The 59,359-nt window shown below is 29.9% G+C and overlaps 7 protein-coding genes across 13 annotated transcripts; 4 read left to right on the top strand and 3 right to left on the bottom strand.

Annotated features, from left to right (window-relative positions):
- The first annotated feature begins 900 nt into the window (after positions 1-900).
- LOC8275277 (lysosomal Pro-X carboxypeptidase) lies at positions 901-4,519 on the top strand. Its single transcript, XM_002523706.4, has 9 exons — positions 901-1,383; positions 1,466-1,652; positions 1,766-1,899; positions 2,118-2,230; positions 2,319-2,565; positions 3,195-3,347; positions 3,597-3,676; positions 3,904-3,953; positions 4,223-4,519. Exons 1-9 carry the CDS (start codon positions 985-987, stop codon positions 4,363-4,365), a joined length of 1,506 nt encoding a protein of 501 aa, XP_002523752.2. The 5' UTR covers positions 901-984; the 3' UTR covers positions 4,366-4,519.
- Positions 4,484-8,022, bottom strand: LOC8275272 (glycosyltransferase family protein 64 C3). The gene is made up of 3 exons (XM_002523707.3): positions 7,906-8,022; positions 6,006-6,091; positions 4,484-5,898 (listed from the first exon to the last, which is right to left on the bottom strand). The coding sequence occupies exon 3, from the start codon at positions 5,853-5,855 to the stop codon at positions 4,806-4,808; it is 1,050 nt and encodes a 349-aa protein (XP_002523753.2). The 5' UTR covers positions 5,856-5,898; positions 6,006-6,091; positions 7,906-8,022; the 3' UTR covers positions 4,484-4,805.
- Positions 8,023-15,179: 7,157 nt separating this feature from the next.
- LOC8275273 (lysosomal Pro-X carboxypeptidase) lies at positions 15,180-18,452 on the top strand. The gene is made up of 9 exons (XM_002523708.3): positions 15,180-15,711; positions 15,835-16,021; positions 16,445-16,578; positions 16,666-16,778; positions 16,884-17,133; positions 17,341-17,493; positions 17,579-17,658; positions 17,743-17,792; positions 18,064-18,452. The coding sequence occupies exons 1-9, from the start codon at positions 15,277-15,279 to the stop codon at positions 18,213-18,215; spliced, it is 1,554 nt and encodes a 517-aa protein (XP_002523754.2). The 5' UTR covers positions 15,180-15,276; the 3' UTR covers positions 18,216-18,452.
- A 1,764-nt stretch (positions 18,453-20,216) lies between these two features.
- LOC8275274 lies at positions 20,217-23,205 on the top strand. 3 transcript variants are annotated; one of them, XM_048378580.1, is made up of 8 exons: positions 20,217-20,475; positions 20,586-20,626; positions 20,706-20,769; positions 21,221-21,409; positions 22,105-22,176; positions 22,359-22,534; positions 22,614-22,732; positions 22,938-23,205. In XM_048378580.1, the coding sequence occupies exons 1-7, from the start codon at positions 20,323-20,325 to the stop codon at positions 22,729-22,731; spliced, it is 813 nt and encodes a 270-aa protein (XP_048234537.1). In that variant the 5' UTR covers positions 20,217-20,322; the 3' UTR covers position 22,732; positions 22,938-23,205. The 3 variants fall into 3 exon arrangements, with proteins under 3 accessions (XP_048234537.1, XP_048234538.1, XP_048234539.1); XM_048378581.1 differs by having other exon boundaries at positions 20,249-20,475; positions 20,711-20,769; XM_048378582.1 differs by having other exon boundaries at positions 20,375-20,475; positions 20,701-20,769.
- Positions 23,206-30,147: 6,942 nt separating this feature from the next.
- Positions 30,148-35,585, top strand: LOC8275275 (aspartic proteinase 36). Of its 4 annotated transcripts, none has more exons than XM_048377845.1 (10): positions 30,148-30,724; positions 31,185-31,314; positions 31,432-31,682; positions 31,774-32,001; positions 33,244-33,406; positions 33,549-33,649; positions 33,748-33,841; positions 34,581-34,647; positions 34,806-34,877; positions 35,117-35,585. In XM_048377845.1, the coding sequence occupies exons 1-10, from the start codon at positions 30,480-30,482 to the stop codon at positions 35,296-35,298; spliced, it is 1,533 nt and encodes a 510-aa protein (XP_048233802.1). In that variant the 5' UTR covers positions 30,148-30,479; the 3' UTR covers positions 35,299-35,585. The 4 variants fall into 4 exon arrangements, with proteins under 4 accessions (XP_048233802.1, XP_048233801.1, XP_048233804.1 ...); XM_048377844.1 differs by having other exon boundaries at positions 30,149-30,724; positions 33,748-33,844; XM_048377847.1 differs by having other exon boundaries at positions 30,150-30,724; positions 33,576-33,649.
- A 488-nt stretch (positions 35,586-36,073) lies between these two features.
- LOC8275276 (protein argonaute 5) lies at positions 36,074-42,225 on the bottom strand. 2 transcript variants are annotated; one of them, XM_015722108.3, is made up of 23 exons: positions 41,635-42,225; positions 40,736-40,953; positions 40,466-40,615; positions 40,213-40,346; positions 39,996-40,105; positions 39,778-39,881; positions 39,534-39,672; positions 39,309-39,425; positions 39,095-39,205; positions 38,921-38,992; positions 38,710-38,832; positions 38,444-38,597; positions 38,244-38,365; positions 38,019-38,156; positions 37,803-37,945; positions 37,646-37,708; positions 37,495-37,558; positions 37,161-37,287; positions 37,008-37,081; positions 36,789-36,883; positions 36,658-36,689; positions 36,459-36,574; positions 36,074-36,376 (listed from the first exon to the last, which is right to left on the bottom strand). In XM_015722108.3, the coding sequence occupies exons 1-23, from the start codon at positions 42,133-42,135 to the stop codon at positions 36,371-36,373; spliced, it is 2,913 nt and encodes a 970-aa protein (XP_015577594.1). In that variant the 5' UTR covers positions 42,136-42,225; the 3' UTR covers positions 36,074-36,370. The 2 variants fall into 2 exon arrangements, with proteins under 2 accessions (XP_015577594.1, XP_002523757.1); XM_002523711.4 differs by having other exon boundaries at positions 36,074-36,574; positions 41,635-42,224.
- Positions 42,226-55,248: 13,023 nt separating this feature from the next.
- Positions 55,249-56,780, bottom strand: LOC8267026 (agmatine coumaroyltransferase-2). Its single transcript, XM_002527380.4, has one exon. The coding sequence runs from the start codon at positions 56,645-56,647 to the stop codon at positions 55,328-55,330; it is 1,320 nt and encodes a 439-aa protein (XP_002527426.4). The 5' UTR covers positions 56,648-56,780; the 3' UTR covers positions 55,249-55,327.
- Between the last annotated feature and the right edge of the window lie 2,579 nt (positions 56,781-59,359).

Genomic DNA, 59,359 nt, shown 5'->3' with positions numbered 1-59,359 from the left:
TTATGAATAGTTACTCGATTTTTTTTTAATTTATTTATCAATATTGTATTAAACTCTGTCTTTTATTTAAAAGAATTTTTGCTAGGGAACATGTGGTTGCAAAAAAAGAATTTTCCTACCATGATCTACAAGATAGACTATAAGTTAAGTGATAATTCTATTTAATGTTTCTAGACCGTTTGAAGGATCCAAAATTGACTCACAGTCCGGTGACTTCAACTAACACTAAATTGCCAAAACCATTCTCTGTTTTTATAAATAACAATCATATCTTCTAACGGTTATCATTTACTATTACAAACTGAATTGCAGGGTTAGCGATTGTCAGAAATTTTAATTAACCTGAATTAAACTATAAATATATTCTCATATTTAAGAATATATGAACAGACTTAAAGACAAATAATTATTTTTTCTCTCAGTCCAACCTAACCCAAGATATTTGCATCCTTGGTGATGATCAAGAGTTTTAAACTGAGAGAACTCTGTAATTATTATTTTGTTTTTTCAGTTCTTGCCCTATTTAGTTAGACAAATAAAAATCAAACCTGGTAAGATATGGAATCTTCGTCAATACCCAATTCCTGCTCACACTTCCTGAAATGGCATAATTAAGCTGGCAATGCCACCAATTCTCACTTCCCACTGATTACTTGTATTTCATCACCACACAGAGCAAACTATGCAACCTTAGCTTAAATGTAATCCCTTAATTTTTATTTATACACTACTTTTGCTTTTCGAAAAATAATGATTATGTTACATTATTAGTATATATGTGTCAGTCCACTCACAGTATTATTACGAGTTTCATATTAACAGATTCTACACGCCTAGAAGAGTATCAGTTTTTGGTGGACCAAGTATTTCACATTACATCACTAATCAGGTTTCTTGATTGCTATATAAGTGTGTCATTATAGAAGCTTTCAATCACAAGTAAAACCCGAAAATAAATTTATACTACTGGCAGCATCAATTTCCATGATGTTTCCAGTAATTTTGACTCAATGGTTTGTATTGGGTTTGTTCATCCTCTCAGCTTCTTCAACTGCAAAACCGTTTGATATACCAAGACTTAGTCCAACAGGACCAAGAATTGTGCAAGACCCTGAAGAAATATTTATTTCTGAGTTAGTTTCTGATGATCTGGAAACATTCTTTTACAATCAAACGCTTGATCATTTCAACTATAATCCTGAAAGCTACGAGACCTTTCAACAAAGATATATTATCAGTTCTAAGTATTGGGGTGGCGCTAATTCTAGTTCACCAATCTTTGTTTATTTTGGTGCAGAAGCACCATTAGATGGTGATCTAACTGTTATTGGTTTTCTTGCTGATAATGCTGCTCAATTTAATGCTCTTCTGCTATACATAGAGGTACAGTTTGATCTTGAATTTTCACTACTGTTATGATTAATTGCTTTGAAAATCAGTTGACATTTTATGTTCCTTTTAACAGCACAGATACTATGGAAAATCAGTCCCATTTGGATCACAAGGAGAAGCATTGAAGAATGGAAGCATTCGTGGGTACTTTAACTCTGCTCAAGCTATTGCAGACTATGCAGAAATCATCATTCATGTCAAGAAAAACTTACAGGCTGAAAATTCTCCTGTTATTGTTATCGGAGGATCATATGGTGGAAGTAGGTTACTGTTCATTGTTCTTCACAACTATTTCATTGAATTTTTCTTCTTCCTTTCTTTCTGTAATCACCAATAATTATTTCCCTTCATTTTTTTCTTTCTTGGGGGGTAGTGTTGGCCTCATGGTTTCGACTTAAATACCCTCACTTAGCTCTTGGAGCTTTGGCGTCATCAGCACCTGTTCTTTACTTTGATGATATTACCCCTCAAGATGGATATTATTCTATTGCCTCCAGAGATTTCAGAGTATGTCAATCTTTTTTGTTATCTTAGCTATTGATCTTAATGTTTTTCAACATAAATCTTGGATTCTGTTCACTGTTCGCTAGATTCTTTTTCTTGATCAATTATTTTCCACTAGACTATTGTGTTTCAACGAGGATTCGGACTCGTGACCTTATGATCTGGAAGCTCTTTCTATACGTTCACAACAAAGAAAAAAATTAATTAATCCCCTGTTGCAGGAAGCTAGTGAGAATTGCTACAAAACAATACAAAAATCATGGGCAGAAATTGATGGAGTTGCTTCTATGCCTAAAGGCCTTGATGTTCTAAGCAAGAAATTCAAGACTTGCAAGTAATAACAACATTAATTTTAGGATCTTTATTACAAGTATTACTACATATATTATGATTAGTTACATTAATTTCTAGACTTTTTCCAGACCCTTAACTGATTCCGATGAGCTAAAGGATCGATTAGACTCGATGTACAGTGGTGCAGCTCAGTACAACAAGCCACCAACATATCCAGTTAACATAATTTGCAGCGGCATAGATGGAGCTGCTTCTTCTAGCAATGATACTCTTGATAAGATTTTTGCTGGTGTTGTTGCTTATAGAGGAAACAGATCATGTTATATTAATCCACCCACTAATCTATCTGAAACTTCAGTTGGGTGGAGATGGCAGGTAAAATCAATTGCATTCTGACCACTATTTTCTCTCCTTTTCTTTTAGTAATTTGTCTAGTCTCTTGCCGACCTAAGGTGATTTTTAATATTTTTATAAAATTATTTCTAAAATTATTAAATATTATATCAGACTATACTTCCTTTAGAAGTGACAATCACTGTAATAATTATACACTTCCTTCAGTGCGACAATACAAATGATGACATCCAAAATATCCTCCACAAGCTTCAATGTTTCAGGCTCAAAATCATAACGTTACCATTACTCAGTTGTGAAATCCTGAAAGTTTAGATGGGTCTGAATAATTGAAGTTTTCAGGTACTAATCAGGAGAAATTATATCTTGAATCTGTAATTCTATGTAATAATAGAAAGTATTATCGATTTCATATTAAAATACTGATCATGAACTTGATGCCAATCACTTAATCCAACAGTTGAAAATTCTGTCTACATATCATAAATACATGCAACAAAATGCAACTGTACATAAAAAAATATCTTCTGTTTAAGTCATTGGTTATGTATTTGACTTCCAACTAGCTTTAATTATGAGTTTCATAATCAAGAAAGGTATTGATAATATTAAATAAATGTGAACATGATTTGAGTATTTACACTTGATAGACATGTAGTGAGATGGTGATACCGATTGGGCGTGGGAATGACACCATGTTCCCACCTTCTCCTTTTGATCTCAATGGATACGTTCAGGACTGCAAGGCCATCTATGGGGTTCGACCTCGCCCTCACTGGGTCACTACCTATTATGGAGGCCATGTATGTTCTTCTTTTCTTTCTTTCTTTCTTTCTTTCTTTCTTCTTCAGCTTTTTCGCAACCCTAATCGCTTCTAATCTTAATTGTCTCTAATGTAAAGAGTTACAATTTCTCTCTTTCTTAATTTAATCTCATACACATTCAATACAAGTCGAAATCTTTACACTAAAAGAAGTTTAACAAATTCAATATTTGATCTTTCCATTGTATTTGTTTGATATTATTATTGCATATTTCTTTTCCTGCTGCAGAGCATAAAACTAATTCTTCAGAGGTTTGGTAGCAACATCATTTTCTCCAATGGACTAAGAGATCCTTACAGTAGTGGCGGGTAAACACAAAAACTAAAAAACAAGCAATTCATGATTTTGTTATATGCTTATAGTCTTATATGGCTTGTCATATGTGTAACCTTCTGTTGACTTAATTTATCAAAGGCTGAAGAGAGAAATTAAAATATTTGGAGGGTCCTTCAAATTAGATTATAGTTTAGCATTGTTCACATAATATATAAAATTGCTGGGAGTTTGACATGATTTTGTTTCTGGTTAATTATAGGGTGTTGGAGGATATATCAGACACTATTCTTGCAGTTCATACAGCCAATGGTATATTCTCAAACTTCATAAATCAATGCTCCAACTCTATTTGTAAATTTTCTCTCTTTTTATTTATTTATTTATGAAAACCAACAAAAATAACAAAAACAATTGAAAAATATTAAATAAATAACTAAGAACCACACCATCAAATAGTTACATATAATTTTTGTTTTGAATTACAATTGTAGAACTTCAAATTAAGATATCTCCTTGGAATACTTATATAATTCTCAAAGTTCTTATTAAGGGTTTTTCTTTTTCTTTTCTTATGGCAGGATCTCATTGCTTGGATATACTTATAGCAAATGAAACAACAGATCCAGAATGGTTGGTTGCACAACGGAAAACTGAGATCAATATTATCAAAGGATGGATTAGCAAGTACTATGATGATCTAAGTATTAGCATTACCAATTAAACCACATAAAAGTTCCTTGTAAAACAATAGTGGAAATCAAAGTTAGAAATTGTACATATACAATAATGGCAAACAATTACAAAGATCAAGAAGTTGCATTTCTGGATGCTGGATAGTATTGTCAATAAAGAAAGATTCAAAACTGTGCTAGATATATCAATTGAAGTTCTTGTTTTCATACATTCCATTCAAGAATTATGCACATAGATAAGTATTAAAAATTGAACCTCTTACTGCGCCAGAGGACTAGATCATCACATAGTCTCATGATTATTGCTCGCTGTAAGAATATGACTTCTTGAATTCCTAATAGCTGCTAATTGTATGCTGTTTCTGTACATTATCCAGGCAGTAGCACTAAAATTCCTGAAACTAGAAAAAGGAGAAGATAATTCCGATGGAAGAAAGAACTCATTTGCTGAACAAATTTGAAAAAGTTCTCACTGGTGCCGGTCGCAAAAGATCAGCTTGCCTCCTTTCATGCACAATCCTTGTTCACCAACTGAATTAATTACCTTCCCATAACTGTACCTCAATGGCATCCTTCCCAACAATTTATGAAATTCCCTTATGCACTCCCCTCTCCTTTTCCTGTGCTCCCCAACTCTGCTGCTCAATCCCACTGCCCTCACCTTACTCGCCTCCATGTCCTTCAATCCAAATTGTACGTCATTGTCTTCATTACGAGCATCTCCCCAATCCCTGACCTTCTCTGCCCCCACCAGTATAGGGCCTATGTTGGCCTTGTCAGCCACCACAAAATTCATCAGTATATCCTCACAATTTTGCATCCTATCAACTATCTTCCTCATTTCTCCCATGTTCGGCCCACCCTTGCAACTATACTCGAACAAGTACTGGCTTTTCAAAATCATGAACTTTGTGAGCACAATTGAGTACTTATCTGGATGCACTGTGTAAATCCATTTCCTTGCTAATAAATCAAGATCATGTGATCTAACAAAGAATCCAATTAGACGGTCAGGATTCAATCTCCAAATCCTAAAAGCGAATTGAAAGGATTTAGGATCAACCTCCACATCATCATCACATATCAAGACAGCTTGTGTCCCAATGGATGATCTAGGGAGGAAGCGGTCGTTGAGGCTGCTTGAAGGTTGGCGGATAAGGGAGATGGTGGCAGCACCAAAAGAGGAAAGGGAGAGATTATGGGCTAACTGGACTAGTGTTTTCAGTGGAGTGGAAGGGTTTCCCCAGAGGACAAGCACAGAGGACACTAGTGGGGAAGCAGAGTATGTGGCAGCAATTGTCTGAAGGAGAGGAATGCGTGACTCAGAGTAACCGTTTATAAGAACAGTGATTTGATCTTCTCGGAGGGTTCTTGGATCTAACCCATTTGTAGGTTTACATGGATCAGAAGGAAGAGTGCGAAGGGAGAGCACACCAAGAGGCGAAACTAACAATAAGCTTAAATACAATAAAATGGTCCTGATGAATGTGCTTCTGTCCCATTTTAATAGAATCATCATCTCTGCTTGTGAGGTTGCATGGAGAGGCCAGCATCATCTTAAGCTGTTATCATGATAATAAACAATATTTTACTTGTTACAAGTGTAACAAATCCATGTTAAGAACTGACAATAGCAAACAAGAAAACAATGAAAAATACACATTACTACCTGAATTATTCTCCAAGGCCCCACATTTAACAACTTGATTCTGTTGATTCAACAAGATGTTGTCCAATTCCAATGGTTTGATAGCTCTGACAATTTTGGCATCATTAGTAGCAAATAATGATGCATTAAAAAACAAAATTTAAGATGTGTTTTCTACTATTTTCAGAGTGTCACTCAAGCTCTTTGCAGTCTCCTTTAGAATGATTCTGGATAGGAGAATGTGAGGGAAAAAGAAAGGGGGAGTTGAAAAAGAAGTGAGATTGGTACTTTTTGCATTTCAAAATTGTAGGAGAAGAAAAAGAATATGTTCTCCTGGGAATGCCAAATCAACCTATTTTAATTTCTAAATGCCAGAATGTGCTGAATGTGAAAATGAAGACCACTAATAAGCAAATTTATGGCAATTATAATGCAAGTGCTGAACAGATTTTTTTTCAATTCTTATGTTCTGAAAACAAGCTGAGAAATAACTATCAAATGGGCATAGAGACGGATCTATTCTCAATTCTCATTGATAAAACTACCAAGACTCCAGTGAAAAGGACTTCAAGCCGCACAGTTTATTCTTCTCTTTCTACTGCACAACTGCAAAATCACCTGATCTCTACTGCTTTCTTCACCATCTCAAGGATAATCGCATTATTTTTAAAAGCTAATCTGGTCGTCCATTCCCTCAGTTGTTAAAGAAGCCCCTGCTTCTCCAATGATCTAAGATTCCTTGGTTATTCTTTTAAATTCCTACCCTTTGACATATAAATCTAAGGCATTCTCTTTATATTCCTCAAACTTAAGACCAGTAAGCCCATAAATAGAATCTCGTCTTCAAATTCCAATACCCACTTGAATTTTATTTTCTTTGTCTCTCCATTGTAAATGATCTCTATAGTTAAAGGGGATTTTGTTTGCCGTTTAGCCTCTCAAACCAGAAATTTCAAGGATCCCCTTCTATGTCCTTCAAATATATACTCTTTTTTACTGTGTATTATTTAGGCCCTCTTAAATTCACTAGTACTTGAAGACTCCCAAAAAAGGCAGCTACTAGAAAATAGTTTCCCTCCCTTGGTTCATTTACTTTTTCACTCTCCTCCTCCTACCCTATGGACAACATTTAAGACCAGAGTGATTCAACACTCAGATACCCAGTTAGACTGAAAAGTTAATGCAACTTGGAATGAGTCATTGGGTCATCACTCCTGGTTACCTAAAACAAGTCAAAAGCTAGATAGATTGATATCATTGCAAAACAGTATAAGCGAATTCCATTTAGAGACAAAACCAATCACAGATTAATATATTTAAAAAAAAAAAAACATGCGGACAAGTGAGAACACTCATGTGTACTGAAAGCAAGTTCAAGTGTCAAAATACCATGTTTCAATTCGTCCAAATCACTAAGCGGATAGTAATGTTTAAAGAACTTGAAGCACGAGCACAACCTACATAACTATTTCATGAAATGCCATCAATTCACCTATCTACTTATTCTCATTGCAACAAGAAGTTATTATTTTCCACAAAGCCAATCTCCGAACTAACAATCCCCAAATAAAGAAACCAAGAACAGTCAAAGATCCACTAAAAGGGTATTGACATATGAATCGAGAAATAAATTTGGCTCAGATACCCAATAACCATTAAAATCATTTTAACTGAATAAGCCGAAGTGAATCAGTTGGCAGTAACCAAATGATTACATTCTAATCTTAACAAAACCAAGAAAGATGATGCTCTAGAAATTAAACAAGCAATCAAGAACCATCATCACATAAAAGAATGATGCTCAAGATCCAAAGAAAAAGAAAGTACTTCTCTAGCAGGCTATAAATGAACTTGTACTCTATTGAACAACTACTGAAAAATAGCAGTTAAAAGAAATTAATCTCATGATCAAACGAAATACCTTAATCGAGACAACAATCAAGGCGGTAAGAAAAAACTGTGAGTATTGCACATAGATACCCAACGAAAAAGGTTCCACCTTTACTGTTAGAGAGGGAGAGAGAGATCTATCTAGCGCTGAAACAGTGAGGACTTAATAAATTTATTCAAAACGCAGCGTTTTTTCTTTTCTTAATAAAGTTATTTCACTTTTCATTATTTTGCTTACTCTTCATTACAAAAATTAAAAAAATTGTTAATTTATTTATCTACTTAATATCTAAAACACTATATGTTTTAGTAAAATTTACAATTTTTTTAATATTAGCAAGACTGAAATTATAAAATCATTTTAAAAATAAATATTCTCACCTTATTACTAAAAAACCTTATAAACTCTTATAAAAATTTGATCTAAAATAATGCTATATGTCTTTTTTATAGAATTGTATCATCTTAAATCATTAGAGATAGAAAGTAAATGCATGTTAAATTATAACATTTAACACGTTTAAAATACCCAACAACCATTGTAGCAACACCAATAATAAATCAATTAATCAGTATTTTAAAATAATTTTTGTATTTATTGCATTGATAAGATCTTTACAATAATATTAGAAATTTTATTGAGAAGGACATTTAAAAATGTGTTTTAGATTATTATTAATTTTAAAATATTAAGATTTCCATTAAATTTTTCATTTTATATTATTAGTTATAATCGAAATAATAATCACAATGGAACTACGGATTGTGGTAATATAAAACTAGAATAATGTGGTAAGTTTTGAAGCAAATATCATAATTTTAGTAAGATTCTGTAATGTAAAACTTCCAGACTTTTTCAGACCGAAAGCATGCATTTTGAGATGGTAAATTCTATGGTTATTTTGTTTAAATTTTAATTTATTAATAAAAAAATAATAATTTATATAATTCTTTTAAAAAAAATTAGTAATCTGTAATTATATTATCAATGAAAATAGAGTTTGCTAAAGTAATATAGATAATTTGAAAAATCCATACACCCTTAATACATGCGAAAAATTAGTTTAATTTGTGAAAAAATATGAAGATGATTTTTATTTTTTGTAGTTCAGCAATAAATTTTGTGATTACGAAAAGATTTAATATTTTTCATAAACTTGACAATCTCTTCGTAAATTATTAAATTTCATAAAAGTTATCATTTTTTCATAATATTATTAATTTTTTGCAACTAATTTCACTTACAAAAATTAGTTTCATTTATGAAAAATATGAAGATAATTGTTATTTTTTATAATTTAATAATATATTTTATAATTATAAAAATTTTAATAATTTTCATAAATCATTAAATTTCGCAAAAATTATTATTTTTTCGTAACTAGAAACACTTAGAAAAAATTAGTATAACTTGTGAAAAAATATGAAAAAATTGTCATTTTTTCTAATTTAGCAATATATTTTACGATTACAAAAATTTAATATTTTCGTAAATTTGTTAATTTTTCATAAATCATTAAATTTCACAAAAATAATCATTTTTTCGTAATGTCATTCATTTTTCCGCAACTAGTAATACTTACAAAAAATTTAGCATAATTTATAAAGAAATATGAAGAGAATTGTCACTTTTCGTAAAATATTAATTATTTTAGTAATTATAAAATTATAGATGGTTCAACATGTTACCAGTCATTTTTATTTATAAAATTTAAAGGATAAGATTTAAGCTAATTAAGAAGCAATGGTATTTAAAACAAGGTAAAATCACTTTGTTTTAAATAAAATCACTCTAGAAAGCAGCTTTTGAGATTTATGTATCCTCAAGATCGATATCGGGTATATATATTTTCAAGTCTGAGAATCTCAAGACTCTTGAATATAACCAAAAGAAAGACAACAAATTTTACAAAGAAGGTAACCCGAAAGAGTTGGGGCAAATTTATGCTTTTATGATAAGCCCTCAGTCTCGGTTGTCAATGATTCAAAGCTATAGAAACAACTAGGCAATTGATCTAATGGATCTATCAGGAAAACAGGCATGTAAGTATCAAGATATTGAGCTTGATGTTTACTGCATGACCAAGTGAAGGTTCCGCTTCACTGCCTTCAACTAGAGATCTCGGATTGTATCAAAGCAGCACCATAACCGCAGTAGAACTTGGTTGATAAAAGCTAATGAAAATGTACAGAACATCTTAAAAGTACCCATCACCGTAAGAACTTTGAAACGACCTGTAATCGCATTTAAGATAATTCCATCTCTTGGAGTTCCAATAACATCTTGATTATCATGTTTGGAGAAGCCATTCTGATTGAAGCATATACATTAGGCAATTGAAGTCATAATTAACACAGCAGCAATCAGCCATGAACGAGCCTATGCACATTCACCTCATCCGCATATTTTAGCCCTATGTTTTGGAAGTTTTTTCATGGAAATGATAGAGAGAAGGACAAATACTTCTTCAACTTCTAATTATTTGCAGTAATTTTTAACAAAAAAAGAAGAAGAAGAAAAACTCCTAAATTCAAGGGCAATCTCATAAATTCTAAGGGAAAAAGAAAATAAGAAAGGAAAATAATTTATTTTTTTCTCTTATTTAAATGGATAGATATTATGCATGGATGGAAGATAATGTAGGAGAAAAGAAAGAAATAGAACGAGAATTAGTTTTAATCGTATTTCTTTTTAGGAGGATAGAAAATTATTGAAAAATGATTTTTTTTTTTATTTTCCTTATAGAAATTAAAATTAATTACACTCCAAATTAGAATACACATTTATTTTCCTTGTAGACGTTAAAAGTGATTACGCCGCAAAAATTTTAACTCTCAAAAAAAATTAAAATATAATTAATTATCTTCTCATCTCTAATATTATAATAAAAGAATTAAACTTAATTAGTTCACTTCTCTTTCTTTTCTTTTAATGATTAATTTTATATAACCAAATACAATACAGTAAATATTTTCTTTTTTCTTTTCTTTAACTCCCTTCCTTTCCTTTTCAAGTACCTTTCCTTTCTTTCCCCTTTTAATTGCCATGCAATTTATATTTTATTTACCATCTCATTATTATCATTTGTTTTATTTTCCTTTCAAAAATGGAGAATATATCTAAAAATGACACATAATACTTATTTTCTTTTCTCTCTCATTTTCCTCTCTTTTCTAAACACATCCTCTTTTATTTTCTTTCCTCTTGTTTTCCCACAAGCCGAACAAAGGGATAATGTGATCAACCTTTGCACTAGCAAATACACAATTGTTTCTTTTTTTTTTTTTTTTTTTGATTTGGATAAAGCTCCTAATTAATGCTGAATTATTGATGTTGTAAGCATTGTATATCTTTGTCGACTGTTGGCTCTTTGGACTACAAGTTTAATTAATACGTAGTTTGACATAATTAATTAACAAAGTCATAGTGACACAGCTCAACATCCATATGTATATGTTTGCAACACTACTTTTATTCCTAATAAAATCAACAAATGATCAGAATAATACTACTAGACTGCATCAGTGATGAATGCATGTATGATGATGGATACCAAGTAATTGAATTGGTTTGGAAAGTTGGGAGGTTAAAAGGGTTCATAATCAAGATCGACATAGTTTACTATTCCAATAGATTGAGATGACTATGGTGGTCCCTAATAATTAATCAACTACTAAAAATTGTGCCCAGAACTCAAGTTCTTATGTGGTCATTTCTCCTTGCAAAGTTCATAAAAAGTTTTCAAGTACCAATAAGACATTGACAAATTTCAGTGCTTGCACTAAACTTGTTAAGGAAAATTGCACTAGAGGCATCCGAATATTGCCATAAGTTTCAGAATTCTTTTTAAAATACGTTGTGGCAATTAAAGAGAAAATAAAATTAGTTGCTTATAAAAATTAAAATTAATTTAAGTCACATATGAAATTCTGGAGTCAATATTTTCATTTGATCCAATAGATATTAAACACATTCCATTACTTTGAATGATTTTTATATAAATAAAAATTATTCAGGTTTGAGGTGCAAGAAATTGAGTCGTTCTGCAGACAGGGACCGTAAAGTGCAACAAATTCAGTGCAAACAGCGAATTCCTTGTAGACTCCATTAATCCAACAGTTGAGCGCAACAACAAAGAATTTTCCTTTGGCATTGATGGATTCATATCCACCTCAACCAACAGTATTATTTCACTTTCTTTTTTGTCTTTTAAGAACCATTCTACACATTGTCTTCCACCAAGAATGCACAAACTCAGGTTTGGAAGGAGTGGGGATCTGAACCAATAAAAATTTGATTAGTGGTCTTCACATACGTTGCACGAAAAATATAAACACAACTACGTACTATGATGCTATATGAATATATCAATAATTATTTTCTAAAAAAAAAAGCATTCTGATATATATTTTTTAATTTTAAAATAAATAAAAAGCTCAATAAATTAAATACTTATAAGTCATGTCAATTTATATTAAATTTAAATATAAAATAAATAATTTAATATTGATGTTAATTATGAAAATAAAATTCCTTAATTTTTATAAATAAAAATACCAATCAAACGGCATTCAGATTAAAGAAAAGTTCATTAATGTATAATCCCATCGATTCTTTATCAGTAGACTGCCACTATGATCACCTAAATTTATTATTTCCTCCTCCATGATGATAGAATATATATATGCTTTTAACAAAGATGGTAAACCGGTGACCTTCTAGACAAAGAAAACATAAGGTCGTCGAATTAGGCCGAAAGAAATCTTCTTTTTCCTTCTTTTTAATTTGACCATAAAGTATTATCTTAAAAGAAAATTGACCATAAAGTGAGCCGGACCAAAAAATTATCTTATTATATACTTTATTGAAAGAAAATCCAGTGGCATTCCAAATGTTTAGTTGAACCCATTATATTTTAAAAGAATTTAATTGGTATTTTTATAATCTTTATATATTTTATACACACCTGAGTAAAATTTTAATATTGATATATTTTAAATAATTTCTTAAAGTATTCTAGAATAAATGAATTTAAAAAAAAAAAAAAGGAAGAATCAAGCAATTTTTCTTTTACCTCAAATGGTGGATTTGTTCAAAACGTGGGCACTTTTTTATTATTATTATCATTTGCTTTTCTTTTTGTATTTTAATATGGAGACAATGGGTTCGTGGGTTTCACATGGCCTGTGTTTTATGATATTATGTAACTCAGCATTGACTTAATGTTTTTTAGATGTTTCCTCAGCATTAAAACCTTTGATCACTTGTAATGATAAGAGTTTTTCAAATGGGAAGCATTTCATTCCCTTTTTCTCTCCTCTAGAATGGAAAATCATGAATTTATTGCAAAATCTCTTGTTCGTGTCGCGACCAAATTTTGATTTTAAAATAAAGAAGATAGGAGATAGAATTAGGTCTAACATTAAGATGAGGTGGAATGGGCATATGATGATTTATGGATAAAATGTTAATCAATTAGGAGTTATTATGATTATAAGATGGAAAGAAAGGGATAATTTCATTGATGTGCTTCCCATTAAAGTTTCATCTTATCTTAATATTATGAAAAGAAAAGAGAATAATTAATGATACATTAAAGAAAGGGCAATGCATTATAAAGGATGTTTTTATAATTTTTTACCCTTTTATATTATGGTTAATATGGTTGGTTCCACATCAAATTCCAATAAACAAACACAAAGATTAGAATGATTTAGGGCAATAAGCAAATTAGTGGCTACACCCCTAGCATAAAGGTCTTGTGCTAATATTGGAAGAAAAATTAGTGATGTATAGTTATACAGGAGGATTGCAGATTCTAAAATTCAGAATTTCCCTGAACCTCTTTCTCCCTGTAATATTGAACATTGATATCTCAGAATTTTATGAACTATAAATTCTCTAACTCTACATAGATTCTCCCTCTGGAATATGGATCAAAAGAAGTAAAAGTTAATTATTCTTCCTTGCATAACTCAGACAGGCCAAGCAAAAGAAATATAGGTATAAAGAATTGGAATCGGCTAAAGTTAAAGTTTCGAAAAGTTCAAAGCATTTTTAATTTTAATGGAAGAATTTATGCAAGATCGCTAAACTCTATGCTTAATTTTAATTTAGTTACTGAATTTCAATTTGTTTCGGTCAATTATTCAATTCATTTGCAATGAGAAATTGACATGTAGAGCTTTTTTTTCTTAATCATTTTTATTATTATTATTAGTTTATAGGACATTATCGATAACTAAATTGAAATTAAGTGTAAAGTTAAGTAAATGGATAATATGTGTGTGCTTTGTGTTATTCAGTAGATGAGGAAATTGAGCATCCTATTCTTCAGATGCAGATTTACTTCTGCAGTTTGGCAGAAAATTTCACAGGCATGTAATACAAATAGAAGGCAGCTGTGGTGAAGAAGAGAAGTGCTTTGGTTTTCAAGAACGACTGCTGGGAAAGTTTTAGCTTTTTAATGCTTCAGTGTCTTATATTTGGATGGCAATGCATCAGGTAATCTTCAACAGCAAATGATGCAGAAGCTTTTCTCTTTTTGTAATAGAAACTATAATCATGTAGCTCTAAGAGCATGGTTATGAGTCTTGAGTGTCTTTTTCTGTTTTTCTTTTTATTTATTTTTGTGTATGAGGAGGCCTTGTTATCTGATACTTTGACAGATTTAGATTTCCTGGTTATAACAAGTTGTTGGATTCATTAGTTTTGGAGCAATAAAATTTCCTTTCCCTGGAGTGACAAAAAAACATTGCATATATAAATCTGAAGCTTCTATTTTAAATTTTTTTTAGTAACTTGAATATTTACTTATAAAGTAGTCTCGTCTAACTATGAATTTAAAATTATAATGTGTAAAATTTGATTGTTAGTCGAAACTAATTATTATTATTATTAATAATAAAAGAAAGATAAATATGAAGTTAGGAGAGTTTCCTCTACTTGGCATTTTGTTCTCCAAGGCTATGCAATTTGTAAAAAATCATCATTATAAATGCACTATTTGTTTTATGGATAATTAATTTGTCTTTACATTGCCAAAAACGTTTATTGTGAATTGGGATACTAGAAGACTGATGAAACCCAAAAGGGAAAAATGAATTATTTGTTCACTCATAATTGCTTATGCAATCATCACATCGTCATATATGCATGAACATTTCTGATGTGATTCTTACTTATACTAACCATTGCTAGCTAAAAGTTATCTTCTTCCACCAATGTAGTAATATTCTTTGTTAGCATGATAAAAAAGTGTGGCCCATATTGACCAGCTTTTCCCACCAAAGCCAATAGCCTTATCTCAACATTGCAAGATTTTCTGCTATAAATAGGTCCCAGACTGAGTGAGAATAGCAAATTATAACTAATATTCAGCAATTTCAAAACTCAGTTATAATGGCCATGAACACTACTACTACAACTACTCTTAGATACCCTTTTCATCAAATGTTTTTATTCAGTTTCTTACTCACCATCATTTTCTCATTTCATGTCTCCTCAATTCAATGTAAGACTCCCAGGCTTAGAGCACTTAGGAAATCACATATCCAAAGCCAACCCAAAATTACCACTGAATTATCTTCTTCAAAAGATATTTTGACATTTTTCTACCCACAAAAACTTGATCATTTCAACTTTAAGCCTGAAAGTTATGCTACTTTCAAGCAAAGATATGTAATTAATTTTAAGTATTGGAGTGGTCCAAATAGGACTAGTGTACCACTTTTGGTGTTCTTTGGTGCAGAAGAGAATATAGAAGATGATGTTGATGGTATTGGCTTTCTTAATGATATTGCTTCTCATTTCAAGGGTCTTCTTGTATACATAGAGGTAAAAGTAATTTTTATATTTGAAAATCTCTTCCAACAATATTAATAACTTAAATTCTGAAGTTTTTATTATTATTATTATTATTGTTATTATTAATTATATGATTGTTAATCGTTCTTACAGCATCGTTATTATGGAAAATCAATACCTTTTGGATCAAGCAAAGAAGTATTTAGAAATGCAAGTTCTCTTGGTTATTTCAGCTCAGCTCAAGCCATAGCTGATTATGCTGCTATCATTATGCATGTCAAGAAAAAGTATTCTGCCAAGACTTCTCCAGTGATTGTTATTGGGGGATCCTATGGTGGAAGTGAGTGATCAGAAAACCATTAATATATATAATTTTTGAAACAGTTGTGCATTAATTATTTTAAATTGTTTACACCCAGAAAACCCTATTATGGCAGGTTTGGCATATAATTGTGCATATAATCCATCAACATAATATCGGATGAAACATTCATCTTCATGTTTGGCTATCAAGTAGCATTGCCAAACTTCCTCTATGCGTCAAGTGGCATTTATCTATTGTATGTAAACATTCATATGATAGTCGAATAATCGGAGTATTTGTCTGATAATGCAATTAATTAATGAAACAACTGAAACTTTAACAACCCTTAAAAATATATCAATACACAAGACTTTAGGGAATGTGAAAACTAGGAAATGTTAAGAGCTTTCATAATCACTTTATAATTTCTTTTAACTTTTATATCACATGTTGATGCAGTGCTAGCTTCATGGTTTAGGCTAAAGTACCCTCATGTAGCTCTTGGTGCTCTAGCTTCCTCAGCTCCAATCCTTTACTTTGAGGATATTGCACCACGAAATGGCTACTATTCTATCGTGACCAAAGATTTTAAAGTAAGAATAACAAATTTTTACTTTCCTTAACAACTCTTCTTTTCTTTTCTTTTAGACTAATTGATATAATTAATTCGGATGGTGCAGGAAACTAGTGAAAGTTGCTACCAAACCATACGCAAATCATGGGCAGAAATTGAAAAAGTAGCTTCCAAGCTTAATGGTCTTTCAATCCTCAGCAAGAAATTCAAGACTTGCAAGTAAATAACATTAATGCTCTTATATCAATCTGCAAAACTTCAAAATATCATATCATATCATATATCTAATATAATAATTTTCGTGATTAATTTTTCTTGTTTTAGTCCTTTGAAGAGAACTTTTGAGCTCAAGGACTACTTAGACTCAATTTACTCAGAAGCAGCTCAATATAATGATCCACCTAGGTATCCTGTTACTATTGTCTGTGGTGGAATTGATGGAGCACCAAAAGGAACTGATGTTCTTGGCCGAATTTTTGCTGGAGTTGTTGCTTATATGGGAGATAGGTCATGCTATGACGTGAATGGATATAATCACCCAACTGATGCAACATCTCTTGCTTGGAGATGGCAGGTAACTTATTTTACCATAAGAATGGCTAAAAGATTCCCCCTTTTTAATGTGTATGCCCTTTAAAAATTCTTAAATAGATTCAGGCGTCCGTGGCATGAGATGCATCTATTAGATTAGCATGCAATTAAACATTGTTTATATACTGTTTACTTGAGAATTTCTTGTAGTATAAGAATGGCTTATGTGTGTGCGCGCGCATGTGTACAGACATGCAGTGAGCTGGTGATGCCAATAGGCCATGAAAGAAACACAATGTTCCCAACATCACCTTTCAATCTGAACAGCTATACACAGAAGTGCAAGGCCTTGTATGGCGTCCTACCTCAGCCTCACTGGGTCACAAATTATTACGGGGGCCATGTAAATTCTGTCTAGCTATAAACATTTTCAAACATCTTCTTACTCTTTAAAAGCTGCTGATATTTTGCAAATATATATATGGCAGGACTTGAAATTGATTCTCCATAGGTTTGCTAGCAACATTATCTTCTCAAACGGACTAAAAGATCCATATAGCAGTGGAGGGTAAGCAAAAAGAGTCTGTTCGTTAGATTGTGACTTATGTATTTCCTTTAGTAGAGTTAATGCGATCTCCATATGTGGATGCAGTGTGTTGGAGAACATATCAGATAGTATTGTTGCAATCTCTACAGTTAATGGTAATCATCTAATTAACTTGTCTTTATATTTATATATATATATCATTTCTTCGGATTAGTATATCAATGATCGAGTTTCCTGTTTTTTAATTATAAATTTCCGAAGTATCTAATCTATATTATATAGTTAATATACTTAAGAAAATTTATCAGCTAGCACGTCATTAATTTGGAGTGTCACAATAATCTGTTAACATTTTTAGTTATATGATATACAAGAGTTCTACTATAGAGCTAATGCCTGGTAGGTGATACTCCTATATATATGCAGGATCTCATTGCTTGGATATACAGCAAACGCAGCCAACTGATCCACATTGGTTGGTGATGCAACGAAAAGCTGAGATCGAAATAATCCAAGGATGGATTTCTAAGTACAATATCGATCTTCATGAGCTCAAAGATGAAAGAACCAGAGTTTGATATTGAATTATCAGTGAACTGGTCTTGCTTATACCAAGTTAATGTTATCAAGAATGTTAACTTGGGCTAATGGCGCTCTCTCTATAAATATATAGCTGGCTAGCTTGATCATTTGCAATATTAGTTGAAAGAAATAAATATATTTATATATGTATATATTTGTCTATGTATTCTCGTTATAAAGGAATAATCAACTCTATATGCATATGTCCCATATGATTTAAAGGGACTATCATATGACTGCTGGATTTACTTCTGATCTATTATTCAAATTAACCTTTAACACGATCCAAGTATATGATATAAATTCTTTCAACTTAATCACAAAAATGAATTATTCGGATATATAAAGGCCACGGCTGGAATGTAGCACATGATGGGTGCATGCCACTCACTCTTTTATCATGTTTGTAGGCCATTAAGAGTTCCATATAAAACATACCCAGTTCCTAGTCCTACACCACCTAGGTTGGTAGTTTACCATCCTAAATGGCATAGGTTCGATTTATAGGGATGGGTTTTTGAGACATTTAAACTCACACGGTAATCGGGTCTTTTTCACTTGGTTTCGAAATTAGTGTTGGTAACAGATTTAGATTCCATCTTAAATTTAATGACGACTCTACTAATATTTACCTCAAAAAAGTACTCGTATAATCACGTTCAATAGAAATTACTATCACCGATTGCTACCTATAATTTTATTTTTATTTTGCCTTCAAAAGTTTCTATTTCTACTACGGACAGAGCTTAGCCATCGGTCAACTGAAAATAGTACCCTTTTGTTTTTCTGTGTTAATATTCTACTTTGAAATCTATGGCAAAGCATCTTATATCGAGAGTTTTGCATTATCATAGTACAATAAAAACTCGAAGACGATCATTAAACTAAAGTGGCTTTTTACGAAGATGATGAAAGATTGGACTACGTATAGTCTACCTGAATTTATTTATTTCTTTTCAAAGTTCGAATCATGTAAGAAATGTGCTCCAATTAATATATAGTGACTGTTGGTCCTTTGGCCTACAAAGAGCAATATGCAATAGTGCATTTTGAAGACGTGGCCATTTGTTTATATATTGATAAATTGGATTGAGTCTTTCCAAGAAAATGGAAAGATTATAAACATTCATCATTAGGTTGCAAAGTAAGGTATTAGCTCTATGTGCATTAACTTTAGTGTTTCACAGTTGAAAATGACTGATGTGTGTGGCATTATTATAAGCTATTCATTCATTTGCTTGCACTCTGAATTATTTTATCCTTTTGTAAAGTTTGTCAACGAAGCCCTCATTGCCAAATTGGGATGGTTTTTTTTTTCTAAGGAAAAAATGAACATATGTGCATCTCTTTAATATGGACAGACCATATTCTACCTCAAAAATGTGGGGAAATTTCTGTTAAATCCCCATCCAAACAGCTCTCTTTTGTTGTTAATTACAAGTACTGTGCATGAATTTTAGTATCCACTTTTAAAATAATTTCAAACTTACCATTAAAATATAGAAGAAGGAGAAAATGAGAGGAAAGTATTAGAAGGTTTTCTATATTATGTATGGCAACGAAAAATAAAAGAAAATAAAAAATATATTTTAAGTCTGACGATTATCACATTATTATTCAAGTCTTTTATTTTTAAAATGAAAAAATTAAATTATATAATCCTTGAATTTTGTAAAAAGTAATATTTTAGTCTTAAATTTGTCAATCTTTTTAAGACTTAAAAATTGGTATTTATCAAATGCAAGGAATGATTGTAGATTTTTTTTTTTTTTTTTTTTTTTTGAGGGATATCTAGAATAAAATCTAAAACTAAGAACTTAAAGGATGATTGTATTCAATTTTCAAATAAAAGGATGAAAGTGTAAAAGAAGTGAAAAGTAGGGGTGGTAATGTATACGACATGTAGTTTTAGGAGTTCGCTGTTCCTATTAACGACGTGGCGTTTGTCATGTCATGGACGACCAACTAGCCGTTTGTCCCATAGAAAGAGAAACCCCAAGTGCCCATCTTCAGTTAACTGAAAGAAAACACTCGATTCTCAATTCAATTCTCAAGTTAGGGTTTCTGTCAAAGAAAAGATTAAAAACCCAAATTTAAAAAAAAATGTTGAGACTATATCGATTATTTAAATACACTTATAGCCCTGCAAGAACTTCAATTCTCTCATCTCAAAAACATCAACAACAAAAGGATGAGATATTTGATCCTCTCCCTTCTCATCATTTCTTCCAAAAACGGTTTCTTGACATTTATCAGGTACCAATTTCCCATTTCTTGACAAAGATTTCAACTTTCAATCTTTTTATGTTATTTTAACTACTTAATTAATCTTTGCTTATTTGAGTTTCTTTTTTTTCGATTTTCAGCTTGGAAACAAAGAAGCTATTGAGAAAGAGCGTGCAAGGCTGTAAGTGTTACAATTTATATCTCTCTCTTTTATAAAAATAAATTGGATTACTTTATTATATTGATGTAATTTAGGGCAGTGCAGATGAGATGAATCGGGGTTATTTTGCTGATATTGCTGAGCTTAAGCAACATGGTGGTAAGGTATATTAGTTATAGACTTTTGATTTAGTTATAGTTAATTTCTTAAGTTTGATCATAAAAACTATCCATAATTTGACTGCTTTGGTTTATGTTAAGTATGCAAATTTTATGATTGATGTTGATAATCATGATGTGACATGGGATTAGATGTTATCTGATAAGGTAGATGGGTATATATGAGTTTTGGATTGGATGAGATTGTACAATAGCATGAGATTGTATTTCAAATAATCAACCTTGTATTGTATTGTTTGTAGCAAGTTTAGATTATGGGCCCAAGATTCAAGATTTTTTAAGTCAATCTGATCTCGTGTAAATAATTTAAGTAGTGGCACCTATGAGCCTGCTTCTGCACCTGCAGCTTGATCTGTTTGTCACTAATTGAAAATCATGTTAGATTATGTGTCTTTGTTAAAAGGGGATTTTTATTTTGTGATTGATGATTATGCAGATTGCAATGGCAAATAAAATTATAATTCCTGCAATGGCAGCTGTGAAGTTTCCCAATTTAGAAGTGAACTATTCTGATGGTAAAACATTAAAGTTGCCGATTGGGTCCAGTGGAAATGCAGTTGATGCTAACACATCAAGTAATCCTAAAGTATCTTTACTATGTCTTTCATTTCGAGCTAGCTCTCAGGTATGGGATTTTAATGACTCTCCCGTGAAATTTATAATGTGTGAATTACTATGAAAACTGTTGAATATATTCTTTGGGGTTTAAGAGTTTGTTCCACTGCAAACAAGATGATTATGCTTATAACTTTTAGAAGTGAGAAGAAAGGTAAAAAGAAAAGAAGGAAAGAGAAAGAACGGAGAATAAAAGTAATCAAATCTGTAAAGACAACCATTTTCTGGAATTTTTTCCTGTCTGAACTGGAATACTGTAACTACTAAACTTTAAATAACCAGCACTCCTATAGATGTTTTCTAACACTCAGAAAATTGATTGTTTTTCCGCCCTTCCAATTTTTTGTTTTACTTGTCAAATCTGCATTTCAGAAGATCAAATTTAGTTACAGACATGGTTTTAATCTGTATGGTACTACTATAACGATTACAATTGGGCAATTTAGTACAAGCTTCCCAGATTCAAATTTAAGTTTAGTTTAAAAGAATTGGACACTAGCTTAATTCTCTTAATAGGGTAATTGAATCTAAAATTAAGCTGTTGTTCTCTCTCTCTCTCTCTTATTGTTCTCTTTCTGTTATTTTTCTTACAGTGCTGTTGCATAGAATTTGCAGGACTAAAGTATATGACGTCGAACATGCATTTTCCAGTTCGGGTTATGGTAATATTGTGTATGTAAGAATTCAATCTTCTCTTCTTTACAGGCAATGATTGACTCCTGGACTGCCCCTTTCCTTAATATTTTCCATGATGCAGATAACATTCATCTGTATGAGGTAATAAATTATACTATGCATTAATTGTTTGACTCTGTTAATGTGGAACTTGAAAGCATGAAAGTCTAAGGACAACAGTTTCCTATTTGATTAATACTAAGGGCCCGACGATTATTTATTAGATATGAATGGTGGATATTATTCTTAAGATATTCTTGATTATACCAAGATCATATTTTCAGGTCTCATATATAGACTCATGGCTCTTATGTCGGAGTCCGATCAAGCGGCTGCTGCTCCGTGTAATGAGGAAATCTAATAGTGATGAAAGCAATGCACTTCAGAAGCAGATTGTCTATTCATTTGGTGACCATTATTACTTCAGAAAAGAACTTAAAATACTGAACCTTCTCACTGGGTATCAAAGCAAAACACTTCATCTTTTATGCCTTTCCTCAGTTTTAAAAATCTGCTTTGTAATTGGTACCTCTCTACAGGTATATTTTCCTGCTAGACAAATTTGGTAGAATAAGATGGCAAGGCTCTGGATTGGCCACGCAAGAGGAGCTATCCTCTCTTCTTTCTTGCACGTCATATCTTTTGGAAGAGAAATGAGGTAATTGACACGTGATATTTGGGCTTGATTTTTAAATGAGCTCTGATCCTACAGTTCAAGAACTTAGTTGACAGTGGACATAACAATTGTAAACATCTGATAATCTGAACCGACATTTTCATTTTCATTTTCGGTTGAAGAAATACAACAGCCTGGTTAAGAATTGTAAAATAACAATACTGATTTCCTTCATATTTGCTTGCAGAGAAGTTGGCTTGTGAAAAGAGATGACAGTTATATTCTTAGGCCTTGGACACTGCATGGAAAAATTTGAATCTCCAACGGGGCCTCTGTTTTGTTGTTGGAGACCTGGACCATTAAGTTTTGAAAGCTATATTTACATTTTTTATCCATTAGAGACTCAATCTATACAATAAGTTGCACTTATCCTCCTACCCTCATTGTAAAAAGAGAAAATTAGGCTACTTACCTCGTTTTCTGTAAAAATAACCTTTTTACCCCTGCGTTTTTAACTCTTTGTTTTTTACGTTTCACAAAAAAGTGTAGCCGAATTTTCTGAAAATAACAAATAATGCAAACCCTCTTGCATAGCCTAATGGACTCCTCTTTTGCGTCCATTGTGTGCATAATGCACAAGTAGAATCACCCAAATCAAAGGGAGGATTGTTTAATTCAAACAAAAGGAAATAAGGAAATGAAAGGAAAAAGAGAGTAGGAAAGAGATTATAACAGGAAAAAATAATAAAGAGAGATCAAAAGCTTAACCAAATCAATTTAAAAAGAAAGCTGAAAATGATAAATGAAAGTGGTATGGTGATCGAGCAAATAGGAAATGGGGGAAACCAAGCGAGAAAGCAAGAACATGGGTGTTTCTTTGATAGAAAAAAAAAAAAAACCCTGTTTCCATTTCTTGAGCTTGGTAGGACATTATAGTTCAAGTAAATTAGTTTTGTCTAGAAAGTAATCTTTTGTTTGAATCTTTTTTCCTTTTAAAATCAAAGAAATTTTTAATTTATTGACAGAGAAAAGTCAGTATATTCTTTATATAATTTTATTCGTAATATGTTCGGTAATTTAAACAAATAAATTTATATACTTGAAAAATATTTTGTATATTGTTACATCGTATAATTTTAATTAATTTTTATAACGTAATATCATCTTACTTATTAGTCAAATTTTAAAAAAGAAACAAAAAAGTATATTACAAAATATTAAAACATTATACTAGAATGCATAAATAGTTCAAAATTAGACGAAACTAACAAAGAATATATAGCAAACGAGTGGTGATTGTTAGCCAAAATCTGGTTTCTAAGCTAAATACAATTATTAATTTTTAAGACTCAGATTCGGTTGCCACATCTCTTGCAAGAAAAGTTGAGCATCAGTAGGTATGTGAAGGAAGAGAGAAGGGTATGTTTTTGTGCACAAGTCATACTCAGTTTACTCAATCAATTCAACAACCCAAAAGTCTAACTTTTTAAATATCCATGTACAATCTCACAAAGTTCATCTTTATAAATTGCCCTAATTTCCAAAATAATACTGCATTTTTTGGACTTTTTATTAAATCTATAAATTTTGTCAGTTTTAGTAATATGTTATGACATTATTTTTAATTTTAATCTCTGATAAAATTAAGAAAAAAAATTAATTCATGAATTTTAACTAAGATTTAAATTTAATAAAACAGTAATGACTAATAAGATTTTGTGTTATTGATTGTGAAGGCCTTAAACAATGATTATTACGATAATATAATAGTGAAGGGATTTAGATGTTGATGTTTTGTTTTCTCTAAAAATAACAATACTTTTATCATTGACAAATTTCTGAGGATAATAAGTGTTTATTAAATTAAGATATTAAATAAATAATGTTGTTTTTCTTTATAACATAATATCTCTATAATTATATTATCTCAATAATTATCCATTATAACATTCATATTTTTAGTAATAATAAAGGAAGGAATGCGATCCTTACCATTAATTCACCGGGGCTTATCACTTAAAAGAAAGAAGAAAGAAAAACAAATGAACAGTCACATCAACAGTAACATTCATTTCATGGAACTTAAGGATACTGTCGGGATTGCTATCCAAAGTACAGTAATTCCAACAGCATGCATGTCCGTTTTATCGTTGCATTGTCACCGTCTTTGATAGGACAATTCCGCCTTAATTTTTTGTTGATTATCAAAATAAATTTTAATATTATATTTAGTTACAAAATTTATTTAAATTAATATATATATATATATATATACATAATAAAAAGTTTGATTAAATCAAAAAATTATAAATTTTATTTAAAAATTCTATTTATTTTGTTAAAATTTAGTTTAGATATAATTAATTTTATATAAAATTTCTAAATTTTTTATTCAAAGCATATAAATTTTATAAATTTTATAGATTTTAAATATATGCAATATAAATAAATAAATAAATAAATATATATATATATATATATATATATATATATATGTATGTTTTGTTTTTTTTGTTAAAGTTTTTATTTGTATACAAGATGATTAATACATAATCTAATATTTAAAATTAATAAATATATATTAATTATTTATCGATTTAGTGTGTAAATCGGAATATATATTTAAATTAAATAAAAATTTCTAAATTATTTTTATAAATTCAGAAGTTTTGAAATTTAAAATTTAACTTGTTATATTGACAATCTACCGGTAAAGATCTTAAATTCTATCCTAAAAGATAGACTTCATTACCTTTATTTTAACTTAACTATAAATTTAATAAAAAGAAAAGGAAAAAAAAGTATATTAAGATAAATTGTCATGAGAATTCAATATAATATGTAAAAGTAAAATTATGACCAGTTAGAAGGTAAATTATAATTACTCAATATAATAATAATAATAATACAATATGATTAAAGAATAAATTAAACATTTGTGTATGAGAGAAGAAATATATTGAAACTATTGAAAATTTAGCTATGCAAATAAACTATAAATCTAATATTTTTTGAAGTAGTTCCTTGAAGGTTACTTCCAAATAGTCGATAATTAATTAATTAATTAAAAAATTATATATCTTTTATTTTTTATTTAATATGTTTGAAATTATTTCTCTAGTTATATATATATATGATTTCATTTTTCTATACAAGCCCAAGACATTAAAGTATATTTTCAAAGAAGATCCAAATATCTAATGGTATTTAAATTCAATTTTATACAAAGATATATTTTTTAATTAATTCATTTCTTCTGCAGTGTTCACTGGGTACGTAATGTATTTGATTTTTGCTGTGGGGGCCATTTTGGGCACGAGGCATCCGTAACACGGAGTACTACTTCCTTCCCTCTTCTTTGGGAACTGAACCCCCTGAAATGACAAACATGTCCCTCATGTCTTGCCAATATAATTTATCTGTTCTATCTTTCTATATTATCATTATCATTATCATTATCATTATTATTAATAAAAGAGTAATACAAAAGTAATTTCAAGTTTAAAAATATTGTATAGATTCATCCTGTATTTGCTTATCCTTCTTGAAATGGTGGAAAATTTAAAAAGTCTTTATCGCCTTCAACAGATATTATTTATGGACAAAAGGTCGATTTGCCCCTAACTCGTGTTAAGGGGTCAAATAGATTCAATTTTTTTTTCGAATAATTAGACACATAACTCCTGAAGCTAAATAATTCTAAATTTTAGTTATATTCGATACTTGCATAATACATTTTTATTAATATGTTAGATAAAGATGGTAGAGTGGTGGTAATTTAATAGTTGTGGCAGTTGTGAGAAAAAAATTAATTAAAGAAAAAATAAACGAAAAATATAAATGTATTTGTTATTTAAAAAAACAAAAAATAAATACATTAATATTATTTTAATGTATCAATAGAAAGTGAGTCCGCACAGCTAAAATTTGGATTGATTTGGTATTTAAATAGCAGTTGTAGGGTTAATGATTAGAAAAATTAAAATTAGACTAATTTGATCCAATAATACAAATTTAGAGGGGTATTTGACCCTTTGTCCAATATTTTATCGTCTGTTATAGCTTTTTTTCTTTTTTAGCTTGAAGGATTTGGAAACCTTTAATGGTCTTCCTCCTAATCTTTTTGTTACCATTGACAAAGCTATGAAGTATATATCAAACTTTTTGTGAATTATACATATTCTTCCTAATAAGCAATCAATTGTTGCCTCACTAGAAGATGTATTGAAATTCAATGTCGATGCGACCTAGAAATAAATCAGGAAAAGGGTCGGTTTGATAGTTACCTATAATAATTTCAAGGTTAAGTTGATCGATTAAGAAGTCCGAAGAAAGAAGGCTTATTCTCCCTTTATTGCCGAAACTATGGCTTTCTTCTTAGCCGTTTAAAATTACAATCAAAATTGGCTTCAATGAGCTACTTTTGAAGCTTATTACAAGATCTTGATAGATTCTTTTAAAGATGATAAAAAAATTTTTCAGAAATTGAAATCTTAATGCTCTCTGGTAAATAACTTATTAATATTTTTATATTTTTTCAGATTATGTTTTCTTTTAGAAAAACTAATAGAGTGACCGACTGGGTACATTAACTGCTCTATAAAAAAACTCACTTGTAATTGGATATTTATTCCTCCTATTCAACTTCGTAATTTTTTTCGGAAAGATATTTTTAATTGAAATTTTAATCGTCAAAAAAAATTAAATATAGCATGAAAATAAATGTTTAAATGTATTAGAATATCATTCAAAAATTAAATTCAATTGTCTATTATATTAAATTTAAAATTAGAGTGTTGAAATGGCTAAATAATTAGAGTTTTAGTCATAATTATATATTGGCTTTAAAAAGAGTATTATAATCTATTCATACAAGTTCGATTTTATCAATTTTACTTTATTGTTGTAATTTATACTTCTTGTTTGTTTTATTTCAAATTTTCAACCCTCTATGTGTTTAAAAGATTTAGGAATTTTAAATTTTAAAATAATCAGTCTTTATTTTTACTAATTTATATTTTCATTTTCGGAATAGATTTTAAGAATATATATTTTTGGAATTTCAGTTTTGAAGTGAAATAGCTTATCTTTATTCAGACTGGGAACATAAAGGAATTAAAACAAGATTAAACCTTTGGAAAATGGTAGTTGTGGTGGATAATAATTTCAAACAAAAAAGCTAATTGCTCGAAAACAGTAAAAGCAATTACAACTTGCTAAGAAACATAATGGCAAAACGGTCATTACATAAAAGGCAACCCAATACTTTGTCCTTAAGGATTGTAATAATTATTATATAATATTAAAAGTTGTAAAATAATAATATTAAAAAAAATAAAAAAAAAAAAGAGATACAGAATGTGGATGATAGTTTTTTCTTTTTAACAAAAAGCTAAAAAAAAAAGAAAAAAGAAAAAAGCCAAAATAATTGTGCATTGGGTTGTGCGAAAGTAACCCTATAGAGGATTTGGCTTCTTTTTTTGGGAAGTGGTAGTGGTGGCTAATGGGCCCTTCTTTGTCAAGACAAATGAAATGGGCCCACAAAAAGGGTGTTTTGGTGATGGGGTCCTTTTGATAGTTCAATCTCTTCTTCAATTGATTGAAAGGTACAATGCTACTAATAATCATAGCATGAAAGCATTTGTATACAATGAAAGCTCACTAGTTATAGTTATTGTTTATTGCTTTTCAAGAAGAGAGTGATTGAATGAAGTGGGAAGACTTACTTCCATATCTCTTCTAGAACCAATCTTTTTTTAATGTCCTTTTTCGTATTCATATATTTATTGCTATGGACTTTGATTACTTTGACAAGTTATTATACAAGTAGAAGTCTTATGAAGGCAACTATACTTTAACTTAGAAGTTCAAATCTAATGACTTGATCTTTTCAAAATGGAATTTTGATGTTATTCTAGAAATTCAACCTTTAAATTTCTTTTCATTTCATTCGAGATTTAGTGAGTTTTTGACTACATAACATGAATAATCGTCAAAAATTTATTATCACCGTGAAAATAATAAATCCTTGTTATTTTTTATTAGTAAATATTAAAAAAATTAAGCTTAAAATATCTTTAATTACAATAGATAAACACATCAACCAAATCACTTTTTGATTAAATAATAGAAAGAAAAAAAAAAAGTAAAAGAAGAAAAAAAAATCAATTTGTAAAAAAGGCTCCCATTTCCAAGAAATGGCAACAAGGCATGAATCCACCCTTATATTTAGACTTGGTCAAAATATTAATTTAAGACTCTAAGAAAATTAGGCCAAGATAATCACCCAAAGAAACAATAAATAAATTGTTAAAAAAAAGGTTAAATACTATGATGATGCAAATTCAGGAGTGAATTCAACTAAATAATATATGAATACTTGTAATCCATATTTCTAACTCTTACATCTTATTGAAAATCATAATAAGTTGGATAACCACACCCAATTAAAGGTGTGAAAAATATGTACATCCAAAAAAGATTCCTAAAATCAGCTTTAGAAATTTTTATGTACCTCATCTATAAAGTTTAGAGTATCTCTTAAAATAGCATAGTGAATACAAATAGGCTCAATTGCATTAATTTTAGTGGATAATCACATTTCTATCCATTCTCTTATGAAATTAAATTATGTAAATTGCTTTACTTAATCAAATAATTTCCAAAAGTTGCAGTTTAACCTATTTATAATTGTATAAATAATTGATTAAAGAAAAAGATTATTTAAAGTTAGAAGGCACTTTTTGTAATGGTATGCTTGGTCGGTTAAGTATATTTTATAAAGAAAAAGAGATGAGGTATTCAAAGGGGAAGAAGAAGAAAAGAGACACTACAAAAAAGAGATATTCCTCTATCAAATAATGTATTATTAAAAACCTAAAAATCTGAATAATAACAATGTATTATTATTATTATTATTATTATTATTGATGCCTAAGCATTATCAACCTATTGATTAAGTTTATATTCCAATTCAATAGAAAATTTGAAAAATTGCGTCATAGTCGAATTTTAATAAAAGACTCCACTCCGATCTAAAATACTACAAATAGTTAAAAGAATAAATCCTATTATAATTAAGCTAACTTACATTTATAGAGTTCTACTCCTGCTAGAACAAGAAAACTTTCAACGTCTACATAAATACGACACAATAGTACTTGTAATTTATATATTCAATATGATTAAGTCACCCATTTACAAATTACTAATTTTATCACATATATTGTTGATAGTTCATTTTGCGATCAAATTATCAATTATTATTATAATTGTTATTATTACAATGCATATTAATAAAAATTATAAAAGAAAGCAACAAAATACAATGTTGTTGTAAAAACAGTTAGTTTACCGAACCGTAGGAAACACACAAGGCAAAGTCGGACTCTACATAGTAGAATACGCTGAATAAATAAAAGTATTAAGAATGATAATAATAATATTATAAAAGCGTGTGTGTGTGTAAGGAAGACAAAATGAACAACCTTCACGTAATAATCCATTGTTTCAAGAAACAATCTCAATCTTTCTTGTTCTTGGTTCTTGTTTAACTCGTTATCTTTCCCCTCTATCTCTTAACAACAACTCAATCTGTTCCTTTTTTTGTGTGTCTCTGTCTCTCTATTACCAAGTTTTGTCTGTCAATTTTAAGTTCTGTAAAAGAAAGAAGAAACAAAAACGAATTCTCTAACCGTTAAAACAATACCATTATTTTTCTTGTTCTTGTTTTTTTGATAAAGATACAACAAGAAAGAATATAGAAAGAGAAAAAGAAAGATAATTTATTATGGGGGCGGTTTTTCCCGCCGGAATTCTGATCGCCGCCGTGCTTTTACCGGCGACAGTGGTTCTTTGTTATTCTTTTCCTACAATGCTTACCTTGGAGAGAGGGATTCCAGCGAGTCATAAGCTAGAGTTAAGTCAGCTTAAGGAGAGAGATAGTTTTAGACATAGAAGAATATTGCAGTCTACTACAAGTGGGGGAGTTGTTGATTTTCCAGTTCAAGGCACTTTTAATCCTTTTCTTGTTGGGTAAATTACAATTTTGCTTCTTTAAGGGATGATGCTAATTCTCTTCTTGGGTTTCTTGTATGGATTAATGAATTGGGTTTTTTTTTGGTCTATTTTTGGAAATGTAAATGAAAATTTAATGCTTTTTTGTTGGTTTCTCTCTTTTGTTAAATGGTTTTGTAAGTTTCATCAGTTTTCTTGGATTTTTTTTTTTTTTTTCCATTACTGGGTTTCTGAATTTGGAGTATTGGACTGTGAATGTCCTTTTGTTTCTTTTCTCCTTTTTGTCATTTGATTTGTTTTTGGTTGAATTATGCTTGTTCAGGCTTCTATATGAACGTAGAAACAAGTCTAGGCAACTGGGTTTTAAACCTTTCTTACATTGGACAGACATAAACTGAAATCCTGGAACCAGTTGGATATTATTATGTAGTAACTTTGGTTGTTGATTTAGTATATGTCTCTTCTTTTGTTTGATTAGGCTTTATTTTACAAGAGTACAATTGGGCTCTCCTCCAAAAGATTTCTATGTACAAATAGATACTGGGAGTGATGTTCTCTGGGTTAGTTGCAGCTCCTGTAATGGTTGCCCTGTTACTAGTGGACTCCAAGTAAGTTCACTTATCTGTATTTTACTAGTTTGATTCTAATCTCATCAACTTTCTGAAACAATATGGGCAATTTAATGCCACAATTGTCTTCAATGTTGTTTCTTGGTTCTTTTACAGATTCCACTCACTTTCTTTGATCCGGGAAGCTCTACAACAGCTGCATTGGTCTCTTGTTCAGATCAACGTTGCACTGCTGGAATTCAATCATCAGATTCTCTATGTTCTTCTAGAACTAATCAGTGTGGTTATACATTCCAATATGGGGATGGTAGTGGCACTTCAGGCTATTATGTGGCCGATCTAATGCATCTTGATACAGTTCTTAGTGGGTCTGTGACTAATAATTCTTCAGCTCCTGTTGTCTTCGGGTGAGCTTTCACAAATTTGTCAAACATATGATAGTAGTGTATCATTTATGTATGTCAGAGGTTGAGTTTAACTTGGTGGGCTATGGAACAGGTGTAGCACATTACAAACTGGGGACTTGACAAAGTCTGATAGAGCAGTTGACGGGATCTTTGGTTTTGGCCAACAAGAAATGTCCGTCATCTCCCAGCTAGCTTCACAGGGAATAACACCAAGGGTCTTCTCCCACTGTTTGAAAGGAGACGACTCTGGTGGCGGCGTGTTGGTTCTTGGAGAAATTGTGGAGCCAAATATCGTTTATACTCCACTTGTCCCATCACAGTATGTTTTATTTCCTACATTGAACTCTTTATTTTTTTTGTCTAGTGAGAACCATAATGAGTTTTTGAATTAATACATTTTGAAAGAGTGGCTTTTATTGTTTTTCAACAATTCTGTTATATGTGCAGTGTTTTTCACTATCTCTTGCTGCTTTAATCTTTCACAGTTTGTCTAAAAGAACAATATTTATACAAATGGTGACGCCAGTGCTTTTTCATATTGGTTCAACTGTAACATCTTACTGAAGTTCATTGTGTTTCTGTTGTACTACATTTTTATGTTGTCTTGCATTGTTTTTCCTGTACTGCATATTTATATTGTCTTACGTCGCTTTGCTGTTGAATTACATATATAGTGTCATTTAGAACAGTTTGATCTTATTAAATGCATTTGGTATTGGTACAAAAGAATATTGTACTTAATATGTTTCTAGCCATTTGTTCAGTGTTAATGGCCTTGTTATTTCCCCTTCTATAGACAATGTTCTCTATGCTGGAAGATAATCAGGTTAGCTCATTGTGCTGAGCTTAGGAATCTTGGACTTTTTTCAGGCTCAAAGTATTATTGATGAATTGACATTGTTTGAATGATAAAACATAATGAAATGGGTTGTTTTCATAATTTCATGTTCAGTCTGTGCATTCCTGGTAAAAGTTTTCATATGTTAAGGGTTTGGAGGATAGCCCTGTGAATGCTCTTATATACTGGTACTTTATCTTTCTATGTGCTAGTACTATCCAAAAAGTTTATGCAATCAGGGCATGAATAGCAATTTTACTCATCACTTGCAACTGTCTCCACATTAAATTTGTGATCTTCTTGTTTTATTTGATTGGATGTCATTCTTTTGCCTCTGTAATATATTGAATCTCTAACCTGACAATCCATCCACATATTTGAAGCTTCAGTCATGCAAATGGCATGAACAGTCTGCTGATGCTTTGATAATGCATTGAGTTTCTTCAGTTGTTAATCAAGTGTTTATTTGCTTATTATTTTTATTAATACATGAGAGCTAATTGAGGCAGAGTAAAACACCTACTTAATAATTGAAGAGTCAACACACTAAGCAGACATGGGCAGTAATGGGGTATAAAACTAATGAATAATAATTGTTAAGCTACAATTATTCGACCTATCACCACCTCATAACAACTTTTAAGTTATCTTGCCGCCTTTGCCAATATAAAATTCATTGCTAGTGCTGAGTGTGACTAACTACTTGTATATCTAAAATTTCAGGCCTCATTATAATTTATACCTTCAGAGCATTTCTGTTGCTGGCCAAACTTTGGCCATTGATCCATCAGTTTTTGGAGCATCGAGCAATCAAGGAACAATAGTTGATTCTGGAACAACCTTGGCATACCTTGCAGAAGGAGCTTATGATCCTTTTGTCAGTGCTGTAAGTTTTGAAGGGACTTTTTGCCAGTTTTAAATATTGTGAATCTTTATATGCAACAAATTTAGGATAGCCACCTATCTTCTCTGGTACATTTCTCAGGGTTTTTCTGATACAAATTACAATCTTTTAAATGAAAATACAGCTGAAGTGTTCAGTTCTTCTTACGCAGATTACAAGCGTTGTTTCACTAAATGCCCGCACATATCTTTCCAAAGGAAATCAGTGTTATCTAGTCACCTCCAGGTTCACTTTCTAATTCTGTATTTCTGTTTGTTTTCAAATGAGTATGCGGTTCTCTGAGATGATTGTGACCCAGAATATCATGTTTACTTTGTGCCCAGTGTTAATGATGTATTTCCTCAAGTTAGTTTAAACTTTGCTGGCGGTGCATCATTGATTTTAAATCCTCAGGACTACCTTCTGCAGCAAAATTCGGTAGTGAGTTATTATATATTCTCTGTTTATTTCGGGTTATTAAGAATATAGTGATGTATCCTTCATTTGCAAAGAAGTTTGGAAAGTCATGTGTTTCTCTCCCTCCCGTTTGGAATACAGTGATGGTCTTGATTTTACTACTTTTTTCTTTGGGTATTTTCTTCCATTCTTTATGTTCTAAATTTCTGCTCAAATGGAGAAGTTAGCTCTTAGATTGTTCTTGCATCTTCTCTCATATAAATTCGGTGACCTCTGAATGGTATTTTCATACCAAAATTTAAATCCCGTTATGCCCCAACTTTGCTGTACTGTTTGCATTAACGTCATTTCCTGATTATATGCTGAAATCTGATGCTTTGGAGCAATGAGGTGAGGTTCTGCTTTCTTACCCGAGAATATTTAGAAGGGGGAAGCCTCGAAAGGCTCCGAGCGATATCCGAAGTATGGTTCGCTCGCTAGTTATATGCTTAACACGTGCATCTGAGGTTGCAATAAGTACTTTAAAGCTCAACAAGGAAAAATACAACCTTGCTATTGCAAACATATCTCAGTTCTTCTTTTCCTTTGTTATAGCTGTTTGAAACTTGTTTCACCAAATGTTCCCTGTGGTTGCTAATGAAACATGGAGATAACAATCTATAACCCTGCATAGAAATTTGACTAGATGCTTCTGTTTCATGTACTACTGTCAAGTCTGATATCTGGCATCTCTAACCAGGATAATTGAATTTTATTACAGGGTGGAGCTGCAGTGTGGTGTGTTGGTTTTCAAAAAACTCCAGGTCAACAGATAACTATCCTAGGAGGTATACCCGCTTAACCCTGTGTTAATTCTGACAATACTGTTATGCTAACTATCAAGATCATTTCAGTGAGGCTGTTTTATACTCATTTTGTTTCAGGCCTTTGTCATATTTAGATTTAGCACTAACCCTGTACAAATATTGCCATTTTCGTTTTGCAGATCTTGTTCTTAAAGACAAAATATTTGTTTATGATATTGCTAATCAACGGGTTGGATGGACTAATTATGATTGTAAGTTGCAATTTCCTTGTGTAATTTGTAATGTTCCAGATCATGTGGAATTAAAAAGGATTCATTTCATAAAATCCAAAATTGTAACTCACATGCTAGTCATGCAGATAGGAAACTTCTGAATTGTTAAATGCTTTTTCCTTCTTCCTCCTTCTCCAATCCTTTTTGTCAATATTTGATCCTGGACCTGCATCTGCACTTGATTATAATCCTTCATCACCTTCTTCCTTTGCCATCAGGTTCGATGTCAGTGAATGTCTCTACGACTACAAATACCGGCAAAAGCGAGTTTGTCAATGCAGGAGAGTTCAGTAACAACAATTCACCAAGGAATGTGCCTTACAATCTGATACTAATAATAACCATGACAGTTCTCCTTCTGCATATGTCTACTCTGGGCCGTGGTCATCTGTTTTCATAGCATATTCTGAACTTCTATTCTTTCTTTCATTGTAATTGCTCTTGCCGGTTTATATTTGTCGCGACCCGCAGAGCCATGCCACTCATAGTTCAGTCAGGGCTGGCGGCTGCTTGGTGTGCTTTGTAACTGATTTTTTTTCCTTGAGAATATAATGTCCCATCAGCCCTGTAATACTGAGACTTGCTTGCTGTAGGAGTCCGTCTTTTGAGAGCTTTGTAAATTACATTGCATACAGGATCAATGATGTAACAGTAGAATGAATTTATAGAAATTTCTTAGCTTCCTTACCGATTGGTATCATGCTTTCATTTCAAGTTTCACGTACCGAGTCTAAAACTAGGGTAAGTACGCATCGTCTCCAATGATTCTGATGCATTTACAATTTGATAATGATGCATACGAAATAGTTCTATATCATTGCTAGATATTATGAACTTTATTCTGACATAACCTACATTTTACTGAATAAGAAAGAAGCTTGTTGAAACCATATGATAACAGAGGAAAGTTTGCAAAAATTGGGAATCCAGAAATTTTTAAATTAGTAAATAGTATTTTAAATTTTTAAGGAACCAAAAGTCTGAGCTGATTTTTGAAAAGACCGACCAAAATGAACGGACAGATCCGTCCTGAGCCGGGTCATCAGCCCTGACGATAACAAATACAAATCATTCCTTCCAAAACTATGATTATATTAAGCAACACTTGAAGCTCCCCTACTTAGAGCCTGCTCAGCAATTCGCTCAAAATACAGGATTCAAATTCATCCAAAAACTGAAAGCATTAAGGCAGTTCCATGTATTATCTAGGATTATAAAGTACATAGGGAAACCAAAATCAAAAAGCTGGCATTAAGCAGAGCAAATTTAGAAGGAAATTAAATATTGTTTCACTTCCCAACTGCCAAAAGCTTCTGCCACAATAAGAGCAGCAGTTCAAGCTCAAAAATCATATCTGCTACCCCCAGCAAATAAAAAAAAAGAATAATAGCAAGCAGCAAGGTATATCAGGTTTCTCTTAGTATTGCAGCAGCTCTGATATGGATAATTAACTTCCAACTTCTCAGGTTAGTTCAATCCTAAACAAAAAAGAATGCCAGGGCCTCAGCAATAAAACATCACATCTTTCACATTATCTTTGATGACAGGAAGAGGCTGGACCTCCTTACTCCGCCCTGTTGTGCTCTTTCCACTGGTAGATCCACCATCTGACATTTCACCCTCAATGTAATATCGAGCACGGAAAGCTGCTAAATGGGCATAATAGGCAGGAGGGACTGCAGAGTTTGGAATAGTCAACTATTAACCCTATTAGGCAACACACAAATAAATAAATAAAAAAAGTGAGAAGATGTCAAACCTATGGACACAGAGCGTGTACACCTGGCAAACCTGAAAAGATGGTCAAAACCAATCAGCAATGAAAAAGAAGTTCAAAATTATACAATAAAAAACATTCTGGTTTTGCGGACAAGGATTTCAAAGTATTACGTGTAACACAGATTATTAGTCAGCACTTGCAGATTATCAGCAGTGAAATGATTTTCATCATACAGCACATGGTAATGAGTTGGTCTGCTGGTTCCCTGCAAGCATAATTCAAGGAAGAACATACTTATTGCTACAAACAGTTAACCGGACAGGAACACCACCAGGCAGAACTCAGCAGCTTCATATCCATTTTAATTTAATAAATTGCCGTTCCAATACCTGAATTCCAGCATGGCTGTTCAGGTAGAAGTCGAACTCCCTCTGGTGGCATATCTTAGTGTCAATAACAGTGCCTGAAAAAACAAAATACAAAACATGTAGGATCCCTCAAGAAAGAACAGCAAATTCCACAGTGGATGCCAAATGCAAAACCTGGCAGAATATTGCCACTCCTGTCTGTCTGACCACGATCAACGGGAAAAAGTCGTGTATGGTGCCTTTTTTGCACCACAACGAAGGTAACCGGTGGAAGATATCCCTCCTCCAGTGAGGCACAAGCCTAGAGAGAAGACAGATTTACATATTAAAACACTAAACAGATTTCAGTAAATTAACCACACCAGTCACAATCAAGTCAGCATGATATTTGTATCACTGCAATTTTAAGAAAATATATACTGTTATGAATGGAACAAACAACAATTACATCATATCATTAAATATTCTGGCTTTCAATTCGAGTAAAAAGCTAATATATCCATGATACCTTTCTTATGGCATCCATCTCATACAGCAAAACTTGACTAAACTGCCCCTCACTAACACCATCTCTGCAAAAAAAAAAAAAAAAAAAAAACCTTTATATCAGCACAATGTTAAGACATGACAGCTTAAACATTGTCCAATAGAATTATTACCTGTAGAATATAATCCTTTTAGGTTTCATCCCAGTTTCTCTTCTAAATGCAACAAACAATTCTCTGAATAAAATCAAACAAAGATGAGAGCCAAATTTGGATTTTATGAAATCAGCTCCAAAACAAGACCATTGAAAAGCATGTGTAAAATTCAAACCTGATCATTCCTGAATGCTTTAATATTCCCTGAGGATCCTGAAAGGATTTATACAAATCCTGGATGATTTCTTCACGATGCGCCTGTGCAGAGACAATGCCTCTATACTTGGTTACCTCAGGCCAGTCCATTGAAGCCACTACCTGCATCAAGCACTCCAGAATTTATATAATGCGGAGGAACAATGAAGTACGGACAGCAGAAAACTTGACATACTGCTGCTATCGACGGACTAGAGTCCTCCCCTGGTGGTGGATGAGTTACATCAGCACCAAAAATAATTGTAGGGCAATCAGTCACAAGTGGGATCCTCCTTTGCACGGCATCATTCAACACAGTGTTTCTTCCCCCAACCTAATAGAGTTTTAATCATGATTTCAAATATGTAGAAGTCATCAATGAAATGGGCCAAAATATAACCAAGCACACAGCAAAGCAAACCTTAACATTGATTTTGAGAGCAACATTCTCAAAATACTGTTTACTCAGTTTTGCTGCTTGTCGTGGTTGGCAACACTGAGAAACAATTCCCAATTCTGTTTCACAGACTCTCTTAATTATTCCTACAAGAAGCAAGATCTTAGATGTTAGCTGCAGAACAAAATTATAATTCCGAATTTATAAATTTGGTTGTTACTCACCATAAGATCCACTGATATCAGGTAGAATAATTATCAGCAACTGCAGCTGTTTCACAAGTTTTGCCTCACATTGCCTCTTAATATCATTAAGAGTCTTCCCAATTTGACCTGGATGAGCTGAGCTTATTGGAATAATAGGGTTTGGATTGAATGCCTAGCAATAGATCCAATAAGTTTATAAAGGTCAACTATTAGATTAAGAATAAAACCACAAAGCTAAAACTGAAAATGCAAAGAGTTGACAGGCAGGATGTTGCACATTATACCATTCCTTTGCTGACACACATCTGAATCAATTGCCTACAGAACTCAGCAGGCAAATCTCGATTGATGTTCAAAGAGAAGTTCACACATGTCCAAAAATTCACACTCCCACCATTCACCATTTTCTGCAAAAACATATATGCATAATGTCAACTAGCTACAACAACAATAATGAACATAAAATTGCATCAAAAGTATTGTGATTCAGTTCACCTTGTTAATCATATTCCATTGCCCACAGCGGGGATCAACCCTTGATTCCCTTCCAGTCTCATGATAATTAAGCTTAAGGCAACCACAGAAAAGACTGATATTTAAGATTTCCAGAAACCAAGGGCAAAAGCAAAAATACATAAATCACAGAAAATTGAACCTAGTGCATATTACCATGGGAGCAGGCAAAACTCGGGCATCAACAAATGTAAGTTCTTCTTTCACTTGGATTCCAAACTCATCCCTTACAAGCACATCTTGGTTGTAACTATTCCGCTTGACCATCTGCATCATTATGAAACCCAAAAAAAAAAATGATAAACCATCGTTACATCAGAATCAAAATAATATACAAACATATATATAAAGATTTGATACAAGGTAATACCTGCTTAATGCTTTCCTCTCGTTCATGAGGGCGTTGACAGGTTGCTCTTAGCAGTGCAGTTACTTGTCTTTCATTAAGTTTCTTTGAATACCTCTGACCATCAACAATCTTACAAAGCTGTAGTACAGTACAGAGAATAAAATATCTGCAAAGTTAGTAAACTGCTTCCTACTGAAACAAATGTTCTAGTAAAATAAATGAAATAACATATAAAAAGTGGAAAACCTCCATAGGCAAGTAAATTGGTTTTGCATCACTCCCAGCTTGAAGGGCAGGCAAGGACGTATATTTTAGCCCAATATTGTATTTTTCACGGAAATACTGTACAACTGAGATATCTGTGCTCTTGTCATCCAATTTGAAGCTGGATGAAGAAACCAAATTAGGCTGGAAATGTTAAAAAGATACTGAACTTAAAATAGTGAAATAGAACATGAACACCCATACGACAATGAATTTACAAGCTCACAATATCTGATTCAGGGGTTTATTGGATATGCCAGTAACTTTATAGCTTTTAGCATACTCCCTGTGAAGTATTTGCACTTTCACTGATTTCAGAGCCTTTTTCACCTGGAAAAAGAAAGATGCACAATATTATCTCAACAAAGGGAAACCGTGGGAAAAATATTTAACCACGGACCAGCACCACATACATTCATATTTCCTTTGAAGTGACAGAATTACCTTAATTCGATCTTGATCAGAGAGAGGCCTTGACATGTCTCTCAACTTCAAGTATTTTGAAACAAAGTCGGTCACAATAATGGGCTCATAGAATGATCGAGCTGATACATCTGTGACATGAAAAATTAGATATTCAGATTTCAAGATAACAAGCTAAGTATAACCTATAGAATAATTAACAAAACAAATTAACTGAATAGAAATTGACAAACTAGACCTATGTTAAGAGAAAGCCCCATCTGGGTTGGGCGAAGACTCTGATAGTATCCTCTCCAATACTCTATACCATCGCCAAGCTCTCCCTTTTGGCCCAAATCAGGTGAAAAAAATGACCTCCCAACAGGGGTATACCTGATTAAATTAATCTCCTGCGATTAGTATTCTTTTGGAAGGGAAGGAATTCAATTAATAATAAATACATGTGTGTGCGCGCACAAACACACATGCATATATAAATCTGTAATATATACTTCTCTGAAGGTGTTTCCCGAAGAACAATGTCAAGAACTTGAATCGTTTCTTGTGGGCAATCCATTTGTCTACCGATTAAGAATTGTTTCAAATGATGAATATCAGGCTTAGATGCAAATTTAATTGCCACCTTAAATTCACGTTCCTTCCTGCACAGAAAAGAAAACAGGAAGTCTAAAAATGTTAAACAGGAGAGAAGTGCAAATCCAGCAAAGATAAAGTAATAATAATAATAAATAAATAAATAACTAGCAACTAAAAGTGATTACTTGGATGAAACAGAAGAACCGGCATTTTTATTTGATTCAACAAGCTTGACAACAAATTCTTTAGACTCAAAAGGCAAAGGCCCTGCAGTGTATAAGCTTTTCCTACCATCATAAGCTGCTCTTCGGTTACCCAAATGTGACTGACGAAACATGCGAATGAGCTGAGATATAACATCTCTGTTTATCTTCTTTGAGGTTAGTTCAGGAGTTATGCTCACCTAGATTGGCAGGTATAGGGAGGAATGTTATTCATCAGTTTCTCTTTACATGTATAGGGAGGAAAAGGGAGAAAATAACTTCAAGAAAATTCCATTCAAATTTATTGGACAATGGACATATTAGATGCATCCACTATGGACATATCATCGATGCATATACACAAACAGAAAATCATTTAGCAAAAATAATCCAAAACAAAGTAGTAATTGGAACAATATAAATAAAACAAAATAGAAACAGTGAGCCAGCAAAATGTTTAAAATAATTTCAAACTTATTAGCATTATAGACAAATCAGAATGCGCATATCGGCCAATTTTGATTCTGTCACCAAAACAAAATATAAAAATTGCCAAACAAAAAAATAATCAAAATACGAAAAAAGAAATATAATTAAAAGAACAAATAAACAAACCAAAGGGAGAAACTAAAAACCGTAGAAAAGTAAACATTCTAATCAAAAAATTGAAAAGGAAAAAGGAAATAGAATCATTTATCATTGCACATAAAAATAAAGATAAATGAATAATAAAATAATAGAATAAAAACACCAAAAAAGAACATAAACAAACAGAAGAGCATTACAGAGTACTCACTATAACGGAATAAACAAAATAGAGTACAGCATAAGAAAAAACAGAAGTAAAGCATATAAAAGTGAGGATGTGGAACGTGACCTACATCGTATTGACGGAGATCTCTATCAGCGACGTCAACCAAAAAATGGTTGGCTTTAACCACACACTTCATCCCTATACTACCGTACCCTGGCCTATTAGGAAATCTAATCTCCTTTGATGACGACGGTGTAGGAGCTCCGGCCGTCGTCGTTAACTGCTCAACCCCATGCGTCAGCTTCTCTATCTGAGTGGAAGTTGAGGCCGCCGCTGCAGGAGGAGGAGCAGGAGCCGGAGCCGGAGCCGGTGGAGCTCTCGAAGATGAAGAAGGAGGCGCTGCTTGAGGAGCAGCAGCCGCTCTGGATGAAGTAGTCGGGGGACGAGATAATGAAGGAAAGTCCGATCCTGCTGGAGGAGGAGCAGGTTGAGCGTAAAAGGAGCCAGCTCCACCTCGGCCTCTACCGCCACGTCCACCACCGCCTCCGCGATTGAACGACGGGGATGTAGCAGAGGATTGTCGGTCGCGCTGAGATTCCTGACGTCGGCCACCACCACGGTGAGACATTGCGATTTCCAAAGAGGAAACACTCTTAAGCAAGGGAAGAAAAATGGGGAGAGAAGAGAAAAAGAGAGAGATTGAGGTGGCTTTAGTGAGAGAGAAGAACGAGTATATATAGGAAGTGAAAATGACGTGTAAAAATGACGTGATTAGTGGGAGCAGTAGTAGTAGAGAGAGGATGAGTCCAGAGGAAGCTTAATTTTGTATGACGATTATACCCTCGGTTAACTCTACTAATTTTCTTTTCTTTTTTATCTGAAAGGAACTGTACTTATTTTTCTAGGTGTCCCTATTTGGATTATATAAATTTTTAGCTTTCTTTTCCTAAGTCAGTTGTATAAAATGGAGCCTTTAGGATGTTTTGTTTGAACAGATTACAATTATTTAATTTTTAAAATAAGCAGGGACTAAAGTATAATCAAGGTTAAAATATGAAGGGGCATTTTGTAATAAACTTTAGAAAAAGAAGAAATTAACACGAATCCGAGTTGTATGGGCAGGTAATGAACTGTGTGGGGGTGTAGAGGGAAAGGCATTTCGTAAACAGCTGAATTTAATTTAATTTAATTTAATTGATGGGAATTTTTCAGTTCTGATCATCTCAAATGTTGGGATAATAAGTGCCGGTAACAATTAGTACGCAATAAATTTGGCCCCTAAATTTAATTTGTCTCTTATTTGAGCTCAGTAAATGAGCATTCTCTTTTTAAAGAAAAAAATATTATGGCCTTGAAAATTCTAACAAAATGGATTAAAAACTAAGACCCTAAAAATAAACCTTTAGATTTTCTTCAAACTTGTTGTAGGATTAAAGATTTTGTATTACTATTGTTGATAATTGAAGTTGTTGATTTATTTACTTTACAATCTAAAATTAAGGATGTTTGTTTATACATTTGATATCTAAGTCACGCTATTTATTTTTAAAAATATTTTTTTTTTCTGTACTAGATAAATTTTAAATTTTATAACAAATGTAAAAAAAATGACTATTTATATTGTACGGTTTATAGTCTATTAACTTTCTAATGAATAAAAATTATATTCATTTATAAATCTAAATTATATATTATTTTAATTATTAAAAAATAGAAAATATATTTAAAGAAAACAGTTAAACATTTATAGACACCATAATGTGTGATGTTATTGATCATAATTCATTTTTCTTTTAATAAAAAAATTGAAAGCAATATTATTGATCAACATTTTGAAAATTGAAATGATAATCTTCTATTCAAATCTAAATGGTTTAAACTTTAGAGTCATAAATATTTATAATAATTTATAATAATTTAAAAAATAACGCATAGAGCAATAGAGCAATGTAATTATTTTTATATATATTTGCATATATATATACACGGAGAGAGAGAGAGTTGATTTAAACTATGGTAAGTAAGACTCTTAGGAATAATAAAATATTATCTCAAGAGTTTTATAACACAGTTACATACTAAATTTCGAACCCTAAAACTTAGTTAAACTATAGAATCTGATTATTTTTTATGGTCTAAAAGAAATATTTACTTTCTCCATTTAGTATTAATTTCTTTAATATTTTATTTTAATTGAGAAATTATTTGATATAATTAATTATAAAAAAATACTAAATGAAACTAAATTACTATTCTATAGATATTTATAAAATTTTATAACACCAATTGTAGATAAGATTAGCAGAAAGATAAAAGAGAGAAAAATTAATATTGTGTTAAACATATAAAAAGATAAATAATTGAAATTTTTTAATTCAGTAAAAATAATTAATATAGAATGAAAAGAATATTTATTTTTTTCTATTTCAAAATATAATACATTCTTCTTTTACATTATTAATTTATTAGATAACTATATATAATATCCTTTATTAATTAATATATCATATAAGATTAAATTGTATATTCTATATTTTTCATATTAATAATTTTTATAAATATTTCACCGAATAATAACAATAATAATTAATATAACTCATCATTAAGTATTGATCTTTTAATTCGCATATAATTTTTTTTTTTTTTTTGGTAAATGAGGGAATAGTTGCCTTAAAGAAGGGGCAAGCTTGGCAACTGAAAGTACCAACTCCAATTTACTTTATAGGCGGCGGTAGATCAAAGAAAGACCATAATCATTAATCAGAAACGATTTAGACAGTCAAAAGGAAGGTCTCAGGAAGATTCCAAATGTCTTCAATAGTCTACCTATAGTAATGGGCCAAAACTATACATAACTCCTTCGTTCGGTTTCGCCAATAGTATGTACTATTAAAAATCAAATAATATTTTTCTCCTTTTTTTAAATATTGTATTTTAACTATTTCTTGATGCGACCGCGTTTTAAACTTTTTAATTACTTTCAGTTATAATTCAGCCTTTTTTATTTTTTTGCTATTTTAGTTATTCTATCTAAAAAAAAAAATTACAATTAAAAGATTAAAGTCATGTTTTTGATATTTTAATCTAATAAAAAAAATAAACAATTATAATCTAATAAAAATAAAAAAACATATATATTTCTGATTTTTTTTTTAAATTATTTGTCCAGTTAATTTATTAAAACATTTGTGTTTAGATTTTATATTTTTTTTGTTAATAACAATCTCACTTATTAGTTTTATCAATTTCTTAATTCTTATTAGTGTAAAAGACCAATAATTCAAGCGAATTTGACGGTAAATTTTAATTTTTAACTAATTATGATAACAATAATAAATTTTCAACTAATTAATCACATACTAATAATTTTTATATTATAAAATTTGTAAATTATTTTATAAAATTTGACTATTAATAATATAGAATAATAGTATCTTCCAATATTTAATTTTTAAGAATTATCTTCTGAAATTTGAAATTACGGAATAAAAATTTCAGATTCTTATAAGCTCAGTGCCGGCAACAGTACTAAATTAGCCAAATTGGTCTGATTTCTTAATCAACAAATCGTGATTATTCCTCATTTAACTTTTTATCTGAAAAAGGATCAATTAATTTATTTTTGTGAAATGTTTTTCTTTAAGGACGCGTACCCAATGTAGGACCCACATGTGCTTATAAAAAAACACTTTGTTTGTGTCTGTGGGCCTTCTTCAACTCTTTCCCACGCAAGGAATGTCAAGCAAAAGAAAAGCCGAAAGAAAGGATATTCTGAAAAGAATGACTAATTAAAATATTACATATTATATATTCATGGGACAAAGAAAGATAAATGGATAATCCGTACAGTTGAGGTTACAGAAACCCCCCCTTCCCTTGCTCAGGAAGCTACCAGGAGACATGTTAGAGAGTAAAGTGAAGCATATTAAATGCTCTGGAGGGGACACGTGGACTGTGATGGTTTGTTCATTTTGAAATAAAAAGAATGAGACATTTCGTTTTGACTATTTCCATTCATAGAATTTGGGGTGCATGGTGGTTGACGTGGATTATCACGTTGCTGATAGATGCTCTGGCTGACGGGAAATCAAGCAGCAAGAAAGAGCTAACTTCGCCTGAAGGTCTAACTTAAGAAATAATAATAAATAAAATAAAATAAAAATGAGAAAAGGTAGGGACTAGGTAGCAATTAACTAACTTCGCTTAAAGGGTTACCCCATTTTCTCTTTTGTTTTGTTAATTCAGAGTGAATCCAAGAATCTTTGTTTTTGTATTGGAAGTTATTTAAATATAATTGATAAAGAATATTACTCATGGAATTTGAAATCCTTAAATAATGCCCTTCTGAAAGAAGGGAAATTTATAAATAACCTCAGATTTTTTATTTTTTATTTTTACGATAATATACACTTCTTATATCTCGTGTTAAGTAATAATATTAATAAAATTATTTTAGTAACTTAAAATCTTGTCTAATTTTACATTTTAATTACCTTTTTTAAATATAAAATTTTATTTTTTAAAATAAAAAAATAAAATGTTGTATTTTGTTTTTCTAACTTAAATAAAAATATTTTATTTTATTCTAAAATAAATTTTAATTTTATATAAACTCATGTAATAATAAAAATATTATTATAAGTTACTAAAATATGACTCTTTAGTTTTTTATTAACTTAAAATTCATTAAACTACCATACTACTAATGAAAAGATTATTACGATGAATGATGTTTAAAATAAAAAAATAAAAAAATATTTTTTAAAAATTTAAAGGACATAAATGTATATTATATCGAGCCTCTCAAACATTCATAATTACCTCCTTAAGAAAACTATTACCTTTATGTGAGTTCTTTTCTTGTTTTCTTAAAGATATTTATTGGATATTCCTTTTTTTAGAATTTAATAAGTGTAGGTTGTATAGCATAAGATAATCACTCAGTCATCCCTCCATTTATAATTTTTTTTTCTTATTTTATATTTTCCATCAATTAATTTTTTAGTTTTGCTTCACATCAAACATAGGGTAAAAATAAAACGAAAACATCAAAAACAAGTAAAAAATCAATGCCATAAAACATGAAAGTATATTTTTTAAATAAAAAAAACATGAAAGTATGAACCAATTTTGAAATGGGTGTCAATTTGTAGTTAAAAAAGGGGGAAAAGAAAAAAAAAGAAAAAAAAAAGGAATTCAAACACTACAGGTGGTTTGATTTCATACTTTGTCTCGGTACCTGGCTGCAGCCTTTGTACGTTGTCGTATTTCCTTTTCCGGGTACGTTTAAAAGAACTCTGCGAGAAGCGCAAAATGCACTTTGGGAACTAACATAAACAGAACCACCTGCTGCCCTTTTTCACTGCGTCTACCGTATAGCTGCTGCACACAAAACGTAAGGGCAGCAGTTGTACAGGCAGCAGCTGCTGCTCTATTTGTGAGGCCTCCGCCGTTCTTTTGTCTTTTTTCAACAGTAAACTAAAATTGGAAACAAAAAATTAAATACTTTTTATTTTCATTTTTAAATAAAAAATTAAAAATACGTCGAAATGATATATATGCTTGATAATTTATTTGAAAATGTTTCAAATTCTCTAGTATAGATTTATTTTATATTTTATAGGTTTATTTATCATGACATTTTGGGATTCAGGCCAAACAAAATATACAAAAAAAAAAGGTGTACGGACGTTACAAAACAAGTGAAGGTTTGAGCTCTTTACAAGCAAGCAAAGCAGAGAAAAGAGCGATAAAGAGGAATAAAGGTTGCCAAAGTGAGATCTCGTTGTTTAAGAAAATACCATTATCCGTACGCCTTTTATAGTACGGATAAAGTAACTGCTTCTACCTTTTTCTTTTCTTCATTTTAATAATGTTCTTAAATACATGTAAATATTCAAAAGCATTAGGAGCTAAAGAGTGAGCTGTGATGTTTTCTTTAAATGATTTTTGGATATTTTTTCTAATTTAATTAGTAGATAATAATATTATAAAATCCAAAATTTGTTGTCATTTAAAAAAAAAAGTCACTAATTACTTAGTGAAAATTAAGATATTGTTTACTATGATTAGGAAAATGATATACTTTTCTTTAATATTTAATGGGCTATAGTGTTATATTTACTGTATTAGGTAAAATTTGTATTTCTCTTTTATGATAATATTTTAATTGTTATTACTATTTTTAGAATTAAAAGATTTTTATATAATTAAAAATTTAATTTATTATTAAATATAATTCTAAAAATATAATTTAAATTATTATCTTTTAAAATTAAAATTTAATTAAAAAATAATTCACTAATTAATATAATATTAATATATTATTTTTTAAATAAAATTAATATCATTATTTGATTAAATAATATTTATTAATTAATATAATATTAAAATATAATAAATATATTATCTTTTAAGATTAGAGTCGGTGTTTAATTAAAAATAATAATTTATTAATTAATAAATTAATAAAAAATTATAAAATTATATATAATTTAAAATTTTATATGTCAAAAATAATATACATATCAAAAATTAAGCACGTATTTCAAAAAAAATCATGTCTAAAAAGTTAATATATATATATGTATAAATTTTCACAAAAAAATAATAATTTCAAGTGTAAGGAAAACGCGTATTTGTTGTGGAAAAAAGAAATAAAAGGCTGGGCCACCACAACTAACAACTGACGAAAGAGTATAAGAAATTATGCTATGATTTGGAAATGGCGAAGAAAGGCAAGCAAACGAACATCAGTGACTCATGCTAAATCATTGTCACTGTCTAGCAATTTTGAGTGATCAGCCGAGAGAGCTAAAACCATTGGCTGCTACTCCGCTTCTGCCTGGTTTCGTTGTTTTACTTAATCTTCTAAAATCAGCTTTTTTTTAAAAAAAAACATGTCTGATCGTTTTATTTGGACTTAAAAGCATACCAAATTAAAACTCTAATTTGCATTAATTTTATACTCATTAAATTAATCATTTCTTTTTATAAATTGTCCAATTAAACAAACTCTATTATTACTGATTATAAATGTTTTTTAAAGTATGCATGTACATTTTTTTGACTAATTTATTCAATTAAAATTAATTATTTAGTTTACATTTTCCAAGTATAATTATTTTATGTGATAACTTGTTTACATTAAACCTACACATATGGTTCGGTTTGAATATGTTGGTTTTAATTGTTTTAAGCTTTGGGTCATCATAAATTCTGTTCAATATTCTTTCAATTTATTAGATTTGTTAATTATTTAATGAGTCAATGTTTTTAATTTAAATATCTTATACTTCTTTTGTTTTCATTCAATTGGTCTTACTACACTGTGGTTTATTATTATCTTTCTCTCCATCAATTAGATTGTATTTTTCAAATGAATTCTAGATATTATATCTTATTACGAAAGCTACTTAATTTTATAATCTTATGTGTCATATGATGTTTTAATATTAATAGATAGATTCGAAAAAAAAGTTAGATCGGATTCGATGATATCTCTTCAATTCTTATAAATGAATATACCAATTATTTATTTTCTTTATAATTTACAGAAAATCTAATGTTTATGCCCAGAACTAAGGAAACTCATTAGATTTAATGCTAATGTAGTTGCTTAGTGGTCTTTCTGTGTAAAAGGAATATAGATTGATTTGATTAAAGTAAAGATACATGTGCTAATGAACAAGAAAGAACAAAGGTATAGATGCCTTCAGCTTTTAAATTGTTGAGTGAGTAGCACGCAACCCATTGACTATGATTTTACCACTTCTTGTAAAGACAGAGCATGGAAAAAAAAGATGGAAGAATATAGAATTTAGGAGGGAAAGGAAAGAAAATTCCTTTCCCATCTCCAAAGGGAAACAAAGAACCTTTGGAGTCTTATGATATGTAGCCCATAATTCACTCGCTGGTTTACTTACGTTCGTTAGTACAAAGATAACAGAAGAAAGGGGGCAAAAGAAAAAAGAAGGGATTATTAGAATGGAACAGAATATTGTGCCACTATCCTGAAAAGCTTTTTAAGAATAAGTTTCATTAAAAGCCAGTGTAGGATTATTTTAAGTCTTTTATAAAAATAAAAAATAAATTTTAATAATAATCATCGCTTTTGAGAGATGGATGTCTTGAGTTGAATTCAAGTTACTATTTTTATTTGCGATGCGTATTTTGATAAATATTAAAAAAATAATTTTATTTTTATTATGTAGTTTTTGATCCATTGAATATCATTTAAATTAAAATAAATAAATTTTAATAATATATTAAATTACAATTTGAGAGAAATAATCTTTATTAACAGTTTATTCATCCAATGAGTTCTAGCATTTTACAATATAATATTATTAAAAAAAGATGTGTATATAATTTGATCGTTTTAAGTATGTGATATTTTTTTAGTAAAATTAACATATATGATTCATTATATTAGTAAATAGAATGCATTGTTAATATTGTTTATTTTATTTGATGTGATATTAGTATTACAATTTTCATTATCAAGTATTTAAGGAGTGATTTTAAATCCAAAGGTTAATCGTATTCTAACAATTTTACGTAAGGCATAATTTCATTTTTTAAGAATAATAGTAGAAAAGTTAACATATAAGTCATTTTTACTGTCACTTTATAAATAAGAAAATATTGAGCTAATCCTTTATGATAATACAGCTATTAAAATAAATAGAATTTATTTAATCAATAACCACCATTATCAATTTATTTGAGTATATAATTCCACGCAGAAAATCATAAGATCAAATATGCAACAGTAACATCTACTCAAGCCCATTGAAAATTTGGGGCCCATTGTAACAGTAGCATCATTGGGCTTAGAAAGATAGTATTGCTTATAAACATGGTTAGGATTTTAAACAAAAATACTTTTCAAAAATATTTTGGAATTAATAAAATATATAACTTTTACTTTGATTTTTTTTTTAATATATCTTTTTTGATTTACGGTATGGTTGTCTTTTAGTTATTTCTTGATTGTTTCTAGTTATTCTTTTATTGTTTTATTTAAATAAAAATTTAAAAATAACTAAGAATTGTAATATAAAAAAATTAAAAAAATATATTTTTAATATTTTAAGACAGTAGAAATAAATAAATCTGATAAAAGAAATTGATATTTTTATTATTTTTTCTTTAAACATTACTAAAAAGAAGAAGGAGTAACAAATAATATCCTTTTGAATTATACATATGATTTTAGAAAATGTATTGCTAAGGGAAAGTCTTCATCCAATATACAATTTAAATTTTTATATATATCATCAAGTCAAAACTACAATTCATAAAAACCATGGAAAATAAAATAAATTTGCAAATTTGATATTGGATAATGTACTATGAATCCGATAATGAATTTTTTTTTTCTTTTAGTACATGGTTGGGAATTTGAATTTTATGGACCGGCATAGTTTTGGAATGTTGGCATGTGGCAAGGATATGAATCATATCTATATAATAATTGACAACTATAATCATGAATTAGAATGTTCCAAGATATTCATTTTCCCTAATCAATTTTCCAATCCCTATAGTTCCTTTTGTTGAGAAGCAATTTTCTCATGAAATTTATTAGTCTACAGATAAATTATATAATATGAAATATATGTGTATTATTTATATTGAAATTATAGGCAACTATTCATAAATGCTTATCTTTATTGCAACATGATTATAGGGAAATGAAAATTGTATTATTATATAGTTTGAAATGAGTAGCCCCATTATCAATATATATACATATTATTCCATGAGGTAACCAATTGACTTTATCAACAAGCAAGATGGCTGATTATATATATATTTTGAGTTACCTAATTTTGTTATCATATATTATCAAACAGCCTGCCCAGATAATTAAGGGATGCAGGCAAATTCATGTAGAAAGCAAGTTAATTTCTTGGGTAGTCATCTCTTAATTAATTTTCCATGTTATATCTAACACTAGCTCTAGTTAATTAAATTCTACAAGGTATGTTATGAGTCTACATCATTTGCACATAAGGATTAGCAAGGAGGTTTATTATTAATCACATATTTATATAGTCCTTATCCTTACCCTTGAATCTTAATAATTAAAAGAATTAAGAATAATACATAAAAAAAATAACAGAAGACAAAAATTAGAATAAAGAAATACATATTATTGCTGTTGAAACTGCATCAAAAATTAGAAAATGTAGGAGATGACTAAGTGACAGCCATAATTAATAAGAAAACGTCCACATAAGTTATGGTTACAATTGATATGCTTCCCATTATTCTTTAATTAATCATGGCCTTGTAAATAAATAAATGAAGAGCGACCTTTCATGAAATATTTTTTTTTTCTTATTTATAAAAATTATAAAAATCTCATTTTTCAAAAAAATTAATAGTTGAAATATCTTTTTTTTTTCTTATTTAAAATTTTTATTTTGATATGTGTATTATTTTTGACACATAAACTTCAAGTTTATATATAATTTTATAATTTTTTTTATTAATTTATTGATTAATAAGTTGCATTCCTAATTAGACACTTACTCTAGTCCTAAGAAATAACATATTAATTATATTTTAATATTATATTAATTAATAAATAATTTCTTAATAAAATAATGATACTAATTATATTATAAACAAATAAATATTAATTATATTCTAATATTATATTAACTAATAAATTAATTTTTAATTAATTAATAATTCTAATTCTAAAAAATAATATTTTAAATATTATATTTAATAATAAATTAATTTTTAATTATATAATAATTCTTAAAACCTAAAAAATAGTAATGTCAATTATAGTAGTAAGTATATATTACTAAAATTAATTAATAAATATTTTTAAAAATATTTCTTATAATACTGCATTCATAAAATATTAAAATTTGTAAAATTAAGAAAGATAATTAAAAATAGTTAGTTTATTATTATCTTTAAAATATCATAATAAATAATATTAAAATTTTTTATTAAATTGTATTTATTAACTTGATTTTATAATTAAAATAATAATAACAGTTATGCAACGCATAGCTAAATAATTAATTATTAGTTAATGATGTATTGGACTTGTTGAATTTTACTATAAAAATTTCCTCCATTATCGTCATCAATGATGTGATGGTTTATAAAATGAAAAGACCTCAGCTACCTGCCTACTATATATATCTATATCTATAAATATATAAATTTTTTTTGACACGTGTACTTAACTTTAACACATAGGATTTCAGCTTATACATAATTTTGGTAATTTTTTATTAATTACTAAGTTATATTTTTAATTAAATACTCATTTTAATCCTAAGAAATAATATATTACTAATAAATTAATTTTTCAATTATATAATGATTAGTTTTACAATTAATGATTATTCTAAAAAATAGATATTAATTATATTTTAATATTATATTAATTAATAAATTAATTTTCTAAATAAATAATAATTCTAATTATTATATTCACTAATAAATTATTCTTTAACTATACAATAATTTATAACTTTAGAAAATAGTAATATCAATTATATTGATAGTATTAATTTATATAATATTAGAATTCGTAAATAAATATTTTAAAATAATTTTTACACTATTACATTAATAAATTTTTTAAGAAATTAAAAATATATAAAATAATTAGTTTGCTATTATTTTAAAATTATTATAAATCAATATTAAATATTGAATAATTGATTAAATCGTATCTATAAATTTAAGTTTATAATTGAAATAATAATAATGGTCGTGCAACGCATGGGTAACAACAAGTATATATTAATTTCTTAAACCTAAATTTTTTTTGACGCATAGAATTTTTATTTTGATATGTATACTTATTTTGGCATATAGGATTCAAACTTATGTATAATTTTATAGTTTTCTCTATTAGTTTATTAATTAATAAATTATATTCCTAATTAAGCACTCATTCTAATTCTAAGAAATAACATATTAGTAATAAATTAATTTTCTAATTAGATAATGATTATTTTTCTGATTAGATAATAATTATTTTTAAAAATAACATATTTATTATATTTTAATATTATATTAACTAATAAATTAATCTTCTAATTACATAATAATTCTAATTATAGAAAATAATATTTTTAAATATTATATTCTCTAATAAATTAATTTTTATTATATTATAATCTCTAATTCTAAAAAAATAGCAATATCAATTATATTGGTAGTATTAATTTATATAATATTAAAATTAATAAATAAATATTTTAAAATTATTTTTATATTATTAATAAAATTTTTAGAAAGCTAAAGATATTTAAAAATAATAGTTAGTTTGCTATTGTTTTCTAAAATTTTTTAAATTAATATTAAATATTGAATAATATATTTAATTATATTTATAAATTTGATTTTATAATAAAAATAATTAAAATGATCAAAGTAAACGACTAGTTTTTATATTAATTAGAGAGGTCTCACAATTTCTAATCCAACCCTAACGTCCATTAGATCATTATCAACTTCTTAAAAGATAAAAATTAAAAACTAAAACTAAAATTAAAATTAAAATTAAATTTATGCCCCCTCCAAATAATTTATCTTAATAATGAGGTGATTTTGTAAAAAAGAAAGGGTAAAATGACTTCCTAATTTAATTTTAAATTAATTTGTTTCCCATTCAATTAAAATAAGATTATCTGCAACTAGGCTGAATAATAAACGTAAACAAATTTGTTTTGTCCTCTGAAGAAACAATCTTGATATGAACAAAGAAGAAAAGAAGTGGCCACCCTCAAACAAATTGACCTATGCAGATTGACATGCTGCCAAGTTCCATCAAAAACAATATCCAATATTTTCCTACTGACAGGACATTTTTATAGCTAATTAATTTTTGTTTTAAAACTAGTATCGCCCGTATGTATATAAAAGTCAACTTTAGAAATAATCTATGTATACAGTTGTAGTTATGAATAAAATTATAAATTATTATTTTTACTTTAAAAAAATATTTTTTTTATATAGTAATATTTATATATATATATTTAAGTAAATATATATTATGTTAGATTTTGTCCTTCAATCTTATTTGTATAATACAAGATATGAAGCTCTGATTATTATTATTTTATTAATAAAATTAAATATTAAATTAATTTTTTTAATATTTAAATCTTTATTAATTTATAACTTTTCATAATTGTAAATTTTATTTGGTCCGATTATAAAGAAGTTTTATTGTAGTTATTTACATAACTCATCCAGCTATTAGAATTTGAATATCAAAATAGCTTGTAAATAAAAATAAAAATTAAAATCATTTTAAATATTTAATTAGTGATTATAATACTATTCAGGTGAAAAACTATTGCACCAATAATCAACAAAATTGCTTCTCTGGTTGCCTTTGCTCTTTCGAGCAATGCTTATAATTCATTTGATGCTTTGTAATAATGGCTTGCATGTCTGTTTAATTTAAAATCCTTACCAGAAAAATATATCTATGATCCTTTGTAGTTATAAACTTTTCAATTATTTTTTACCTCCTAAACAGTTACAAGCTAATTAAACGTAACTGTAGAAGATAAAAGAAAACAGTAAATAACTTAAATAATATTGGTAAATATGTTATATCTTATAGTTTCTCAGGAAGTAGAGGCCCACAATATTGATATATATATATATATATATATATATATATATATATATATATACTCTCATATAAATATGAGAAGTCATATTTCTATAATGGATCTGTTGATTACACAAAATTTAGATTTAATTCAATCACACTAAGAGTCATGTTTATAATAATTCCAGAGATAATGCATTTTAATAACCTAATCCAGTGAATAGACAATTTTCTTGAACATAGCCAAATTTTCCTGGAAAAGAGGTATGAAGGCATCAATGCTTCCATCTCCTATAAATGAAGGGAGAAGAAATATCATTCCCTCTGTTGGAAAATAAGATGGCATGAAAAGGTAAGGACTTCCCCCTCCAAAATCCAAGTCATAAAATGGGAATCTTAGCCAACTATCAACCTCCAGATTAGGGCACAAGACAGACTTGTTCATATCTGCAGTGGGAACCAACCCTTCCTCTTCAACCTTATGAGTAGAAAAATCAATGAATGATTTGAAGTAGTTGTTATTAACATTTGTAACAGCATCATGTATCAACTTAGCTGCATAAGGCAATGGCTCTCTCAATAAATCTTTAACCCTTGCACGTGGAAATGCCCACAGCACCAAGTTGCCAAAATATTCATTAGGTACTCTTGGATTCATTCTCATCCTGCCATTGACAGAGATTCTAACATGGGTTGTTTCGAAGCCGCCTAGTCCGCGAGCTTTCGTTATTGCTCGCCATAGATGAGCAACCAAGCTTTCAAAAGTGCTGGAGGGCTTGCTATTGCTATGTCCATTTGATGAAGAAGAAGCCCTAGCTTTAAGCTTGGAGAGAAAGTCCAATGTAAAATGAATTTTGTGGACTATAATGTCATCATCCACGATGTTATCTACATTAGGACAATTTTTAACCATCTTTTTACTTTTGTATTCGACTCCTCGATGGTCAAACTCGAAATGTGGAGGTTTTCGAGGGTTGAAAATGGTTCGATCATGAATTGGAAGTGGGTTCATGTCAAGTCCTCGGCTAGCTCGCCCCCAAGCAACCAAGAAATTGCTAGTGGACTGACCATCAGCTACCAAATGATGGGCTGTGAACCCAACAACCAACGAGCCACAAGTGAACCTTGTAAGCTGAACTTGCACTAATTCCTCCACATCCTTCAAGCTAGGATGAAGGCTAAGAATAACCGAAGACGGCTTCAATGGCATGACATGATCAAGCTTGTCATTCACCGATGCTTCCACAAACTTCACTCCTTTCTCATTCATAAGAATAACAGGATCACCTTTCTCATTCTCTCCCAATCTACCTGCCCACTCCCTATATTCAGATAGTGCCCTCTTAAGGCCATACTCAATGGTTGCATTTGGTGGTGTCGGGGGGCGATAGGCGTAAATAACGGCGATGTGGGTGTTGTAGGTGGCCTTATCAAATACACTAAGAGGAATAAAGTGTAAGGTAGGCGAAGGAGAAATGCCTTCATAAGCTGGCTTGATGGTTCTTGTACTCTCAATTTTCACCTTCATTTTTAGTTAAGCTAGCTATAGCTATGGAGAACAAGAAAAGGGAAGGTTTGTTTTCTTTTGAAGTATGTGTAGCTAAATGCTTAGCTCTTCTCCATTTATAGCGAAGTGCTAAGCTAGCTACCAATACCAAACTATAATGAAGTTGGTGTTTAGTCTCTATAATGAAACGTGTAGAAGATACATACATATTTGCCAAAAGGGATATTCTTTAATTATCAGACATGTAAAACATGATTTGAGCTTTCACTTGCATGTTAACAGAAGAAGCATCGGAAGTCAAAGATTAATAGAACAAATGTATCCAAAGTTAGGTACATTTTTTAGCAAACTTTGGATGATAAGGGGTAAAAGGTAGAGAGAAGGCCACATCATCTCTTACGTAAGGAGTTTCCAACTTTATGTTGATACACTTAGTTGGTGATTGTTTACAGTTGGCAAATTTTAGTGACAAATGTGTCGTTATTAATTTTCCTTTTCAAAGAAGAAGGGTCTAGAAAATAGTAATCATTTACTTATTACAAAAATCTTCCACCTCAAAAAGAGAAGAAATACAAATAGAAACACTTTTTTGAAGCATTGCAGAAACCACAGAAGATTTTGAACAATTTTAGGTGAAACTCTGAGTTATATATATGTATAAGCAATAGCTTGTAAAATCTTTGCTAAAGAAAAGCCATCTTCCCAAATGAGGAAGATAAGTTTCCCAAAAGCTTCAAGTGTTCCGCAATCAAAAGAGAAAATTGATTGTTAATAAAATTGTACATCCAATGCATGATCTAAAGAATGAAAAGGAGTAAATTTTGATCTTTCAGATGAATTTGAATTTAATTGTTTGAGAAGCAAGTAATTAATCAATTAACCAGCTTTTCTTACATTCTTCCTCTCACACATTATTCTCTTCCCCCAAAGTAATGAAAAACAGCAAAGAAAAAGAAAGAAAGAAAGAAAGAAAGAAAAAAAGCATGTTTGGTTCCATCTAAAAGGGCTTCAAGGAAGCTACACAAATGGTAGTTGCAAAGTGAAATGATGGTTAAAATTAACCATGGTTAAAATTCATCACTAATATTTTAATTATAATATATTTATAATTTTTAAAGTTTTAAAAATATTTATTTTCTTACTCTATAGTCCAACACTAAACTTAGTCGCAATTCTATTTATTTCTTTGATTTTAAATTTTCTTTTTTCTGGTGGAGATTGAATTTGAAGGAAGCAAGCAGAAAAAATAGAAATGAAATGATGTGGGATAATATGAGCCATGATTTGGTAAGTTCCACGTGGCAACAGTCAAGAAAATGATATGAGAGTCTGCATTCAGACAGTGCCAAAGAAAGTTAAAAAGAAGAAGAAAACACCTTAAACCCCTATGCTCAATCAAACCATTCTTCCCATTTAACATCATTTTCCATAAATAAAAATTACATGCAAATCATTTGAAAAATAAAAGTCCAAATTTAAGTAAGAGATTCAATTTTGTGGAAAGAACATAGCAAGCCCACATGCATGTTTTGATAAATTCTCAGTTGACTTCCATACAATGCTAATATTTCTTGTTTTTGTTGGAAATTGTTGACATAATTTATTAAAAGCTTTATCAAAATGACTTTCATAGAATACTAATATTGAAGGGTTAGTGACCAACCTCAAGACAAAAGACAAGAAAATAGTCAAAAAAATAAAAACAATTACGAAAATGCTGCTTGAGCAAGCAATTAGTTTTGATTCTTTCAATTTTATTAGTGGCGATCCATAATTCTATTATTATTATTATAATATATGTATTGAGTTGAAATTTGAGAGGAAATAATTTATCAGAAAAATTAAAAAAAAGAAAGAAAAATAATTAAAAATATAAAGCAATGATTCTGGTAGGTGGGATGTGAAGAAAATAGTTGCGGGAGGCGGCATATGGAATGTGCATTGACAAAAGCACCATCACCGCATACATAAATAACTTTTAAACATCATTTTCATAAATTGACTTATTTCCAAATCTCTTAGAAAAAAACAAGAGGCCGATCTTAAGCAATGTTTTTCAACAATATCTCTTACTTAATTTTGGACTTTTATTTTTATTTTCTCTTAAAAATAAAAAAAGAAAGACTTTTATTAACAATTCTAAATAGAAATTTTATTATATGAACTTACCCATCACATTATCAGAAACTCATCTATAAAATAAATAAATATTATTTTTATCTCTAAAAATTAGCTGTAATAATTTCTCAATAAATACAGTCTTATCCTGTCTCTAGACAATACTAAAAGCCACACTTAATATATTTTTTCTTAGTTAAACTAGTTTCAACTTCCATGTTTGGGTAAGTGAAAGAAGGGAAAAGAAAAGAAACGGAAATAATAAATTATCCTTCTCATGTTTAGATCAGAAGAGAAAAGGAAAAAAAAAGTTTGAATTCTAGATTTTCAATTTTATACTTTTTTTTTTCCATTAATGAATTATTATTATAAGTGTAGAGTAATAATTCTAAACGTTTCTCTTATGTTTCTACGAATTATTTTATTCTATTTATTTTCTTGTTTTCAAATAAGTAGGAGCAAAACGACATTTTATTTTTCTTTTGAGCTCTTTTCTTCTTCTCCTTTTGTTTTCTAACAAAGGGCTAAAGGTAATTACAATATTATTAAATCAAAATTTTTGGTACATTATAATTCTTGGAGACCAATAAAAAAGATGATGTCAGAATTTGTTGG

This window comes from Ricinus communis, chromosome 8 (genome assembly GCF_019578655.1).
Source record: "Ricinus communis isolate WT05 ecotype wild-type chromosome 8, ASM1957865v1, whole genome shotgun sequence".
In the NCBI taxonomy this organism is placed as follows: Eukaryota; Viridiplantae; Streptophyta; class Magnoliopsida; order Malpighiales; family Euphorbiaceae; genus Ricinus; species Ricinus communis.
The sequence above is the reverse complement of the archived record's forward strand: the minus strand, read 5'-3'. Positions and strand labels throughout refer to the sequence as shown.

Coding starts and splice junctions, on each gene's coding strand:
- LOC8275273 (XM_002523708.3), top strand. CDS start 15,277: ATGGCCATGAACACTACTACTACAACTACTCTTAGATACCCTTTTCAT. Junction 16,022..16,444: donor TGGGGGATCCTATGGTGGAA/GTGAGTGATCAG, acceptor ATGTTGATGCAG/TGCTAGCTTCATGGTTTAGG. Junction 17,494..17,578: donor CAAATTATTACGGGGGCCAT/GTAAATTCTGTC, acceptor TATATATGGCAG/GACTTGAAATTGATTCTCCA.
- LOC8275274 (XM_048378580.1), top strand. CDS start 20,323: ATGTTGAGACTATATCGATTATTTAAATACACTTATAGCCCTGCAAGA. Junction 20,476..20,585: donor GGTTTCTTGACATTTATCAG/GTACCAATTTCC, acceptor TTCGATTTTCAG/CTTGGAAACAAAGAAGCTAT. Junction 20,770..21,220: donor TTAAGCAACATGGTGGTAAG/GTATATTAGTTA, acceptor ATGATTATGCAG/ATTGCAATGGCAAATAAAAT.
- LOC8275277 (XM_002523706.4), top strand. CDS start 985: ATGATGTTTCCAGTAATTTTGACTCAATGGTTTGTATTGGGTTTGTTC. Junction 2,231..2,318: donor AAGAAATTCAAGACTTGCAA/GTAATAACAACA, acceptor GACTTTTTCCAG/ACCCTTAACTGATTCCGATG. Junction 3,677..3,903: donor GATCCTTACAGTAGTGGCGG/GTAAACACAAAA, acceptor GGTTAATTATAG/GGTGTTGGAGGATATATCAG.
- LOC8267026 (XM_002527380.4), bottom strand. CDS start 56,647: ATGAAGGTGAAAATTGAGAGTACAAGAACCATCAAGCCAGCTTATGAA.
- LOC8275272 (XM_002523707.3), bottom strand. CDS start 5,855: ATGATGATTCTATTAAAATGGGACAGAAGCACATTCATCAGGACCATT.
- LOC8275275 (XM_048377844.1), top strand. CDS start 30,480: ATGGGGGCGGTTTTTCCCGCCGGAATTCTGATCGCCGCCGTGCTTTTA. Junction 33,845..34,580: donor TTCTGCAGCAAAATTCGGTA/GTGAGTTATTAT, acceptor ATTTTATTACAG/GGTGGAGCTGCAGTGTGGTG. Junction 34,878..35,116: donor TGGATGGACTAATTATGATT/GTAAGTTGCAAT, acceptor CTTTGCCATCAG/GTTCGATGTCAGTGAATGTC.
- LOC8275276 (XM_002523711.4), bottom strand. CDS start 42,135: ATGTCTCACCGTGGTGGTGGCCGACGTCAGGAATCTCAGCGCGACCGA. Junction 38,993..39,094: donor GAGTTTTGCCTGCTCCCATG/GTAATATGCACT, acceptor GGTTGCCTTAAG/CTTAATTATCATGAGACTGG. Junction 37,559..37,645: donor AAAAGGATTATATTCTACAG/GTAATAATTCTA, acceptor TTTTTTTTGCAG/AGATGGTGTTAGTGAGGGGC.